General features: G+C 45.4%; 1 protein-coding gene and 1 long non-coding RNA gene across 2 annotated transcripts in view; both read right to left on the bottom strand.

The window, feature by feature from the left end:
• Positions 1-24703: 24703 nt before the first annotated feature.
• LOC140217126 (uncharacterized) lies at positions 24704-58561 on the bottom strand. The gene is made up of 3 exons (XR_011893626.1): positions 58419-58561; positions 33054-33128; positions 24704-24792 (listed from the first exon to the last, which is right to left on the bottom strand). It is a non-coding gene; the product is annotated as an uncharacterized lncRNA (long non-coding RNA).
• Positions 58562-61802: 3241 nt separating this feature from the next.
• Positions 61803-72089, bottom strand: part of LOC129386384 (acetylcholinesterase-like) — a 42916-nt gene continuing 32629 nt past the window's right edge. Inside the window, exons 11-16 of the mRNA XM_055074239.2 lie at positions 69497-69752; positions 68314-68569; positions 67088-67211; positions 66142-66436; positions 62653-62743; positions 61803-62078 (exon numbers count right to left, since the gene is read on the bottom strand). Coding sequence (XP_054930214.2) covers positions 61950-62078; positions 62653-62743; positions 66142-66436; positions 67088-67211; positions 68314-68569; positions 69497-69752 — 1151 coding nt within the window. The 3' untranslated portion in view covers positions 61803-61949. The remainder of the gene's footprint in view (positions 62079-62652; positions 62744-66141; positions 66437-67087; positions 67212-68313; positions 68570-69496; positions 69753-72089) is intronic.

Here is a 72089-nt window from a genome sequence, read left to right as displayed (position 1 = left end):
AATTCGACAAAATAGGGCTTAGATTGTTAGTCAATAACTAGATATGTACTTTTCCTAAATAGGACTTTACCCTAGATAGCCGAACAACGAGCACGATGAAAAAGATATATTCGTGTCATCAGCGCACATCATTAGATTAGGCGATTCGGGTACGTTAGCAATGTCATTTATGCATACTAAAACAGTAACGGTCTTAATATTGATCATTGAGGAACTAATTTCTAATTTCTTGGAGGGTACGCTGTTAAATACTGCAATTCTTTATTCGTATAGTTCGTTACCAAATCAGATGCAATGCCAGGTATGCCCTAATTGTTAAGCTTGCTTAATAGAGGGTCGTGATGAATGCAATCGAATGCCTTTCGAAATCTAGGAAAGCTCCAGGAGTGTACTTCTCCATTGCGATGCCTTAATAATCCATTATAAGTATAATTGTCAAAGCAGGGATGATCCTCATGTGCCGATAGCCGTGCTTCTGTATACAACAAAAAATGAAATTTATGCTTTATGAAAGTAAAAAACAAGTACAGATGGTCCCCTTTACGCTTGATACTATGAGCATTAAGATGAATAGCGGTGAGCCGTTTTCTTAAATAGCCTATGTTCTGAAGCCTTCGACATTATTGCCAGCACAAGTTGGTTGTCAGTTCACAGTGATACCATGGTCCATCAAGGAAACTAACCTTAATTTGTTTTGTTTCTTTTCAGATCACTAGGATCAGTGACCCCAAAGCGTCAGTCACTTGACTATGACGTGCGAAAAACTTCCCTCATGGTCCAGATGTATTTCCATGAATTGATTTCTTCCGTGCAATGGTGGCAACCAACAACTGTTAATTAAGCTTAAATAGACGCTCATTTGCTCATTAGCATAGACAGCCCATCCATCTGTGCACCCGAGCATACTGTTATTAAGCTTCTGTTTCCTTGACTTAGCAAGGAACGCGTTCCCCTTTTCTTGTTGAACAAAACGAGCTGTGATGTTCGTCTCGTAAGAGTTCTCAGTTGGAATGCGGTTACACGCATCGGTATCTAAGTCACTGACTGCTTCACCAACAACTTCGCCAATTGTTCTTGCGGCATCAACAGGCTCTGCATTCAACTTTACACCCTTTACTGCCAAGTCGTCGAGCCTCGTGTGCTGCTGTAGCTCTTCAACTTGTCGTGCCGACCACTTGTTCTCGCTCCTCAAACCTGTATTCCACTTAACCACGTTCACAGACTTCCTTTCCTAATGCCAAAACCTCAGAGGGGATCTTGTTCGTGTCATCGCAAGTGTCGCGGTAGAATTTCACACTCTCTTTCACAGAACGATGTCTACATCTAACTTAACACTTAATATCGTCAAAGGCTTTTGCAAAGTCCTTAGACATACAGAAGAAAACAACAAGAAAACGCAGAACAGGGAACAGCAACATGCTAGAGGCGTACAAAGTGTGGCAGCACTGCCAAGCATGGATAAAGAACAAAAAGGTACACCTAGCGGGTACTTACTTGCAAAAGCAGATACTTTTATCAGATGGTCACGCGGCCTGAGCAATGCGGCCAAATGATAGGGCAGATGAGGAGGTGTCAGCTTTTAAAGACCCCAAGCGACAGCTGGCACACGTTCATTGGTTGATTGAGGCTTGTCGCTCCGGTCAGTCGGCATGCTCTGAACAGTGTCATTCCTTGCGGCGATCTACGGCGCTAGCTTCGTGACAACACAGTTGGCGCCCGAGGCACACTTCGTGTCCAGGATCAGCTACAGCTTGAGATATGGCTTCTTTCTTTCTCACTGCGAAAAGCAGATACATTTAGTAAACGCTCGCGCGGCCTGAGCGCTTCTGCCCAGCCTAAAAGATAAAAATTATGTATATTCACACCCATATATGCATACTCCGCACGCTGAAATATTTCAACTTTTAATCTTCTACATTCTGCTAACTGCAGTGCAGAAAATTCGGTGCATAGCCGTGATAGCGTAATGATTGCGCAGAAGATTTATTTCGAATGTGTTAAAAATTATGCACGACTGCCGCTGCGATTTTTATCAGAATTAAAAAGCCATTTATTGTAGCTTGTCTATAGTTGCGAATCATTATCCGGTATGCCTAGCTGTTTCTACCTTCTCTAGCATTTTTTGTGTATCGCGTTAACGCGGGATCAGATTCCCCTCTTTCCCTACCTGCGCGCTCGATCATCTTACGAACGGGGAGTTGAAGGGAATTGAGACGCTCTCCCCCCCCCCCCCCCCCCTCACTCTAGCTGTGTGACTCCGTTAGAGTGCGATGCGCAGTGACCCCGCCCTCTGCACGTGCAGGAGCGCTGCGCAGCGCGCGAACGCACGTCGGGGGGATTTCAATAGATCGGGGGAGCGGCACGGAATGGGACCGGCGCTCGCTCTCTCGCTACTCGACTTAGTATTTGCAATGCCGCCCTGGAGTCAGTAAGAGAATGAAACATTTATTGAGCTCTAGTAATCGTGTTTTTCTGCGGCTGGGGAGGATTCTTCAGGGGAGTCTTCCCCTGAGGTTTTCACCCGCTGCTTTGTCCGTCCCCCATCGCAATGGTCAGCTGCCCTCAGTCCAGGGCTCCGCTGGCCTCTGCTGTTCGTCGTGCACGCCACACTAGACCTAGCTCGTCTTCGCTGCGGTCGCTGGGCAGCAGTTCCTCCCATAGCTCCGCACTCCGGTGTGACGTGATTGGGACTACGCCAGTTTGTTGACATGCCCATGTTATGTGGCATAATGTGGGTTTCTCATTGCACCATGGACATTTGTTCTTGTATAGCGTGGGGTGCATTTTACTTGCCCTGGAAGAAATTGTCGACAGAAGTGGACTTTGTATTATACAATTCGTTCTCACTGTTAGCCAAGGAACACATTGTCCTTTATCGATTTCAACTAAAGGTTAAATCCCCTTCCAACTTCTGAAGCGAATAGCCTCGTTTGACTCGTTCATCCTTTTCGTGGTTGGTGGTCGGTGGGCCATGACTGGTAGCCGGACTGGTGATAACGAGCCGGTGCAAAAGGCGCTTGCTTGCGCGCAACCGAGTCGCGGTGCAGGTTCGCCAACGTTATCGCTGATTGATACGCACGTCCTATAGCGGGTGAGCTTTGATGTGCCGGAAGGGTTGTGTGCGGTACTCGAACGCTCGGCAAGAAAAACGTTCGTTCGTTTGCCTATTCGCTCGTTAGCTCGCTCGCTCGTTAGTTCGATGAATTGTTGGAGCTATTTGCGTACATTGATTATCATGATCGTCTATGGTTTCTGTACATTTCTTTTTAATGAATTTCGGCACGCACACATGACGTAACAAGATTTTCTGCTAAATAAACACGATGCTTCGGAAAGCATCATAGTAATATATTTTGGTAATCATGAGTCCTGCATTTTCCTTCCATCTAATATCTCCATTGTGATTCCTAAAGGCTTGGTATGGAGGGAATTTTACTGGGACACTAAAAATCAAGAAAGCGAGTATCTCCTGAATTGCACAGGTATGTTCTCAAAGTCACAGCCATGTTCATGATTTCTCAAGTAATGCCAGTTAGATCTGTCTCTAAATAAAATACTTATTTGGACGCGCACAGGAAGGCAAGGACACCATGTTAACCAAGCAATGATAACCGACAGATAAGTTATTGAGCGTGCAATTGAAAAAAAATCAAAAGGCACATATTACGTAGCTTTAAATGCTTTTGATTAAATGACAGCATTATTCATTGAACTTCATTGAACATTATTTATTGAAATTCGTTGAAGGCTGCTGCATTGCAGATCCGATCAAGTGTGACCCGCCTGCGGTTACAAACAACTACTTCGTATTATTCTCATGTTATTGTCACAGAAGTAGTAAACATGGAGGAGGCAAATTTACCAAGTGCAGATTTCCAGAGAACGGGTTCAGGGCTTTCTTGGCTCAGCACGTTCGTGAGTGTAGAGCTTTACCACTGACCTATATTCGCCTTAGCAATCCGAAAACGTATTTCCAGCTAGCTCTTAAAGTATACGCCAGAGCTCAAAAAGCCGCTTAGTTCATCAAGACTCAACGAACCATCCAATGCTTTGCATGATGCAGCTGCTTTCAAACAAGCCACAAGTACCGCGGAATGAACGCATTTGTCAGGCGTAATGGCCGGAGATAATCTCCCAAGTAGCGCCATAGCGTTCAAGCGTCTCGCATTAGCGTGAGAGTGCACCATCGCCTCGAAGGATTATTTTGCGCAAGCGGCCATTTCAAAGCGAGATAAGCCGGGCGGGAGAGCGCGTAGGCAACGGGAAAGATTTGGCCGGGGCCGAATAATGTGGCCTCTTTCACGTCAAGTGCAACACATGCCCCTTCTAGAGAGTTATCACCAAAGTCTACTTCCTGGCGCACTTACGGTAAAGCTCTTGCAGAGATATAGCTTAAAAGAAGGCGCAAGACACTAACAAGGCGCATTCAAGAGTTTCGCAAATTTATGTTTCTCTTTTCTTTCTTTCTTCACTTGTTTTGTGATACGGAACCCTGCATATTGTAGGTAGCTTGCCGTTGGGGATGCTAACGAGGTGGTGCAATAGACATATATTTAAGTCTACTGTTAAACTGACTCGCCATACTGACCCTGCGAAAGCCGATGACCAGCGAAGCTGTTATAAAACCACTGGAATGTCGTCGATGGGAATATGAAATGGTTTATTGTTCTGCCTAGTCTCAGCAGGACGCCGTTGTTGAGCTTTACGATTTTGCACTCTTCGATGCTCATCGTATTCACGCTGCTCTTCGGGAGTTTTCGCGTGGTCTACCCATAGCGGTCTTGCAATGAACTGAATGAGTTGTAAGGCAGACCCTTTTATGTATGAAGTTTGTAGATGTCGCTCATTCGTATGCTGCTGTTGCCCCTTTCCCATCGGAGGAGCTTACGCAACCGTAATCTTTATCGGCAAGGACACGCGGGGAGAAGGAACGTGCCTCACAGTGTCAGTGTTCACAGGCACCTCATGATCCATCATTCCATTTCATCAATCACAAAAACAGATCATAAGAAGCCTAAACGTAATAAAGAAGTACGTGACGGAAGGCAAGGCCCATCCCCCAAATTTAAGTTGGCCCTCCCCCGCATTTATTGGCCAACCACCAAATTTCAAGTTGGTCCCCCAATAAGTTACAAGTTGGACCACCCTCGTATTTCAAATTGACCCAACCGCAAATGTGAGGTTGCCCAACACCCAAATTTCAGTTCGCCCATCCCAAAATTTCGGTTGGGCCAACATCAAATTTCAGATTAGCCCACTCCAAATGTCAAGTTGGCCCACCCCAAACTTAAGTTGAACTACCCTCAAATTTGAAGTTGGCCAGCACCTCCCCCCCTCCCGTTTCAATTTGGCCCACTCCCAAATTTAAGTTGACCCGCCCCCAAAATTTAAAATTGGCTCACCCCCAAATTTTAAGTTGGCCCACCACCAAATTTCAGTTGGCTCATCACTATACTTCAGTTGGCCGACCTCCAAATTTAACGTTTACCCACTTTCTTACTTGAAGTTGGCCCACCCCCCAATTTCATTTCGCCCACTCCTAGTATAGGCTTCATCATGCATCTAGTATGGAGCCCTAAGTACCCCTTGGGTATTCTGTATTTCTTTGTCAAAAATTTTGCTTACCGCTTATAAAGCTATCAATCATCTATATTTACACTATTACAACGAATAAATGTCTTAGCTTCGCAAATTAAAAACATTTTGTGCAGACAGAAGGCAGACTTTGCACGTAGTGCGGCTGGGGTACTCGCCAAACAACCCTTACCCGTTAATAAAAGAAACGTATATCATGCATGAAACAAAATATGATTTTGCCAGTAATATATGCCGAAATTCCTTTCAGCTGAAGAGAAAAAAGAGTGCTAGCTGGATATCGCCATTTTCTTTCGTGTTCCTTATATTTCTGTGGTAAACTTTGGAAGCTTAAGAGGGTCCCTGATTGTAAGCAGCTGAATACGTTTTGCTTTAGGCTAAGAAATAAATTATTCATTTAGCATATCGTTGCATCCGGAGTGTTGGATTTTCAATTATTGATACTTTACACGTCTGTAGTACTGTGTTTGTTGTCCGTGCATTCCTCACTAGTTCATGCAGTCGGACTAAGAATATGTTAATGCAAAATAGAGATATTTGCTTGAACAAGCAAACTGATTGTACGTTCACAACATTTATGCCATTACTCGTCTTCTTATACTAAAATTGAGAGAAGCTTCGGAAGTGTGCTTTAAGAGATTTTGTGACTAAAGATACTTTTTTGTGTGTCTTGCAGTGTGAAACAAGTTCGAAGACACGACCACTCCACCCCTTCGCATTTCTTTGTCAATCATGCTAAGCTGTAACAGCACTGTCCATCGTTTTACTCAATGTCCGAAAGACGAAAGCTGAAGCATATATCTATTACTTTTGGACAGAGACCGGCAAAAGAGACTATTTACACTGTATTCACTGTACCGTCAGATAGCAAGGTGGACACTCACTCATGCCAAGATGATGACTCAAACACTTTATCGTCTTTCTTGTGGAGGCCCGTCTCTTCAGCGTCTGTCGATGGTATCGTAATACTAGCCCCGGTGGCAGAAGCTAAGGCACGTGGATAGTTGCAATGCTTGAACCTGGCCTAGGTGGACAACGTCACTGGTTGTCACAGCGGAGGACGTAGTGGGCGTTGCTCGAGTGATTTCTTTGGTGACATCGATCACTTGGCGGAGCATGCGATACCGGTCGGTGTAACAGGAGAGCAGTTTTTCACAGAGGTTAACTGGTCAACTTTAAGGGATGGTGACCAGCACAAGACGAAGATGCCGGGCGAAAAATGGACATCACGGTCATGGAGGTCGTAGCGGTGCTTCTGATTCTCTTGAGGCACTTGCAGACCAGCGCGTCGAAAGTGTCCAGCACGGTCAGCTCGGGCGATGTTATCACGGGCATAACTGGTAGTGGAAGCTGTAGTGGACGGAAGCACTGTGCATGTTGGTAGCGTAATCAACATACATAGTCGATAACCAATAAGTCCAAGCAATTCTAACGAAACACCAGGTCGGTTCTATGCCATACAAGGCTTGGGACGGGTAATAGCCAGCCGTTTCGAGACGGGAAGAGTTGTAAGCAAAGGTAATATAAGGTAGAGCAAGGTCCCAGTCATGGTAGCCGGCAGAAACCTATTTCAATAGTCTGTCTGTAAGCTTTTGGTGCAAACGCCCAGTGAGGTTGTTCTTTTGTAGCTGGTACGAAGAGATAAGTCTATGCTGCATGAAGCAAACACGCATGATGTCGCCAATGACTTTGGACGAGACATTACGGCCAAGGTGTGTGAGTACTTGACGCGGAGCGTCAGGCATCAAAATGATATCGTGTAGGGGGAAGTCCGCAACATCATTTGCGCAATTAGTCGGAAGGTGCGTGTGATAGAGTAGGGGGCCGCCTAGTCCGCAGTGACAGCAACCCATTTGTCCCCTATCGTAGATTCTGGAAAAGGGTCGATAAGCTCTAAGCCGACACGATAGAAGTGCTCGGCTGGGATGTCGAGTGGCCACAGGTAACCAGTGGGGAGCAGATATTGCTTCTTGCCTTGCTGACGTACGTTACAAGCGGCGACGTAACTCCATACGGAACAAGCAAGGGCGGCCCAGATAGAATGGCGGCATACTCGGTCGTGCACGTTCGAGATGAGACGAGGTCATCCAGCGCTGGTGTTTCTTGAAGCTCTTTGAGAATGGTTCAGTGGAAGTGTTTAGATATGACAAGTAGGAGATCAGTCCTCTGGGAGAAGATTACGACAATATAGAGTATTGTCTCATAGGACGAAGACGCGCATAATTGCGTCGGCCAGAGAGTATTCGAAGCGGTCGATGAGTGCTTTAACGGAGGTGTCACGATGTTGCTCGTCGGCGATAATAAAGAGCTGGGATACGGTGACAACGATAGCCGCATTGTCAGTACTAGAGGGTTCAGAGTCGCGAACAGGGTAGTATTCAATAAACTGCAGTCGTTTTCGTGCATGTGGTCAGACTTCTAAACAACGGAATACGAAAACACTTAGAGCCTCAACGCCCATCGACCAAGCCGGCCCGTAGGGTCATTAAGGATTAAAGCCAGAAGAGGTCACGGACTACGGAGAAAGGGTGACCGCAGAGGTAGGGACAGAACTTCGCAACCGATCCGTAATTGAATAGTTGCGCTTTGATGGTGACGCAAGACTTGCAAAGCAATAAGGTGATCCTGGCCACGCTTACGCTGGGCTAGGACAGCGCCTACGCCATGACCGCTGGCATCTGTAATAAATTCAATAGGGGCATCAGGTTCGAAGTGTATACGAATATCAGTGGCGAGGTAAGAAGGGTGACGAAATGACAGAAAGCGACGGCCTCAATGGACCCACGATATTTGTACACCTTTCTCAAAGTATTAGTGAGGGTTCAAGAAATTTTCGCAACATCTTTAACAATATGGCGGAAGTAAGAACAAAGCCCTAAAAGACTTCGTACGTCTGCGGCTTTCTTCGGAACCGGAAAATGTCGGAAAGTGCAGATAGGCTGCACCGAGTTCGCGGCGAACAATGCGGCTTACGTCGTCACAGATGGTTGGCTGACGGGGTCGATCCTCGCATGTGGATGTAATAGCAGCATTAGGCAACATGGTGATGTTGTGTGTGATACGGCAGTTCTTAGCCTGTTGTTTTATGATGGCGTCGAAAGTCGAGACGTTGCCGAAAACAAGTACGTTGATATCTTCGTCCGCGATTCCTTTCAGTATGCGAGCCACTTTATTTGTTTCAGACATCTTGTCATCAGCTTTGCAACAACCAGCGAAGGTGTCTTGGATCTATGAAACATACGGCCCTGCAGATGCCTGAACACGAGGGGCAAGGGCCTTTTTCGCGGCATCCTTGCGCCCAAAGTGGTCGCCGAACTTTTCTATTCCAATTCTACATACAGCCCTACGCGATTGGTTAAAAACTTTTTTGAACCACCACCACTTCGCTTGGCTGTCACGGGACGTCACGAAAACCGCGATAGCTCCCCATCTGATATGACGTGTGCACATTTATTATGCATGGTTTGACCGAAGAAAACCAAATAGTTATTTCTGATTAGACGCCTTTTCTCCATTAGCCCTCGGCTATTGGTCAAAAGCTTTCGGGCTGCACCCACTTCACCTGCCTGTCACGCGACGTCACAAAACCGCAAAAACTCACCACGTCAAATTGACGTGTACGCGTTAAAGATGCATTAATATGCCGAACAAAACTGAGTTTTCTTCTGAATAGCCGCAGGCTGCCCTGTTCTGAAAGGAAGAAAAGATGGCTGCCGCCGATAGCCCAAGCACTGGCTACTCGCACCTGCCGGGAAGAATGGGTTTATTTGCCTATAATACATTTTTTCCGTGGCCTCAGAACGCTTTCGAACACTTTCGGCACGTTTACGACCTCGTTTTGCCAACTCTTTTTCGCTGAGGATTCATTTTAGCGTCATTCTTAAGCTTCCGTTGCATGCCGCCGTGAATTTTGACCAGCCACCGCGAGTTAAATAAGGGCAAGCGGACGAATGGCAGACGCAAGCAACACCCTCTTCAATCTCTTATCGAGTGCTACTCGCCTCTTGTCAGCCAATTAGATAAGACAAGCCACTCAGCGTGGGCAATGTTATTCGTTTTTCAAGCAAACAAAAGTGGTCTGCTTTGAACGAGGAGAGCGTTTGATTGGTCTGTTCAGACAACCCTGTGGGTGACCGCTTGATGCTTGCGTCGGCGTTTACGCAAATTCAGCGTCAGGAGATTGGAATAAAAACAGTTTGGAATAGTTTTACGCTATAGGACCCCAGGTCAGAGAAAACACCAGCGTCACGGTGGTGCGCAACCGTAATGCTTCGAGCAGTGTTACGGGCAGCAGCAGTTGCTTGTGCCGTCTTTCCTCTGGGAGGGCGCGAGGCATCGTGACAAGCTCGATGTACCGACCACTGCAGAGCTCCATAGCGGGAAAGGGAGTTGCAAGCCTCCACCACAATGTTACGTGTGGAAATAGAGAGAAAAAAGAGACTATTTACACTACATTTACACAGCAGCCAGAGAGATTGGGATAGACAACCCTGTTCTTCTGCTTGTTCGTGTCCTTGATCCTCATTGAAGTGAAGCAACTAACTCGGTGGGATTGGCCATGAATTGATTGGGGAAAAGACTGTTGTTGTCGTTTCTTTAAGAAAATAACATGAAGTGATATCAATATCCTATAATTGCGAAATAATATGTCTACTGTTACACATGTGACGGCTCAAATACCAGATGTTGATATACCTGCATGCACACAAACGGCTCTCAGCAAGAGCTGAGGCACTTCAACATCTTTCTCTCGGCGGCTGGTCTCTTCAGCGTCTGTAGATGGTGTCGTAACGCTGTTGATATGCATGACTGCCAGCGCGTGAATTTAATGAACTTGGCCAAGAAACTTTTAGATCAACGCGAAAACATCTTATTTTCCGATGCATGGCCAGGCACATGCGAGGAAACTGCTAGTATTGCGTCACATATTTTGTATTCACTAATGCTGTTACGTTCGCACAGGCATACAGAAGCGCCACTAGTCTTCTTAATAAGTGAGCAAGCTGATACAAACTAAGTCAGCCACAGACACACGCCCGCCGATACGGGTCGTGAAATCCGCGCGCTTTGTCTCCGAGTGTTTTTTTTTTTACCATTCTGTATTTGTGGAGCTCACGAATGTGAAGCGCTTTCCCATGGACCTTAAATGGGGTGCCACAATAGAAAACGAGCATGGAAACTTAGCCGGAGTGGCGTTGAAATGATATACGTCATATTGACATCAGGAATTGAAAGCACGTCAATGCCGGATTACTTAGGCCATACAGGCGGAAAGCAGCTTCGAGACGCACGCGGTGGGCTAAGTTTTTAGTGGTTTTTTGCTTGCCATTGAAATGGTCTATAGCCACTACAATAACATAGTTTGAAACTTCTTTTTTCCGAGCCACTCTTGTAAATTTTTGTTTACAAGAGCATTCAAATCGTCAACCTACAAATAACACTTATTTCCTACGCAGGAAGTATTTCGGAAGTAATACATCTTATTTTAAAGTTCTTACTCTTTCTTATTTTAAATATGATAGTCCACAGGGGCAAACGTTTTCAAGAACTTGAGCTCGACCGCATAGGTTTCTAATGGTCTTCGCGTGCTCATTTTGTTTGCGAACTGACGCTATAATTACCATTATAGGTGTTTCACTTTATTCATATGACAAACATATCCAATGAAAGATATAAAATCAAATAAATTCCGCACACGCGAAAGGCGCACCGTAGGCGTCAAGCTACTTTCCTTCACGGCAGGTCTAAAGTTGATGTTTACGTTTTCACTGATAGCAAGTAAACTAGGAAAGGGCTACATGCTCAAATGCCTACATAGCAGTCTGAAAACACATATGCAAATAAGTGCCTTTCTTAAACAACAAATGGTCAAAGATGCAATAATTTAAACTTCAGGTCATACGATCGTCATTCTCAGTGACTTAAATCCCAATGCAGCTCAATGTGCTCATAGTATTCGTGTCTGATTACTTTGTGTGTTGACAAAAATGTTGCAAATTGGTGTGTTTTTATTCCCTCAGCAGTCGTTTTCTTTTTTTCGTGTAAGTAATACTGTCGGCTATAAGGGAATATAACCCCACAAAGATATTCACCAAGTTGAGCGAAGGATATCTACTCAGAAAAAAAGCCATTCAGTTTTAAGTGAATGTGCGAAAAAAATTACATGGCCCTAAGATATGACCAGCTTTGTTCTGATCCCCTTTTACTTCTACGGTTGTACTTTTGGACGGGACCAAAACAATGACATTCCCCGCCTACATCTTTCATTCTCATAACCGATTTTCTCAAACTCTTTGTTGTTGTTTTTGTTATATGGTGTCTTTGAAAGTAGTGTCTTCTTTCATTTACGTGGCCACTTCTCATTTGTAGTCATGAAAGTTTGACAATACACGCATTCCTGCTTATTTAGTTCTTTTTCATTCTACTTTTTACTTCAAATTGGGCTTATTTTGATGTAACTCAGCTTTTCATGGGCTTCGTTTGCGTTATCCAAGCCGTTCTTTTCTTGTTTTTCAATTGTCCAAGGGCGACCGCTTCTGGTTTTCTATGTTCTTGGAGAACAGGGGCCGCTATACTGACAACGCCAATGCACACGTGAAACATTTATTTCCCGTTTTCGTCAGTCTTGCTCGCTGTATCAACGGACAGCACAACTCCTTCTCGCCTAACCCTTACCCTCTTTTTCTAGCTATCGCGACTCTGAAGACTCTCCCTCTTTCTCTAGCTCATTCTACTTACGCACAGGCCTGTTATCGTCGCGCATCGGAACTGGGAAACAAAAATATTTATGAGCTCTGTAATCTCTTTATGGTGGTAGAACCGTGATTAGGAGTTTAAGTAATACGCGTATCATAGAAGCCCGACTCGAATGTCCCGAACACGAAGCAGAAGATGAAGCAAAAGATTTAAGTCAGTTCCCAAAGGCACAGAAAAAACACAAGATCATACTGCGCACTGCCTGACGGTACGCTGTAATGACGCAATCTCTTATTTTAATCTGCCATTTCTCTTCATACTCAGCCTGAAAAAGAGGCTTGTAGTACTATGCCTTCATCAGGATAACGCTTTAGCGCAGTTTTCTCCTCCCAAGAATATTCAGCTGAGTGCACAAAATACTACATTTCGGTTAGGTACTTCTCTCTTAGTCGAACATTCAACCACTTATTACCTGCCCTTGTTTTTGGAATTTCGCCACCGCGGATTAGCCGGAAATTCCAGAGACGCCTATTGCGCGCTCAGGGATTAGTGCCCCACGGAAAGCGCCGACCGACAGGGGAACTCAAGGCGCGTAGAGTATAAGAAAGAAAAGAGAAAAAATGAGCGTTCTTCCGGCAGTATGGGTGCACGCGCCAACTGTGCTTATGCATTGGGAAAAGAGCCCCACAAATCCCCTTCTGAGACACAACCGAGTTTGCATTGGTTCGGAAAAGCGTTGCGATAATACGGTTCCTAACTACTGAAGCTACAACAATGAAGCAGCAGCCAGTGCTATTTTTCGTGCTATTACTAAAAGGTATACATTCAGATATATTTTCAAGGGGTAAAGATTGTCGCGCATAAATGCATGAGCACACACACGCACACATTATATATATATATATATATATATATATATAACCATAATGGAAAAGCGAACATATATACCTTAGTGGTGAAGCAGCGCACTGACAAGGACAAGGCGAAAATACACAAGAAAACGCGACACTCGCTGATGTATGATGACGATTGAATGACCGTATGATGATTAATCCTCAACGATCACCAAGTAGCTCAACTCTACACATTACATAAATAACCAAGTTAGTAGATGAATGGATAGCCATCGCCGTAGCACAATTTGGTAGTGCAACGCACGCTAATGTTGTGTTCTAGGCACTATACTAATGCGGAGGTTGTGGGTTCAGCTCCCACCAGCCACAATTATCTTTTCGTCCATATTCATTTCCCCTCTCTTTATTATATATATATAATAAATATATTATAATAAATATGCCCTTCGTTGTGTACTTAACAAGCTCACTCGGGACCATGCAAACATCTGGCAAACATACAGCGGCAAAGCGCAACGGACAGCAACTTTCTCGTCAACGATGGTGTGAGTGGTACGAGAATCTTGGATCTGGCATTAGAAACAGGGCACTTTGACGTACGTTTCAATTAACAGAACGCGGTCATAAGCAACCTGACCCTGCAGCGAGCGTTAGGTTAGCGATGCAGAGTACGCCACATGAATCGGCAAAACATGCTGCGAGAGCGTTTTCACAAAGTATGACGACGCGCGTTATATAAACTACCCCAAAATTGACGAGACTGACCCAAGTGCGAAATTCCAAATATCCAGTCCTTTCAGCACGGCTGAACTAAAAGCGGCGATTGAAACTTCGAAGGAACAAACACCTGGTCCCGACGGTATTCCTTGTGATGTTTTCCAGAACCTGGAAGGAGCAGCTCTTGGCGCAGTTCTTCAGCCTATTATTAAAGCATGGGAGACTGGTAACGTTCCACCTGATTGGAAGCATTCAGTTGTCCCGATTCCGAAACCATGAAAGTCTCCAAATAACCAGCAGGCATTACGCCCAATTTCAATACCTTCAACTGTCCGCAAGCTTACTGAAAAGATGCTGCCCACACGTGCTTCCTCGTGGTCTGAACGTCATGATAAATATCCCGCTCAAAGTGTATGCCGTTATTACTTGGGAACTTTCTATCTTTTCAGACGATGTTTTTAGGTTTCACTACACAGTCACGCTGTATGCGCGGTAGTAGTAACAGACATGACGAAAGCTTATGACAATATGGACCATGAAATCATTATTCCCAACCTCATGCAACTAGGGCTTCTATCGCGGATCCTGAGATTTATCTACATATTTCTTGATAATGGCACAATTGTGATTAGAGTAGATGGAAAGCAAAAAAGATGTTTGACATGGAACAGAGGAGTCCCACAAGATTTGGTTTTAGCTCCTCTTTTCTTCGACGTTGCTGTAATACCGCTAGGCTGGAAACTACACCAGATTCCAGACGTGAAGTTATTAATCGATGCAGATAATGTCACTTTGTGGTCCGTGCATATATATGTATCTAGACAAACTCAACAGCTTCAAGGAGCCCTTCATGTTCTCCACAACTACACTCGGCAAGCAGAGTCGACATTTCCGCAAAAAAATCGAGCTATGTTGTGGTGGCCAACCAGGCAGGGCGCAAAAGGATCACGCAGCGCCCTTCTTACATTTAGATTCGGGGCAGTGACAACCCCAGAAGCTTCTGAGGTCAGCATACTAGGTCTTCATATTCACCGCTCCGGCAGTGGTACATACTTTCTCCGTAAAATCAGACAGTGTTCGACAAAAACACTTCACCTTATTCGTCGCATTGCCCCAAAAGCAGCTAGAGCTCGTACTGCCGTAGCTAGACGGCTGGTACGGATAGTATTGCAGCTACGAATTTTATATCAGGCACAACTGCAACGTCTGACTTTGGCAAAGTTGGCACATTTGGAGACAACCGCGATGCTAGGCGCGCAATCACGGCACTACCCCGCATCACTACTATACAAACCTTACAGGAACATGCCCAGTTGAACACAATTGCAGAGCTCATTTAGCAACCTGAAAAAGCACGTAAAATCAAAAAGAAGCTTGCTCCGGCTGTCACTGCACTGCATGCTAATTTTCAACGCGGCTCTCAGATTAGCAATCAGCCCTTTCCTATGCCTCCCTGGTAATTGACCAGCATCACAACTAATAAACCAACGAAGTTACGACGCAGTGATACAACTGGTATAACGGACGAACACAATATCATGGATGCATCATGTGCTAACACCTGCGAAGTCTATACAGATGCTGCTATCCTATCAGACGGCGGCAGGACATGTTTCCTCAGTACTACGCATAACTTCATCAGCGGTCACCGGCGTAAGTTATTTACCGAAGCCAGCGCTCTAGAATGGAACTTCAAGCCATCCACGGATGCACTGGAATATGCCACATCAAGGCTGTTTACAATCAAACAACAAGATATCTTCACTGATTCTTTAGCTACAATTTAAGAACTCAAGAAGGTTTACAAGGCAATAGAATTGTGCGAGACGACACACACTATGAATAGTAAGAGAGCTACTTCCGTCGATGTACACTGAATTCAAGGCGATGCTGCGAACCCTCACAACATTGCTGCTGACCACCAGGCACACTGCCCTCCTAATCCAGATCTTCCGTCTATTTCCCTCCCACCTCAACCCCCTCAATCACTGCGAACTCGTGAACATTTTCTCCGGCAGGCCACACGCGCTCTAATGCCCCCGTGTGTCTGTTTCACCTTACTAGGGCGGACGAAGTTGTGCTTAGGAGGCATCGGGCCGGGGTGGCCCTTACACCGGCTGTGATCTCAATGTGGAACTGGTAGCATATATCACTGCGTGCTACGCGTACAAATACTGGTCAGTCCCAAAAATGGAGGCCGATGCGTGCCACCTAATATGGACATCTCTAAGCTCGCGTCTCCTACTGCAAACCGGACAAAAGAAAAAATAGAGCGGACAAAAGAAAACTAATTATTTCTGATTTGCGCGCATTTGTGCATGCGTCACCCGGGAGCCATTTGACGGCTGGATCGCGGTCCTCCCGAGCCCGAGAACTGCGCTCGCGTTCGTCCGGAATGACCCTCGCCCCTAATTGCGAACACAGTCTCAAGACTAAGTTGAGGCCAATCTGTTCTGTACAGTGATGGTTTTTCCAACAAGCCCACCGGTTAACGTTTCATGCACCCACTACTATAGTTTCCGGGCTCTCGTTGGCCTGTAAACCTGGGTTAGCGACGTAAGGAACTTGGGGATTCATTGTTCACGAGGCACGCAGTCATTTATTGTGCTGCATAATGCTTCCGTCAGCCAAACCATAAGCGCTCGTATCTGTGTTTATATATATATATATATATATATATATATAGAATTAGGTCGGGAGGAATGGTGCGCGAAAACCTCATGCTTCTATTCAAGAAAGTTTGAGTCTGAGATTCGACGTCTCAAGGTGCGAAAATGCCGCCACAGCTTTCGTGTAACCGACTTTTGGCTTCGCTAATGCCCTAAGGCAATTTCAGGCATAGAATTGAATAATCAGATCATTTCTGCGTTAACTGAAAAGACATAGATTCCGCGGAGCTAGAGAAATGTTGAAACTGATAATTTAAACACTTCTTTTATTTTGTTGTGCTTGCACAGCAGCAGTTCTTTATACATGTCTTAAAACCAAAGGACAATATTACAGACCACAAGGTCACAATAATTAGGTCAAAGTTATGTGTTTTCATAATGCTAGCAAAAGTTGTCGTTATACTACGCTTTATCTACATGTTCTAAATCACTACTACTGCCCTTGCTCCTCTATCGAATATGCGTTAACCGCGTAATACTTCTGTATATTGTTTATTTAGACTTGCGGTCGAATACACATATTTCATAGGTGATTTTCGGGCTCGGCATAATCGCATTCCTAGGGAGCTATAACGTTAAGCTATCTCAAACTTTTCTATTCCATTTCTGCAATCAGTCCTCCTTCATTGGTCAAAAATTTTCGGGCCACACCCCACTTCGCCTGTCGTTCACGCAACGTCACGAAAACAGCGAAAACTCCCCATTTGATATCATGTGTGCACACTGATTATGCATGATTAGACCAAACAAAAGAAATATAATTATTTCTGATTCGACGCCTTCTTCGCCATAATACTCGGCCACTGATCGAAAGGTTTCGGACGGCGCCCACTGCACCTGTATGTGATGTGACGTTATAAATTGCGAAAACTCAACGCATGAAGGTGACGTGTACGCGTTAAAGGTGTATCAGTATGCCGTACAAAACTTTTTTTTTTTTCAGAATAGCCGGTGATTGCTCCGTTTCGAAAGGAATAGAAAATGGCTGCCGGCCAGTCGCTCATGCACTGGATATTTGCATCTGCCGACAAGCATGATTTGCATATAGGAAACATCTTGCGTGGCAGTATAACGTTATCGAACCGTTTCAGCACGTGTACGACATCACCTGCCAACTATTCTTTGTTGAGGATTTGTTTTAGCGGCATTCTTAACATTCTGTTGCACGCCGCCACGTCTTTCAACCAGCCACCGCAAGCTATGTAAGGGGAAGCGGACCAATCGCAGACGCCGGCCACCACCGTCCTCATCCGGTTATCTATTTTCACTGTGCTGGCTCGGCTCCATCGAAACCCTGTTCACTTGAGCGTGCTCCTTGCCTCTTATCAGCCAATAACATAAAAAAATTGCTAACTATTGGCAATTTTATTCGTTTTGAAAGCAACACAAGAGTGACGTCTTATATATGAGGAGAGTGATTGGGCTGTCTAGGCAACGCTGTGGGTCACCACCAGATGCTTGCGTCGGCGGTTACGTAAATTTGCCATGAGGATGTAGGAATAAAAAAATAGATTGGAATAGTTTTACGTTATAGGTCCCCAGGAATTTGAGCTTCTCGTGTAGGAGCAAATTCTTGCTGCTGCAACTAAAGTGGCCAATTTATATGTAAAAGCGTGCATGCCCGCTTGTACAACAATTTGTATAGGTTTAGAGACATGCGGCTAGAACACCTGGAAAGCAAAACACCTTGATTTCAAAGCGCAACTTGTGACCAAAGAAGCTAATGCTGGTGAGTGGCAGAGGAATAATGAAGGCAATGCTGATATGTAAACAGCACGTAATTTACAATCGCCCCATTCTGAGCTACTAGCACCCTCACAGCATTACTTGCTCGTTTTGAAGTCTTTCCTTGGCAGCTTTATCTGCCTAACTCTGACCATAGAGTTCTTCACCGTTGATGCAGCGTTTTCTCAGATGTTTGCGAGTTTGGGCGTCGCGAAATAAAAATTAGGCTTCAAGTATTTGCTACATATGTTTAGCACATCTGCGGAAACGAAGCTTATCGAAAGACAGCTACGTGTTGAATGCACACCACAGGCGTTTGTGGTGCCTCTAGTGCACATTCTATTCATATTAAAGATAACACGTAGAACGGGAAACATGTATCTTGACGTGCTCGGTACTTTCCTACGACTGCATGGGTAAAACTAAGCGCTTAAGGCATTCGTTCGTTGTGTACGTCGACGAGTGTTTCAGTTGTTTCCGCTCGCGATATTCCACGAGGGAAGGGGTGCTTCTAAACGAGACAATCTCGAAAGAGACCACCGAGGAGGAGGAGGAGGAGGAGGAGGAGGAGGAGGAGGAGGAGGAGGAGGAGGAGGAGGAGGAGGAAATAGAGAAAGAAGGCAGGTATGGTAGCCAGAAATGCATCTGGTTGGCTACCCTACTCTGGGTAAGGGAAAAGGGGGAACAGAAAGATGAGATAGAGAGGGAGGGGAAGGGGAGGACAACCGCGGTGAGCTCGCGCACGCATGCGGAGGGCCTGAGAAAGTCGAAGAGCGGCGTTGAAGATCAATATGCAAAATACAAAGATAATGCTACATTGCCTGGAAAGGGAGCAAGAGTTCAGGATCTCCAGCCAGCCTCTGTATTCTGTGAAGGAGTGCCTCTACATGGATCAATTACTCGCAGCGGACCCTCATCATGAGCAGGAAATTTACAGAAGAATAAAAATGGGCTGGAGTGCATACGGCAGACATTGTCTAATCCTGACTGCAAGCTTACCACTATCAACAATCAGTGCATTCTACCGGCGCTAACCTTTGCGGCAGAAACTAGGAGATTGACAAAGAGCCCCGAGAAGTTAAATACCGCGCAAAAAGCGATGGACCGAAGAATGTTAGGCGTAACGTAAAGAGACAGAAAGAGAGCGGTGTGGATTATGAGCAAACGGAGATAGCCGATATTCTAATTGACAATAAGAAAATAAATGGAGCTGGGCTAGCCTTGTAATGCGAAGGTTACATAGTCGGTGGACCATCAGAATTACAGAACGGTTTCAAAGAGAAGGAAAGCGCAGTCGAAGACGGCAGAAGGCTAGGTGGAGTACTTAAGATTAGGAAATTCGCAGGCTCTAGTTAGAAGAAGTTGGCGCAGGATAGGCGTGATTGGATATCGCAGGAAGAGGCCTTCGTCCTGCAGTGGACATAAAATAGGTTGACGATGATGATGAAGATTTATCTCGTTACTTTATGAACACTTTGAACACAGAATAACAATATTCAATACTTATAGTTGTGCTGTACAGAACCACTTGGTTTAGTAACGAGCTTGAGCGTCTGTAACTAGCTTGCGCCTATTGCGATCGTGTCTACCTAACCCGGCACGGCATTACTTACACACTGCAGCTCAGAGCAATAAAGCCTTTCTACACGTTGGCAAATACGTGAATGCCAAAGTGTGGGTGTTTCTGTACGTGCTCGACCACTCGGCGCTTAAGTGGACCTAAAGCTCGCCGTCGTTTCCCAACCTCGTTTAGGTTACCAACGCTTAATAAACTCGGCCGCCAGATGCTAACACCACTGGGTCCACGCGCTTACCGGACTTGAGTGTTCGCCAAAGGGAGACGTACGACCTCACCGCTCGGCCTGTTGCAAGCGCTAATGACCAAGCCTGTGGCGGCAACGGTGCTGTTTCGCACAGTCGCCCTTTTGCTTCTGCCCCTCGGGCGGCTGATTACGTTTTCTGTTTCTTTAATATACACGTCTCTTTTCAGTCAAAATAACCGATAACGTCTTCTTAGGATGTACATTTGCTATTTGCGATCGATGGTCATGTTAAGCTTGCAAGGAATCCATGATTAGGACTGCTGTAGCCACGACGTTCTCCATGGTCCAGTGTCAGGAATGTAACGAGTTGCGTATAAGTGCTGGATTACGTCAAATAGCTGAGTATGAACTGAGGCGGCTTCAATAAATGTAAATGCTTCTAGTTTGCTATAAGTACTTTTATAGCTTTGGTCCTATTGAGAAAAAGAAAGCTTGTTCTTTTTTTTATTAAAATTACCACTTGGCTATTCAACATTAATTGCTAGAATTGAACAAGTAGAAAGGGAGCAAGAAAAGGAGACAGTCACAAGCCTACTTTCACCCAAGTTTACTCGAAGACTAGACAGTCTTGTACACACAAGAGCCTTACTGCCATGCAATCACCTCGGCCAAATTGTGCAACGCGCAAAAAAAAAAAAAGGTAGAGAAAGAAGGACATCGTTCACGCACTCAATCTGGATGTTTTTGTTTTATGATATGTTTTTCTTCTATACGGAAAAATTTACTATACCTCAATCATAATTGCCTATGGGAACGACAATAAAATACAGGTAAATTGCGTCGTCTTCCATAATACAAACTTCTGTGAGCTCCATTTGTTTTACTTTTCTTTACCACACACTCACTGATCTCGTTCCGGACTAGCAATATCGAATTCCAGAATCTTCGAACTTCATTCTCGACCTCGAATTCGAGGTCGAATTCTAGTCATCGTATTCCAGGTCTCTCACACAAAAAGAAAAGGCTATAGCGTCAGATTGCACTGCAGGCATTGCTATCCTTTTGGAGGCATTGCAATCCTGATAATCCTGATAATGCTATCGCCTTGCTGTCACTTATGTGCAGCATGTAGACTAAGCTTCTTTGTTTCTGCCACTTCAGCGTAAGTGTCTAACGAGCGGACGTTCGGGGCAGGTCTCTCACGCAACTGAGCTACGGAATGGGATAGCAAGAAAAAACACTCGCAGGACAAAGGATATTTATAAGTACAATCAGCGTGTCAACTAATAGGCTCGTTGGAAAGTTGCGCTGTGGCTACGTTCACTTGCTTTTGGTGATTGATTGATCATCTGTTCGTTAGAGGTGCTCAAGTATTAAATATTTGTCGCTATATAATACGCTGCACGGTACATACACTTCTAGTCTCAACGCGTTTTTCAACGGTCACTAAGCGTCGCATTATCCTGCAAGTTATCACGGCATCTACGACTCATATACCTTTATTCTGTTACCATGAGACGCTTTTTTCGCAAGTCACTCAACGCCCCATTATCCTGCAAGTGATCATGGTATCTACGACGCATACAATGAGATCATGCGAAGGTTATGCGAATTTAAGCAGAAGCAAGGGAAATTGCATAGGGTCGGAAATGTAACTCTACACACCAATTTTGTCTCTGCATAGCATTTATTTGAAAAAATTAAACGAGGCATTGTTCACCCATTGCCACAGGTGCGGTGGATCATGATTGGTTTTTATTATAATCAAATATTTGCCATATTTTTTTAAAAAATCATATTCTCGTTCGTTCTAAAATCCAATTACATCTGTACACGCTGGGCTGTCGCAAATAGCAAGGTAGTGGAAACTCAAGATGCAACCCCCATCGGCGTAGCGTATCTGCGCCTCTCCACGTGGCGTACTGGCTTTCCTTCCCGGCGCGCCATTTCTCACTCCCTGTGCGGCAGTAATTAAGACCACAGGTGCCGACCAAGCCGCTACGGAAAGTGATGTATGAACTCCATGGATCGATTTTCTCACCCAGAGTTTTCGTCTCGTGGCTTCGTGGCCATGCGAGAGCACGTACTGTTGCGACGTCAGGCCGGTGTGTGCCTTCGCCCGACAAGGGGTGTTCTTTTGTTTTATCTTTAAGGACTGGCTGCGAAAGTTATTGCGCCAGCGTATGAGCATACCTGCAGTGTACGTATGCACACTGTTTACGAGGGTGTGCGTTCACTTTGTTGTCTACGCAGGTATTTGTGTCGAGCGTTTGAGTGCACCTCTGTGCGCGTGCTTGTATGTATGCTTCTCGCCGCCAAATTCGTCCCAGCTTTTGCAACAATATGGACGCACAAAGACGCTCCCCTTGCAATGTAGATGATGTTGATAGCTCGCTGTGGTTCTCTATAACAGATTTACACCGATATTTCACTTCAATTAATCAACTTCGTCAAGAAAAGAACGAAATGTGAAGCGATGAGAAACAGCTGGCGCAGATCATGTCAGCACTGTCCTTGTTTGAACAGAGAAGAAAAGTTGAACAAACAATTTTTTTAAGTGGGGTTACAAAACAAAAATAAATGTCGCGTTTACGTATTTCTGCAAAAAAGCAATTCTGTAAAGCGCATCACTTTTTAGTGATTTGCGTGTGATGTGAGAGAACGTGTCATCGTCATCATTATCATATCTTTAGGTTTATTGCAGGACAAAGGCCTCTCCCAGTGATGTTTAAATACGCCTGTCTTACACTAGGGGTAATTGGAACATGTATGAAAATGCTCCAATTGTACGAACATGTATGGACATGTATGAACAAGCAAAAGAAGCTCAAGTTTGCACTTGGACTTGTTATGAACCTCTCACGGCAGTCATTCACGTCAGAAAAATGGTCTATGCTAACCGCCGGTATTATTTTTTATGCTTCTCGCTGGAATACGATTGAGTACGTAAGCGGTGCTTCCAGAAGGCTGTTCGCAAATAAACCGAAACCGTGGCTTTAAACCAGCAGCCAGTAAATTAAAGTAGGAGTTTGCACCTGCAACATTATAGGAAGCATTCATCGCCGACTCTTGCCCCCTTTAAAAAATATACGCGTTGCTGTGTCATCATCATCAGCTCCATTTGAGCTGCTCACGTCTGTGCTCAAAATGAAGGCCAAATTCGTAGTATATATTTTTGCAAATATTGCTCTAGTTAGACGCTCATTGCCTGCGTGAGTGGACAAAACATCCGTCCCAACAGTGCGCCCTTGCACCAGGCCCTAGGTTCCTTAAATTTGAAAAAAATTCGCGAATGTGACCAGTCGAGAACACGATTTTTAAGCTGGACCGCGAAGGTTGTGCTTTGAGCGGTCGTGTTCTTAGGGTTTGCTCTTTTTCATTTTTTGCCTGTAAATGTCCTGTCAACGACCCCAAGATAAATGGAGCAACCGTCCTGTCCTAGCTGCTACCACACGGATAACCCATGCACTGACAGCATGGTAATGCCCCGAGGCATTGAGGATCTCCGCTTTATTGAGCCGGCACCGTTTTTGGTGTTTAGGACATGAGACCGGCCGTATGGGTTGTCAAGATAAGGTTCGTTCTATTTGCCCCTGTATACGGCTTAGAGGCAGGTTTTCTTCGGAGCATGTTTTCTGCACTGCTGGTGTCCTCCAGTGTTGCCTCCTGTGGGTTCGTTTTATATAGCCTTCTTTATTACCATTGCAGCAGGAATACATCTACCACGTATCTTCAATAGCTCTGTTTTTCTTCAGCCACTTCCTTCTTATGCCTGTCAAGTTCTTTGCCTTATCACTTTACTTGCTGTTGCTTGATGCGTTATTAACAAAAAGTGATTTCATTCACAGAAAAAGAACACTTGTGTAAGAATGTGCAATGAAAACGCCAAAATGAAAAGACAAAGTACACAACAGCCGCTGACACCTAATGGTATCGCTTGGAACCATTGTTATTTCTACGTCACATAAAACACACTTGCTATGTTCAAATAATCCAACTGCTGATTGGTCAGAGCAATTCATGGTACACTTAACACACATTTCCACATCACGCTATCTCGGCAACCTTACTTATTACTCTTGTGGTTTTTACACCATTATTGCCTTCAATTACCAATTCTTCAAGATTCGGTCTTGAGCTATGCTCTCTGAAGAATACTCTAAATGCCATTCTACACATTCCCTGCGTCATATTATTGTAATGTTTACGCCGGCGCTCCCTCTCACAATGTCCAGTCTACCCATAAAATAATTAAGCAGTCATTACGATCAGTGTCTTTTCCCTATTCTTTCTTTTTCATTGTTTTTTTTCATTGCTTTCTTCTGATGATATTCCTGTAACATCATTGCACGTCAGAAGGAGAAGCCACAAAATTTCACTATTGGCTGTCAGGTCTCCAAGCATGCTCCAGAGGGCGAAGCCACCAGGATCACCTCCGAAGCTGTCGACGCGTTGAATGGCTGTAAGCTTCAATTTCCTGTGAAATATTTAGAATCATACTTGATACAGCATGCTCTATCAGTGCTGCCAGAAGGCTATAAACGCTATTTTGGCAGTTTTTAATCAGAGAAACGACGTTCATGTTACTTAGATTACAGCAAAAGCAATAGAATTGTATAAAAGATGAATCTTCAAGGTGTGTTGAGCTGCTTCAAAAGAAGCAAGAATGAGCGTCTTGAAGTATATTTTAGCACGAGGACACAGAACGAGGGTGTACACTTCAGGGGGACAGTTTCTGAGACGGACATGTGGCATAAATGTGATTCCTTGTACCTGAAACGAAAACCAAACTTACTTCACATCAATAATCTTTTTTTCACAAAACGTTCTGAGTAGGTCGTAAATTTTGAAAGAGCTCATGAAAAATCAGTATTGAAAGGCTGTTTCCGCAGATATTAAACATCTCTATTATTCTCTGCCACAATCAGAATTACTCACCTGCACAGACAGTTTCATTGATGAGTATGGTGTCCTTAGCTTTAGTATAGAAGTGGGTACAACCATGGAAAGTTTTTGTTTAGAAATTGTTAGATGTCATTTGCCATCACCGTTTATTGAAAACAATGCTGCCGTGTATTTGCAGAAACGAGGAGTATGTATAGGTTCCTGTCTAACACCAGTGCTAAGACAGCTTTCTTTATCGAAACTGGACAGGGACCTGTCAAAGCGGCTTCACGAATCTAATGTTGTAAATATTTTTAGATACGTTGAAGACTCTTTAGTTTTTATTGACTGTACGTCTGCTTGTTTTTTTAAATCAATGTGCTACCGCTTTTATCGCTATTTGTGACTGTCTTAACACGCTAGAAGTGAGCTTTGAGATGCACGTGACGGGAAGACAAGATTCGTTGACTTTAATTTTGTGCTCACCGATAACAAAAACCAGCTGGTATCACGAACCTAGTGCAAGTAATCCACCTTTACCATTCCATCCCGCACGTAGTAAACTTGTGAAGAGCGGAATCACGTAGATGTGCTTCAGTGAAGTGTTGAAGAAGTCATGCCAGCGCCTAATGCACGATAGCTTCGGACGGGAAGTCTCACGTTTAAGCGGTGCTGGACATCAGAGCCGCGTTCTTGCGTCAATCCCAGCGGGATCGCTTAAGAAAGCCCAGGAAAAAAGTTCGAAGCAGATAGATGGTACAATCACCACCGTAAACAAAAGAAATATCGCTGCTGTCATCCCCCACATACATGATTTTCCCCACACACTAATAAAGATTGCTTCAAGGAGTGACATAAACGATGTTTTTTCGGCGCTTAATAAGTTGGTCAGCCTGTGCAGGAACACAAGGCAAGAAAGAATCGTTGAACTACATGCGAAAAGAAGAATAAAAACAAATTCATAAAACGTGACACGTGTGTTGAGTATCGCATTCCTCTCGAGTGTGGAAAGTCCTACATCGGTCAAACTGGTATATGCATAACTGATAAGCTACGAGAACGCAATACCAAATTAAAGAAGGGGGCTGCTGACGTTTCCTTTTCTTCCCCTTCATTGCCAAAGATGCAACTCCCAGCCTAGAGTTAAAGGAACTGTTATTATGAGTAGAAACAACTGTCAAATGACGCGCTTGATGATGGAAGCGAGAAATATATCCACATGTGGTGACGCATGCATCAGTAAGCCATCAATTTCTTTGTCTAGAAAAGTGCTCGATCATCTTTGTTTATCTTTGTCAGCGTTGAAGACGATTAGCGTTGAACATTGTCTAACAATCAGCGTGGTAAAAAAATGCATGCGTCTGGTTTCCTGTTTTTGTTCATGTTTACCAAGCTACGTACACGCGTCTTCGGACGTGTTGAAGATATAAGTAGCAACCAGAAGTGGGCATAAATATGTTGTTGAAAGCTAGCGCTACGTCGTGGTCGTATGCGCCTTTATGTGTCCCTGTCGTTCACCTTGCGCTACCACAAAGTAGAAAGTGCCACACAAACAAGCCCATGTAGCTACCTTCAGGTAGCTATAGTCAAGCCATGTGCCCGTGCTTTATGACAGTGTATGGGAGAACCACGTCGCTTGCGGAGCTCCGCCTCATCAAAAAGCGTTCGCCGCGCCCAGCTTGACAGAGCAGCAAGGCGATACGAACATTAGGACCTACCTGCCTTCAAGCACCCCGAGTGCAGGACCAAATTGGAATACCGCCGTTATTAACTCTACTTGTACCATAACTTGCTACTGACAATCTTCGGCGACTCAACAGACAGTCTGTCTCGGTGCTCGTTAAAGTGGTGACGCCCGATCAAGTCACGCACGTCAGAGTAGACACCTGAAAGATTGTCTTGGCTCTTCACGTTGCGCATGAGGCTACGCTGAGCATTTTGAACAAATTTAGGAACTTGGTGGCATGAAAGTTCCCTCGTATATCTCTCTTGACAGGAGTTCCACTAATTGTGTTATACACGATGTGGACGTCTCCATCTACAGTGCTGACTTGCCAATTCTAGGGAAGTGAACTGTTGCTGACGTCGCCATAACTCATATGTAGCGCTTCGGCACATCCCACGGTGGGAAGATAGTTTTCAAGGGCGAACCACTCCCCTTACACGTCACGTTGGGCCACTTTAGACACCCCGTGTGGTCATTTATTCCAAGACCGTTGCAAATTGCAGGTCGCTTGGATACGTGAGCACTGTGTGCGAGAACACACGAGCTTGCTCAGGATGCCAAAGTCTGACGTTGCATACACCTGTGCAGCCATGGTTCTCAAATACCCCAGTTGTCTTGGATTCATAATGTTTCTTCGATGGACTACCGCAAAATGAAGAAGGAAATAGCGGTTTTGAAGCAGATGGGGAGTGGTTCTTTGTCTCGTCGGGAAGTTGTTCGCTCATGAAGTTGTGCGCACAATGCCAGGAACTGCAGCTTGCCCAGTGCTGCGCACGTGTATGCGTGCAGCAATTGTTACCGCATTGAAATCCGCTACTTGCACCGGAAATATAGAAGTATAAAACTTGTCCATCGAATGCAGCCATTGGACGCTGGGACGAAAAGAAATAAAATACAAGTGCACAACAACAACAATTTCCCAACGCGAAAAGTAAATTCTTGCATTATGCCGCGGTACTAAGAATAACGCGATAATTGTTTCTGAGCAGAAAAATTGTTAGACACGACAACATACTGATCCGTGGAGCAGTAGTCACAAATTAGATAACCCGATGGGTACTCGTACATCAGAACAGAAATGTGTGCCTACGGTTTTGACCACACAGAAATCACTATCACCACGTACAGTCACGCTTAATTGAGCTTCACGAAGGTATTTTATGTTGCCAAACAGCTCAAACACACCTTCACAGGTAGAGGCGCCGGGAAAACTTCGTGGAAACCACCAACTGAGACGTTGTGCGATGCTGGTGACCACACCGCAAATCAAAACGCAACGAAAGGCTGGGTAATTGCTTTCTAGCTGCAGCTCCAGTTTATCACCGCACATAGTGCAGGCAATATGTATTAGTGAAACAGCAAGAGCTAGGAGTCCTACAGAAGAAGAAACATCGCGCGTTCTAAGGGCACTTTCAGCGAAATAAAGAACGCATTGTGGGAAAGCAGTGCCTCACGCCCCTAGCAAAGGGTAGAAAATGTTGACTCCAATTTTGCAGCGCTCCTGCCGACGGAATAAGGGAGCGTAAACAGAGGTGTAGTCACTCCGCGCTGCAGAAAGACGGCGTCGTTGAGACATCTGTGTATTCTTCCCAACCTGGCCCGAACGGACTTGCACCTGAAATTCTGTCTTTTCGTATGCTAAGCCTGACGGTGCTTTCGCCTCAACAGATTATGAAAAGCTCAACGCCTCAGCCATTCACGACAGCCATGCGCGCGACGCAGACTAACACATCGCACAACCCTGATGCTTACACGGCACGGGGATATCCTCATTTCTGGCACTTTTGAGTTAAGTCGTTCTGTCTTTTCTGTTCTTCGCACATGGCTCTGAGTCTCTTTGAGAACCGCGCAGGAATGCCCATGGGGTTTCTGACGAAGAATTATTCATGAAGGTGCGAAACTGGGCAGACGATTTAGTCACTTTTGCTTTAGTATGCATCAAAACTAGTCAGTCTGAGCTCGTCAGAAGGGCGCTCTGCATCTGCAATTTTTATTCGTTTTCACTTAGAATAAAATGCGTGGGACAGCTCACACGGCAAAGTCGTATTACACTACAAGAAAGCCAACGGCAGCAACTCGAGTATGGAATATCAGGGGCATACAGGGAGCAGTATACTCATGAATTTAATGTTGGAGCCCTCTCGTATTGAAACGGAAGTAACTGTGGCGGCTTGAAAGAGAAAGAGAAGATGCGATGAACTGACTCACCTTTCTTTGTTTTCTTTGGTCACTACTTACTACTCACCCACTACCTCAATTTTTTTGTTTAGGTTTAGATGGCGGAGAGAAATGATTTGGCATATTGCGCAAAAAATAAACAATTAGCGAGATTACAGGCACCAGTGTGTTGCAGTATTACAGGCCCCGAACATATATTCCTTGTGCAAAAATTCGACGTGCATTTCTTGTAAGTTTGCTAAAATTTCGAAAAATATGTTTTTTTTTTAGTTCTGAAGCCCGCAAGCGCAAGTTGCAAACAATTATAGGGAAAGCGTTTAGTTCACGGCAATTAGAGGAATGAAATGGTTCAGTTAAGCCAGTACAGGAATTGGAATAGCCAAACTCTCATCCTTCGGAGGAGCTTAAAGGAGTGTAATTACGGGAGATCTCCCCTCTCCGCAGTGGAGTGGGAATGGAATGGAGGTTCCCACTTGGCAACTCTGGCGGAGTCTGAATGATTTTTGTCGATAACTAGTTGGGGCACTGCTGCAGTACTCGTTTTCTTCTGACATGCCCTGCTTGCCCTACACATCATATTGTAATCCCCAAGACACCCAGCTATCAACCGCTTACTCCCGTTCTGCTTGTACTAGGTTTGAGCACTTACTGCATCTATTTTTGTTTTCTTGTGAAAACTTTGGTGAGCCTTTGTTTCAGACAAGTATGCACAAAAAAGCTCAATTTTCTAAAGAAACGTGTAGTTGCGACAACAAGAGCAAAGTTTGTTGCCTATAAAAAGCGATGCCCCATCGAGTTACAGATGTACGTTGTAGCCATGAAGAAAAGATGGAGTTGCAGAAGATCTGCAAGAATACCAGACCCACTTAAAAAAATCAAACTTTGCAGTAAGAAATAGCAGTTAGTTCCCACAGTTACATCTACTACAAGCTTCGCTAATATTTGACAACTTCACGTTTCATTGATTATTTGCTGAAGAGCCCCAATATCTATGGCAGAACCTTTTTAGCTCTTCCTTTTTTTTTTAACTTCATACGTGTGACATATTGACGACAACAATATTGCTAAGAAACAGTGTAGTCTGTGAAAACATTATATTTTCGTGCCAAATTTGTTCTCTTTCGTGCAAACAAATCTCTCGTCTTCTCAACAAGATGGCCCATAACTGCATGTTGTGTCATTTATGGTACATCAATCGTCGGTTGCCGCACAGAACAAATGTGTTTGTCGTTCAAAAGAGTACCCTAGGCTAACGAACAATAAGTAATCTAATGTGCTAAGTTCAATTGTAAGCCTGCATCCTGTTTATTTAAAAAACATTTTCTGGTTATTTGGCGAACTGCCGCCCCCCCCCCATACAGTCATCTAGCACACTATATCTCAAACATTTTTAATAGAGTAATGGTTGCTATATATTTCATTGTTAGACAAGACACTGATTTTGGCTGAATATGCATTATTTCCTTCTGTTTTTGGCGTTCTGCGGTGGCGTAGCCAGACATCTTAACTGTTGTCTATGTCTATCATATATGGCATACCGCAAGGTAAGGGGTTAAACTTTGGCCTAACCTTCGTTGCGCCAGAAGCCGCGTTCAGCGGGTCGCATGCGGCGACATTTCCTTGGGTGGAGTGGCTGCCGATTGTCACTCGTCCCGTTGTCTTTTTCGAGTCCCGCTTAGCCTTGCGCCGGTGTTTCTTTAATACGACCGAAAATTTGTTTATTCCTTTCCTTAAATATAAACTCTGTAGCATTATCGCAGGATTTCTGAGGCCTTAGCAACATCGCAAATCGCTGCCCTAGCTCCTCGAAGTGTGCTTATTCCATTTAGACAATGTTAAAAGGCGGTCGGTAGTGGCCACGTAGTGCCACGCTACACGCATATACAGCGTATTCTAGAGGCTTGTGCACCGAAATCGCAGTCGCTTGGGTAGTCGTTGAAATATAAGGAATGTGAAATGTGTCATGATACGTTCATTCCTGTGGAAAACTTGCTTGACGATCGACAATGGAGTACTTCTGAGACTGTTACATAACTCGTTCTGGAAACTAGGGCGTGACGTATCTTGTTTAGCGCTGTTTTTAGAGCCGTGGAAGCATTAGAAACACACTGAAACAGGTGCACTTTTGCTGATAGTTTGTGTAACACGTGAGCATGGTTTGGTGTTGGTTGGTTTTTTTTAAGGCTGTCGGTCGTGCGAGCCTTCTCCTACAAATTTGAAACTCACGCATGAATTCGACAGACCATGCTAATAGTCGTACAGACACTGAGAAATGCCGCTGGTCGGTGCATTTCTACAGAACATTTTGTTTGAGTACCATATGTTTCAATTCCATCTTAGCTGCCATGCATGTCAGCGACAATTTACACGAGGCAGCTACATATAGCGTCTCCGGTTTCGGGCCCACGGATTTCCAAAGCGAATGTTTGGACGTTCACTGGATTTTAAAAATAGTCGCAGTTTCGCCCGAAAGGTGAAGCATCGATTGCGATGGTAAATTAGTCGCCAGCTATACATAGTAAGGATAGTAGTTTTATCGGCCGTATAAACTTGTAAACATAGGTTTAATATCTAACCTAACAAGTGTGGTGACCCGCGCGAGAAAGCAAACATCATGGTATCTCACTCGATGACCGCGGAAACTCGCCGTCAAATCGCTGGAGTCAGGAAGTGCGGCAGCAGCAGCGAGCGAATTGACCTTTTTTGCTGCCTCTTGCATAAGTACAAACTAAACCGCGAAAACAGAGCGCGCGGCCGAGTGTGTCCCCATCGCAGAAGGCTTTCAAGAGACAGCGGCCGGGGCGCGCGACGCTGCACGGGCCGCCCGGAGTAGAACGTCTCACCCCCTCCCCCCCTCCTCCCTATACTCCCCCGAGAGATTTGAACACGACGGAAGACGTCGCGCTTCCTCCCCTCTATCGCCCTTTCGTGCGCGAGATTGGGCCGCGATCGCCGGCTCGCCCTTATGAAGACATTGTGAAGACTTGGCATTCGAGAAACTGGTGTACCTCAGGGAGGCGTCCTAAGTTGCACATTGTTTATTGGTAAAATGAATTCGCGTCGTTCTACCGATAATGTCCAGATACCATTTAAGTGTTGCAATCTCTCCATCTGTGAAAGACAAGTCCAGCTGCCTGTTAATAAAATGTCAAACTGGCGGATGAGAATGGCTTCAGGTTCAACACTCAAAAAAGCACTTGCGTGCTTTTTAATCGAAAGAGGCGTTTAACTGCAAATCCTGCCATTCAGCTACATGGAGTACATCTCCCTGTACATGGCGAGCATACTGTGACTCAATGTCAACCTTTATCCCTCACATTAAATATCTCAAGGCAGAGTACCTAAAAACAGCCAATATATCAAAGATATTGTCGCGCACTGCTTGGATCAGTCGGAGCAGATGCCTAATGAATCATTATGAGAGTCTCATACGTTCTCACTTGGATTATGGATCAGTCCAGTAGCAATCTGCAACGCTAACCCAACTCAAGATGATTGATCCTGTCCATGACTTAGGGCTCCTGTTATCGACGAGGGCTTTTGAAACAAGCCCCGTTCCCAGCCTCTATATTGAGTCAAACAAGTGGTCGCTCAATCTGTGTAGGTCACATGGCAGCTCCATGTATTTCTTGGAGGCCACTTCTGAGGGGCCTAAGCATCCATGTCACCACGTGATTAATGACCTGTCTACCGCTGCTCTGTTTTTGAGGCGACCAACAGGAAGAGTTCCTTTCTCACTGCGTATCACATTCCTGGCTGACAACCTTGGCAGTGCACTTTTTGGCAGTCAAATAATGTTACCGGTGCGCCGAACACTACCATGGCTGTGGCAACACATCGAATATGACCCATCTTTTCTTACAATATCTCGACACGCCCCCGAGGCATTAATGTGCGGTCAGTTCCTAGAATTACAAGGAAAATAGCGCTGCCCTGAATTTTATACGGACGCTTCTAAGTCGCTGTTGGGCCATCGTTTCTGTTATCGGGGTTCTCAGTCCACAAATGAGTATTTTTACTGCCGAAGCGTTTGCAATTAATGTCGGCTATGAAACATATCATAAAACAAAGGCTTAGCAGAGCTGTAATGTATACAGACTCGTGAAGTGTGGTGAACGGTGAAACCCTTGAAGAAACACAACAAACCCTGTACTGAATGCTTTGCAAGGCCGATCTATCCAGCCGCCACATAATATTATGCTGAGTGCCTGTGCCCAGATGAATTGAAAGCAATGTGCTCGCTCACCGTAATGCAACATCCGTCCCCACTGGAGCCGCAAGCAGCAATGTAGCAGTGCCAGTCCGCGATCGAAAACCTTTCCTGCGAATGAAGTTGAAACAATGCTGACAACAAGAGTGGGATAAAGAGACGCAAAATGAACTGTACTTGGTGAAGCTCCAAAGAGGCAACTGGATCAGTTCAAATTTACAAAGCGAGGCAAACTGATGTGGCGCTCACCCGACTTAGAATAGGACACACATTTGGGACGCACTCTTACCTTCTCACCAGAAATGAACCCCCCACCTTCAGCAAATGGGCGCAAACACTCACTGTAATACATGTCGTAATAGAATTCAAGCACTTAGAAGCTCACAGAAAGAGATTCCTCACATTTACAGCAAGTGTATTCCACTACATCCTGCCCTATTCCTTGGAAGAGAACCCCTGTTTAAAACAAGCACAGTGATGCCATTCCTCAGTGAAGTTGGCATATTGCATATTATATCTACACAGTGCTAACTAATGTCACATGTTTGCAGCCCTCTCATTTAAATGGAAAAATGGATTGCTATGATCTAATAATTGTGGCTGGTCCCACTGCACATGATTCGGCACGTGTATGACTATTGTTGAGGCCAAGCGATGTCTCCAGCCTTGCAAGAATAGACACCAATTCAGACTATCGCATGATCGCTCACAGGCACTGTTCTCATCTTGTTTATCTCCGACCACTGTAAACTCTTAAATAGTTAACGCCCTATTGTGTACATGCTCATACTTTTATTGCATATATTTGAGGTATTTTGCAGTAATTTTAGACCCATTTACAGCCATGCTACATACACCATCTTACGTAGCACTATCTCACAGTAATTATAACATTGTTCTGACGCTCTTTGTCCACAATTGGCCCTTCCGCCTTCAAGCACCCCATATCATTTTCAGCTCCATCCAGCGGAGACCCGTTGCAGGAAAGCGCTAGATCAGCAATGCTCTTGTGAAACGCCCGCGAAGCGGCGTCAAGATGAGCGGTCCAGCGAAGCAAGATGTCAGGTAGCAATAAATGCAGCGTGAAAAAAATACCAAACCGTTCCACACATACGGTCCAGCAATGTCGTGAAGAGACTCGGGCCACAAGCCAGAGATAGATTTCCAACACCTTTGGCCACGACGGAACGTGTGCGTCTCCATAGGGACTGGAGGCGCAGCTATAGGGGGCCCAACAATCTACGAGTGATGCGGGCTCGAGCAACCGCTGGGCCGTCTCGGGTGCCGCCAGTAAGAGGGTTATTTCTTTACCCTAGTGAACAAACACCCTCTGCAAAACAAACGGGCGCACTGCGAATAGGGAGCGAGCACTAATGCAAAATTTGATTGTAAGACACCCACTAGCTATAACTTAAGTTATAGCCATAAGCTATAACCTCTTGTCTCGCTGAATTGCTCACACAAAGACAGCACTCATATAACGAATCGGCTTCCATGTAGCCCGGTCTATGCACTCCCTAGAAATATGCCGGTGGTCGGATCTTTTCTCTTCGCTAATAGGCAGTGAGACAAAACAAAAGGCACGTGAGTACCCTCCGTGCGACAAAAATACGCCTTCAAGTGCATAATTTACTTATTAAAGCAAAGCTTTCTATGCCTTTTATTTTCCTCTGGGGTTTTGCGCGTCAACTCCGTTAGCTGCTTGCGGAGTAAGGTGTGCTGGTCTTAAGGATAGCGAGATCGTAAATGGGGCTGATTCCAGAGATAGCGTGAACAAAAGTAAGTCCGTCCCGAAGACAGTGTAATCCGCTGTCACCTATATCCCGTCGGTCATGTGGTGAGAGTTTCAGCGTATTGCACGTGCTTGTTGGGCTGCGAAACCCATAGTAAAAGACGAAGAGTTTCATAAATTTTCAATAATCACTTCACGCAAGTTTCGATTTACATAGATTCGAACATATGCGTGAGATCTGCATAAATATTTTTGTCTTTTTCCTCGTCTTTGATTTGTATTTCCAGTTTCTGAGAGCTGGATAAAATACGCGGTTTCAAGTTAAAGTTACGCGTGAGGTTAAGAGCGAACTATTTAACCTGATCGCTCGTGCTGATATTGGGGATTCCAGGCGTATGTGTAAAGTTAGAACGACAGAAAGCTGAGCTCGGCGTTCGTGTTGTCCACTTCTCTTGTGTCCGTGTCTGCACGCCTTACCTGTCTTTTGCATCATGTAAAACTAGGTGACTTTCTCCTGTTGTAAGGTAAATATGGTTATTGGCGTACTTACTTATATCCCCAAATCTTGCACTAACAGCAGATTGATTGCAACGAATTATAAGTTCTATTTGATTCTCTGGGCTCTGTACGATTGGAAATACAGCACGTTTATCCGCAAAGAGTCACATCTCAAGGGGATTGACAGAGCGGATAACTAGGGCTTATTTAAATAATACTTCTTCAAGAAATGAGCACTGAGGCAGTCTTAAGTAAAAATCAAGTTGTTGATCAGAATATTTGTCTAACCCCCCCTATTGTCCTTCACTTTTTTTAGAAATCTGGAAAACAATTATATTATTTTAATTTGAATGCCGAAAGCTGACAGTCTTGTAATGAAATCGTGATGTAAAACTTCACTGACAAATGCATTTGCTTTTTTGTAAGTATATTTTCCTTCCTGTTTCTTTAGGCGTGTACGAAAAGTAGTTTTTGAGACAAACCGAATTCGAATCGAATAGTGCGAAAAACGAATCAAATCTTATTGAAGATCGAACACCGTGCGAATAGTTTTCGAACGATGACCAGCCTTAAGTTCCTGTGCCTGTACAGCCCATAATGAAGCACGATTTCTCAAAAGCTAGAACGAAGCTTTACAAAGGAGCATGCGTGATATTGAATCAGCACAAAGAATTTATAAAGGCGATATTGTCTGGATATTAGAACCTAGTGTATGCTTTCGAGAATAATATGGAAATTCGCAGTTACTGCAGCGATGACAAAGCGAAGAGAGCACCATTTCTCTGCTGTAAATGGGGCCTCTATATTATCAAAGACGTTGCAATCAAGCATATTCAGAAATGATAAGAGAAGTCACAGTTGCTGCAACAATAACTAGCACCAAACTGTAGCAATTGCCGAATGTTATCTCTGAGTGAAATTTTAATGCCAACGATTGTGTTTAACATGGAAAAGTCTGATTTCTTCAGTGATGCAGCGCACTCTGTAAAATTACCTTTTCTTCATATTCCATGTGGCAGGGGGCGAAATATGCTTCGCCTTCGAATCTGTTCACTGTTCAATAAGCAATCGCAAAAATATTCCCAACATAGTCGCATTTGTGAATAGTGGCTATTCAATTCATGAACGAATTAAATACCAGAATATTCAATTCGTCATTCAACAGTTTCGAATGTCCGCCCACTTCTACAATGATATTAGCTTTCACTGCCGTTGGTAAATACTTCGCCTGTTACAACACACTAAAAAAAATCATATATGAGTTTTCGCACCACTCACGTGTCCGTGTGTTTCGTTTTGGGGTTCCTGGTCACCACGTCGGACATAGCACAAAAAAGAAATATGCACTATAAAGGTAGTAAAATAATACGACATTTCGTTTTTCCTTCTTTGCATCATATCCTGAAATACGCAACAGTACATTAAAGAATGAACAGCGCCGTTTTCTCCCGCACAATAACCTCAGGCTGAAGATCGCGCGACTGCCAGTTAAGTGAAGCAGCTTAAGAAAGGACCCTCCCACATAGGCGTATTTACCACTGGGGGGAGAGGGGGGGGGGGTAAAGTATGTCTTTCCAACTTGCAGCCGAAAGTGCTTGTGCCCTCTTTCAAAAGTGGGGAGGGGGCAAAGTATGTCATTTGCCCCGCCCCCCACTTTTGAAAGAGGGCACTGGCAATTCGCAGTTTTTCTTGTAGCGTGAAAAAGGTCTCTGTGTGTTTGTTTTCTCTTCTACGTCCATGTGTTTTTTGCGCTACAAGAAAAACTGCAAATAGCGCATGTGTGTGTCGTCTCTTCCACATCCTTGTGCATTATGCACTACAAGAAAAACTGCAAAACGTTGCACCAACAAGCCCAAATATCTACACTGAGGGCACTGGCACTTTCGACTGGAAAGTCCATTAAAACACAGCTGACGGTAAATTTTCTTTCCTACTAGAGTGATCACATAAGTAATGATTTTATTTACTACGTATACCCTTGCTTGGACAACGACGGTTGTCTTTGGTGCCTTCTAGGGACGCCCTGTAGCGGACGACGCGCGGGATTTGCGATACACGCTCGAGTTGCGGATAAGTGTGGCGCTGGGCAGTGCCCGCCCTAACAAACTGTCGGCCTGCGCAACTTGCATGATGTCCAGTTTTTTGTGGACCGCTATATACGCATTCTAAAACACAATCAGCTTGTTATAGTTAATCTCCATCTGAGCGGGAGGTCCGGATAAAGTATTAAGCCACGCCCAGCGACTGGTGTGCCTTACGGCGTGAAATTGTCGGATTATCAACTTCTGGAACAATTTAATCTCTGTCCTTTGCCGCGTTGCTGTCTCGGTATCATATCACAATATGAAATCTAATCAAACCTCTTACAGGTGTAACTATCGAACTTCGTTTTGTAATCACGACTTATAGTAGATATGCTCTGAAAATGACCTTGGTCGAACTCGCATGAGCCATTTGAATACCAATAGAACACTGACTTTTTCTAAAGATTCATTTCTGACTGTCATTTCTGACTGACGATTTAGTTTTCAGGCTGTTTCTAAATAAGAGCTGCACAGCCTTTGTAGAAAGTTAATAATTGAAGCATTCCAGGGTGTCATACTGCCGCTAATCTAGATGTTTCCTAGACTCCTAAAACAGCGCACGAGATACGGACGTCAAATTCCATGCACATAGGAACATTTAAACGCAATGCGTTGCGACACTTTCACTTTCCTGCTTTATACGCAGGTGTCGCAGATAATTACTAAACCCTAGTTTTTTCATGTATTTTCGTGAAATACCTTCAGTCACGAACTACGATGGACTGTCGATAAATATGTGAAATTTACATAATTTTTTCCCAAGGTGCTGGAGACCTCATACAGAAAGCAAATAAAGCTGGGAGAATGACTCTGTGAATTTTATAATGACCCATCATAATTACACAGTAACTAAATAATCATTTATTGTACAGTCCGTCATATGACATTTTTTCATTAAGTATACTGAATCACCCGCTCGAATTACATGCACAGCTTAATTATTCGGGGGGGGGGGGGGGTGAAACAAAAGCGGAGGAAAGACAGGGAGGTTAGCCAGTGTAAGTACGAGCTGGGCACAAGCGTTACAAGGGAAGAAATAATCTTTCGCGATTACTACCGAAACGCCTGACTTCAAATGTCCAGTCAAAGAAGGTAGTGCCTTCATGAAAGCTGTCGTGTGAAGCGATACATTTCACTCAGAAGTCAAATGGACGCACTTTAAGCATGCAGAATGTTCAATTTACTAAAATCTTTATGTTCATTGTCTATTCCTTGCAACCACTGCACAGTAATGGCAAAAATAAGTCGCGTTCACAAACGTGCACGCCACGACTGAAGGGGATATTATGAAATTCGTAGTTGGTTTCTCCGGTGTCCTCGGTGAGCTAAAAAGCCAGGCACCTTGTTTATATCTAGGGAAAATTAGGGGCATGGATAAGGTGTAGGCAATGTTCCAAATGGGTGGGTTAAATGCGCATTTTCCAGTATAGAATACTTATGCAAGTGGTCCATGGCATTATTAGTCTGTTTTACGAGCGGTTTAAGACGGTGTAATTACAACAAATGCGGTAAAATTTTTCGAACATAAGGGGAACAATACGCCAAGTTTATGTGCGATGGTAAATATGTGTTGATCAAATACAGCGTCAAAAAGATTGTAAACAAGTGTTTGAAAGTGTCCCGCTACTGCTATTAGCTAGGTTTTTCAATGTGCCAAGAGAACCCTGCGTGTCAGATATTTCATACCTTGAAGGAATTGGCAGCATTATAAGTGCAATGTGTCGGGTAGTTTTAACCTCTCTGGCTTATTTAGAAGTTTTACGAATGATTATTCAACCCTTATCTTTTTTCTGGTTATTTTATAATGCATGCTATATTAGTTTCGCCTGCTGTCCTCACTGAACTAAAGGAGGCACCTTCGTTATGTCTTGTGATTGTAAGGACAAGTTAATGGATGATGTGGAGGTAAAGTTCAATATAGATAGGTAATTGGGGCTTTGGCAATAAATTACGCATGCAAGCAGCCTGGAGTCTTAGGAGTGTGTCTAACGAGCGGAAAAGAGTTCAGCCCGCTTCCCTGGCAGAACTATAAATGCCGTCAAGACCAAATTTAGCGAAAATTAGTGGTACACTGTGGAAACTCTTTGTGCGAAGTTAAATGCGGTTGGATCAAACACAGTCTTTGTAAACAATTTCTTATTCAAGTGTTAGAGTGTGGGATGTGGCGGCTGTCAGTTATGCTTCCTAGCGTCCCGACATAGCTGTAGTTTAGAACAGGTTTATAATTGGCGGAAAGGGGAGGGGGAAAATGGTAACTGCAATGTGCGACAGGATTTTTACATACCTGGCCTGGTTAGAAGCGCTGGAAATAATTAATGAGCCGTAGTTTTTCTTTCCCTATTATCAGACGTCATAGCACGTTCCGTTTTAGTTTCGGCGATGTCCTCGGTAAACTAACCAAGATATTTTGTTCATATTCGGCGAAAATAAAGGGCGAATTATAGGCAATATGTAGGTGAACTTTAAAGATTAGTTCAAAGATTATTCAAAGAACATGTTATGACATGTCTAGTAAATTACGCATGTTAGCTATCCGGAGCTCTATGAATGTGTTTTGCGAACGAAGAATTTATCCCGTTGCCCTGGAAGAATTGTAAACTCAACAGATATCAGATCTAGCGGAAATTGAGGGGGGGGGGGGTTATAAAGCAATAAAGAATTGCATACCCTCCTCAGGAGCTGTAGGGGTGGTATTCAACAGATTTGCTGGACATCTACTGTCGCAGGGCCAGAGTAAATTTTTTTGGGGGAACATTGCAAGTAATTTATGTTGATTGTACGTCGTTGCGTATAACCTCGACAATACTATTACCTAAACTAGCAATACATTTATGCTGTAGACTTAAACAGCAAGTACAATTATTTGTTGAATTATTCAGATTTCTTGCTCTACCGCCTTGAGCGGTAGCGTACTTCAGGACCTAAATTTGTCTGTCTGTCTGTCTGTCTGTCTGTCCATCCGTTGTATCAAATGTGCGTTATTTATGTGCGCTGTACTGCTGGTACTAGGCAGGATCCGGGACCACTGTGAGGAACTCATTGCCTTTTGTCCCTGTCTCATCTTGAGATATTATGTAGTTGCAAGAGGTAAATGCAAATTCAGATCCTTTTTTGGGACCCCATGATTCACCATGTGTGATTGATAAATAGGTTCCTGTCTGTTAAATATAACTGACAGGAGCATGTCCAGGCTAATTCACTTACTGCAATAGTAATTCGCAATACATACATACATACATACATAGTGTGTGTATATATATATAATAAATGTTATCGCTTAGCGCTGGACGCGCCTGCACGTATCGGAAGTCTCTCGAATGTTATCGATGGTTCTTTCTGCCGTATGTTGTCATCGGAGCTTGCGTACTCTGATTGCGTTGATTAAGGGAAAATGAGTCATCCGCCCAAATGCAGCAATTCTTAGAAAGGAAGCCCATACGGATTCCTCAAAAGAAAAGCCTCGTAGTTGAAGAACAATTCGTCCTGGCCCGGGACTCGAACCCGGGACCTCCGCCTTTCCGGGGCAGCCGCTCTATCATCTGAGCTAACCAGGCGGCTAGCACATGGCAAGGCGAAGTCGAATTTGTCAACAACTGGAAGCACAGGCAAGAGTTTGACGTAATAGTCCTGCGGAAATCCACAAGGTGGAGAAAAGAAATTAATCAAGGGTAAATGAGACATTCACCCAATCGTAGCGTCTCCACCTTGCGGGTTTCCGCAGAACTATTACGTCAATCTGATTGCATGTGCAACGTGAATAGTGCAGTACTTTCTGGAAGACACGCGGGCCCCAGCGATTACTCTGGAACCTTCGATGGCTCATATATAAAAGCCGACGCGCTTGACCGGCAGATCAGATTGAGACGATTGCCGGCCGTATTCGCCGCTATCGCTGTGCTATATTTATATATATATTGTTACAAGCACGGGGAAAAGGGGTTTATTCAGGCGTGTGAGAGCAGGAACGGCAGGCTACGAACAACAGGAATGGCCGCTGCACAGTCTTCGTTCTCCTCTTCCCCTCTCTTCTTGATCCCCGCGTCCCTTTGACGCGCTTGGACGTAACATACCTCCCCTCGCAGACAAAGCCCCCTGGGCGAGTCAACTAGCTTGTCGTGGCGTGCATGATTTCAACCGTGCGACATGCGCGACGTGTGTCCTAGCAGAACGTCTACCAGTGTTCGTGAGGCGCGCGAGAGTATAGTTCACTTCGCTGACTTTGTCGATGACAACATACGGTCCATCGTAGTTTGCCAGCAGCTTTTGACACAAACCACGCTTCCTTGTGGGAGTCCAAAGCCAAACGAGATCACCAGGGTTATATGTAACTGGCCGATGTCGTGCGTCGTAGCGGGCTTTGGAGTTTTCTTGTGATGCCAAAGTCCGAAGACGCGCAAGTCTCCGAGCCTCTTCAGCGAGACACAGCGTATCGGCGACCGTAGGATTGTCGTGGTGGTAAAAAGGGAGGACAGTGTCGAGCGTATACCGGGGCGGCCGAGCATATAGAAGGAAGAAGGGGCTGTAGCCGGTTGTCTCGTGCTTGGCGGTGTTATATGCGTGAGTAATAAACGGTAGAACTTCATCCCAATTCTTGTGATCGGACGCAACATACATGGAAAGCATATTTGTGATCGTTCGATTAGTGCGCTCAGTGAGGCCGTTCGTTTGCGGATGATATGGCGTCGAGTGCCTGAGGTGCGAGTGACACAAACGCGCAAGCTCTTCCACTATATCCGCCGTGAATTGACGTCCCCGGTCGCTTATGATAACACCAGGTGGTCCATGTCGTAGAACAATAGCGTGAAGTAAGAAAAGCGACACTTCGGTGGCAGTTGCTGATGGTATAGCCGCCGTCTCGCAATAGCGTGTGAAATAGTCGGCGCAGACAATTATCCAGCGGTTCCCCTTAGATGACTTTGGAAAAGGGCCTAACAGATCAATTCCAACTTGCCGAAAGGGTGAGCTGGAAGGCGGCACAGGTTGAAGGAGACCAGATGGGGCAGTGGTTGGGCGTTTCCGACGTTGGCACTGTATGCAGCTGGCGACATAAAACTCAACCGAATGTCGCATCCGGGGCCAGTAAAAGCGTTCTTGAATGCGATAAAGTGTGCGCACAGTGCCTAAGTGCCCGGAGGTAGGGTCATCGTGCATAGCCTGAAGGATTGCTGGCCGGAGACGCTCCGGCACCACTAGAAGGAAACGTGCACCCGTGCTTGAGTAGTTCCTTTTGTACAGGAGCCCGTCACGTACACAGTAGCTGCTTGTTGCACTTGAATGGGCAGAAGTAAAGAGTGGCTCCAATTTAGTGTCTGTCCGTTGTTCTGTTTTGAACGCATCGATATCTGGAAAAGCGGGTGTCACAGAAGCGACGAGATGATCAAAATCGTCTGCGTCGCAGTCCGTCGTGGCAAGCGGCATACGGGAAAGGCAGTCTGCGTCCGCGTGTTTTCGGCCACTCTTGTAGGAAACAGTGAAGTTATATTCCTGCAACCTCAAAGCCCAGCGCGCAAGGCGACCACAAGGGTCGCGAAGGTTCACGAACCAGCACAGGGAATGGTGGTCTGTGACGACTTGGAATGGGCGTCCGTACAAGTACGAGCGAAATCGCTGAACCGCAAAGATTACAGCGAGGCATTCTTGCTCTGTCACCGTGTAATTCCGTTCAGGTTTGCTTAATGAGCGGCTTGCATAAGCAATCACGTGCTGACGGTCGTCATAGCGTTGGACCAATACGGCACCCAGACCAACGCCACTAGCATCTGTGTGGATTTCTGTCGGCGCAGTAGGATTGAAGTGGCGAAGGATAGGTCGAGAGGTTAACAGGAACTTCAGCTGACGAAATGCAGAATCGCACTCGGGTGTCCACTCAAACCGTGCGTCTTTATGTAGCAGATTTGTCAGAGGATAAGCGACGTCAGCAAAACCAGGAATAAATCGGCGAAAGTAAGAGCAAAGACCCAGAAAACTACGAAGTTGCTTCACGGACTGCGGTGCACTGAATGCCTCGACAGCTGCCGTCTTGAGGGGATCAGGTCGGATACCGTCTTTGTCAACAAGATGACCCAGCACAAGGGTTTGACGGTCACCAAATTTACATTTCTTGGAGTTCAGAACCAGGCCGGCGTTTTTGATGCAGTCGAGGACAATATCCAGGCGCGTATTGTGCTCATTGAATGTGCGCCCGAATATAACAACGTCGTCAAGATAGCACATACAGATGTTCCAGATGTTCCACGCAGAATGGTGTCCATGAACCTTTCAAAGGTTGCTGGAGCGTTGCACAACCCAAATGGCATCACATTGAATTCGAATAATCCATCCGGGGTTATGAAGGCTGTTTTCTCTCTGTCTGTCGGGTGTATCGGGATTTGCCAATATCCTGAGCGCAGGTCCACTGAAGAAAAATAAGAGGCCGAATGAAGGCAATCGATTGCATCATCAATCCGGGGCAGCGGGTAGACATCCTTCTTAGTCACGGCGTTTAATCTTCGATAATCGACGCAAAATCTCCAGTTACCGTCTTTTTTTCTGACGAGTATGACCGGAGCTGCCCAAGGACTCGAGGACTCTTGTATTATCCCATTTTTCATCATGTCACTCACTTGTTCCCCGATTATCTTGCGCTCGTTAGGCGACACGCGATAAGGCTTTTGCCTGATCGGGCGCGCAGATCCCGTATCGATAGTATGGCGCGTTCGTGACTCGGGAATCGAGAACGCTTTGTCCGGCTGCGCAAAGTCAAACACTGACAGATGCTTAGAAAGCGTATCCACCACGGTATGGCGCTCCCTTGTGCTGAGCGACTTGTTTATCATAGACAGAAGCTTTTTGTCTGAGACTTGGCGAAGGTCAGCAGGTTCACACGGCGAGTCTGTTAGTACGGCTACGGACGAAGACGTGTATTCTGTAAAGTAGGCGAGTTTCAAGCCGTCTGGAAGCAGGACGGGTTCTGCCGAGCAGTTGGCCGTCCACAAGCCAGCACGCCCGTTGCCGATGGATACCACACAATGAGGGACAAAAACGTTCTTCTTCACACAATTTAGATGCATTGGCTCTACGGAGGCATCGAAACTGTCTGGAACTGCACCGCGACACACAACCGGCACGCACACCGAGGTGGACGCAGGCACAACAGTATCTGCAGACACACAAAGTTCACCTTGACTGCAAGTCTCCTCTAAGAGCCCGGACGAAACATGGCCATCGACGCAAACTTCCCCCGTGCGACAATCAACAGTCGCACCACACTGCCGCAAAAAGTCGATGCCCAAAATCACTTCGTGCGTCGATCGGGGAATAACTACAAACTCCGTCGCGAAAACTCCACCAGCCAAGGACACTTCAGCAGTGCACACACAAACAGGGCGCAACGACTCGCCGCTCACTCCACAAAACGTTGCAGCCTGGTCCCACGGAAATACAACTTTGCGCCCCAACCGACCTTTAAAACCGAGACTCATTACGGATACAGTTGCCCCGGTATCCACTAAAGCCATTGTAGGAACACCATCCACAACTACATGCACTTTGTTCTTAATCATAGCAACTGCAGGGGGCATTTCTGTCGATAGCACGTGTCGAGCGACCTCACCCCCATCGGCCGCGCTAGCTAGTTTTCCGGTTGTGAAGGCGAGGCTGAGCGGCGCACTGGCGATGGAGATTGACGTAAACGCGGTGCACGAGAAGTTGGCGGTGGCGTCAAACTCCTGTCAGATGCCGGTGAGCGGCTCCGGAAGCTTCTCTGCCAGTAATCGTTGCCAGGAGGGACGCCAGCTGACCAAGAGGTGGCGCATGGCTGTTGAGTTGTCCTCGTAGGAGGTGTGGTCCTTGTTGAAGACCCCGATCGACGATTCCACGTTGTTGGGCGACGATTGCAAAATCTCGCTATGTGGCCCGCGACACCGCATTGGAAACACACCGGCAGATGCCGCAAATTTCGATGTTCTTGCACGTAGTCACGCATGTTGCTGTCGACTGCATAGCCAGCAGGTGGGTCCCATTCATCATGGCCAGGCATCGGCCGCCCGGAGGCGTGCGTGCGGCGAGGGCGTTGGTAGTAGTCATGATCTTGATAGCTCAGGGTCCCTCTCGTTTGTGGGGTAGACCTATACTCGACGGTCGCTGAGTGAACCGTGGGTTGCCATGCGGTCGAAACGGCCGTGTTTCGCATCTCTTGTGGTAAGTACGCACCAGCGATGCCGGGTGTGCAACGGTACATCTCTTCCCGATGGAGCAACTCTTCGCGAACAATCTGCCGTATTGTTGATGGAAGGTCAACACACGAACTCGGGTCTACACTTGCCACCGTTGTGACATTAGCCAGGCGACCAAACTTCGGTATTATCCGTCGCATCTTCAGCGTCTCAAAGGTCCTGCAGTGGCGAATGACGTCAGACACGGAATCCAAGCTTTCTTTGCCGATCAAAAAATTGTAGACGTCTTCGGCTATCCCTTTCAACAAATGTCCAACTTTGTCCTCTTCAGACATTTGAGAGTTCACTATTTTGCACAGTTTCAGCACTTCTTCGATATAAGTCGTACAGGTCTCGCCGGGAATCTGAGCTCTTTGCGAAAGCGTCTGTTCGGCGCGTTTCTTTTTTGCGCTAGAGTCTCCAAAACACGCTCTGAGCTCCTCTACGAAAAGCTCCCATGAAGTGAGCGTGTCTTCGTGATTCTCATACCAGACGAGTGCTGTGTCGGTAAGGGAAAACACAACATTTGACAACTGTGCTGTCGAGTTCCAACCATTAGATCGGCTCACCCTTCGGTAGTTTGTGAGCCATTCGTCGACATCTTCTCCGGCTTTTCCTCCGAAAGTGAGTGGCACCCGGTAGTATTGCCACGGAACGCCAGGTGCTGGCCTGGAAGCCGCGTCAGAACCTTCGGGAATCTGGCAGGCGTATTCAGTCATGTCAGGTGATGGTGGCGGAAGTCCGGCAAGTCGACGGCTTCGGCGAAGTTGTAGCAGCGTAGGCTCCGTGGTTACGAGGTGTACCCCGCACCGTCCACCAATTTGTTACAAGCACGGGGAAAAGGGGTTTATTCAGGCGTGTGAGAGCAGGAACGGCAGGCTACGAACAACAGGAATGGCCGCTGCACAGTCTTCGTTCTCCTCTTCCCCTCTCTTCTTGATCCCCGCGTCCCTTTGACGCGCTTGGACGTAACAATATATATATAATACAAGGAAAAGTTCCGTAGGTCCGGTGCATAGGTAGTTGAAGAAACGGAGCACACTTACGAAAATTGCATCTTTAATGGTTTAACGTTTCGGCCGTGGCACGGCCTTCGTCAGAATAGTAAGTGCTCCGTTTCGTAAGTGCTCCGTTTCTTCAACTGTATATATATATATATATATATATATATATATATATATATAGAGAGAGAGAGAGAGAGAGAGAGAGAGAGAGAGATCAGAACGTCTGCGGTTCGCTCCCCCTCAGCGGCCCCCCAATCTAGAAATAGTTAGTACGACACTGCCTTCACTTCTGAATATGGTTCCTCAACCTCCCATCACATGGGTTACACGCTATTCATGTAGGAGTGATACTCCAGCACTGCATCGCTCCTCCGGCAAGAAAAGTGAACTTTCCTCTAAGAATTAACGTAGTTTGTGGTGGCGGTCTTCTCTCTCTCTCCTTATCTTTAATAGCGAGAAGTTCTTCACAAGAAAGGCCGAAATTTTCGCCGGTGTGTGCGCAATCACTCACATGCTACAATGCATAGTCAAGGGGAAGAGAATTAACAGATTCCAGATGAGAGATTCCGGGCAGGCCGCCATTGGAATATGAACTTGGCAACGTTTAACGCTAGAACGTTATCTAGTGAGGCGAGTCTAGCAGTGCTATTGGAGGAATTAGAGGGCAGTAAATGGGATATAATAGGGCTCAGTGAAGTTAGGAGGCCAAAAGAAGCATATACAGTGCTAAAAAGCGGGCACGTCCTGTGCTACCAGGGCTTAGCAGAGAGACGAGAACTAGGAGTCGGATTCCTGATTAATAAGAACATAGCTGGTAACATGCAGGAATTCTATAGCATTAACGAGAGGGTGGCATGCCTTGTTGTGAAACTTAATAAGAGGTACAAAATGAAGGTTGTACAGGTCTACGCCCCTACATCTAGTCATGATGACCAGGAAGTCGAAAGCTTCTATGAAGACGTGGAATCGGCGATGGGTAAAGTCAAAACAAAATACAGTATACTGATGGGTGATTTCAATGCCAGGGTAGGCAAGAAGCAGGCCGGAGACAAGTCAGTGGGGGTAATGCGGATAATGCGGATAATGAATACCTTTTTTCGCAAGCGGGTTAGCCGAAAGTGGACGTGGAGGAGCCCGAATGGTGAGACTAGAAATGAAATAGACTTCATTCTCTGCGCGAACCCTGACATCATACAAGATGTAGACGTGCTCGGCAAGGTGCGCTGCAGTGACCATAGGATGGTAAGAACTCGAATTAGCCTTGGCTTGAGGAGGGAACGGAAGAAACTGGTACATAAGAAACCAATCAATGAGTTAGCGGTAAGAGGGAAACTAGAGGAATTCCGAGTCAAGCTACAGAACAGGTATTCGGCTTTAACCCAGGAAGAGGACCCTAGTGTTGAAGCAATGAACGACAATCTTATGGGCATCATTAAGGAGTGCGCAATAGAAGTCGGTGGTAACGCCATTAAACAGGAAACCAGTAAGCTATCGCAGGAGACGAAAGATCTGATCAAGAAACGCCAATGTATGAAAGCCTCTAACCCTACAGCTAGAATAGAACTGGCAGAACTTTCTAAGTTAATCAACAAGCGTAAGACAGCGGACATAAGGAACTATAATATGGATAGAATTGAACAGGCTCTCAGGAACGGAGGAAGCCTAAAAGCAGTGAAGAAGAAACTAGGAATAGGCAAGAATCAGATGTGTGCGTTAAGAGACAAAGCCGGCAATATCGTTACTAATATGGATGAGATAGTTCAAGTGGCTGAAGAGTTTTATAGAGATTTATACAGTACCAGTAACACCCACGACGATAAGGTGAGAGAGAATAGTCTAGAGGAACTTGAAATCCCACAAGTAACACCGGAAGAGGTAAAGAACGCCTTGGGAGCTATGCAAAGGGGGAAGGCAGCTGGGGAGGATCAGGTAACAGCAGATTTGTTGAAGGATGGTGGGAACACTGTCCTAGAAAGATTGGCCGCCCTATATAAACAATGCCTCATGACCTCAAACGTACCCGAATCTTGGGAGAACGCTAACATAATCCTAATCCATAAGAAAGGGGACGCCAAAGACTAGAAAAATTTTAGACCGATCAGCTTACTGTCCGTTGCCTACAAAGTATTTACTAAGGTAATCGCAAATAGAGTCAGGAATACGTTAGACTTCTGTCAACCAAAGGACCAGGCAGGATTCCGTAAAGGCTACTCAACAATATACCATATTCACACTATCAATCAGGTGATAGAGAAATGTGCGGAATATAACCAACCCTTATATATAGCCCTCATTGATTACGAAAAAGCATTTGATTCAGTCGAAACCTCAGCAGTCATGAAGGCACTACGGAATCAGGGTGTAGATGAGCCATATGTAAATATACTGGAAGCTATCTATAGCGGTTCCACAGCCACCGTAATCCTCCACAAAGAAAGCAACAAAATCCCAATAAAGAAAGGCGTCAGACAGGGAGATACGATATCTCCAATGCTATTCACAGCATGTTTACAGGAGGTATTCAGAGACCTGGAGTGGGAAGAATTGGGGATAAAAGTTGATGGAGAATACCTTAGCAACTTGCGATTCGCTGATGATATTGCCTTGATTAGTAACTCAGTAGACCAATTGCAATGCACGCTCACTGACCTGGAGAGGCAAAGCAGAAGGGTGGGTCTGAAAATTAATCTACAGAAAACTAAAGTAATGTTTAACAGTCTCGGAAGAGAACAGCAGTTTACGATAGGTAGCGAAGCACTGGAAGTGGTAAGGGAATACATCTACTTAGGGCAGGTAGTGACCACGGATCCGGATCATGAGACTGAAATAACCAGAAGAATAAGAATGGGTTGGGGTGCGTTTGGCAGGCATTCTCAAATCATGAACAGCAGGTTGCCACTATCCCTCAAAAGGAAAGTGTACAACAGCTGTGTGTTACCAGTTCTCACATATGGGGCAGAAACCTGGAGGCTCACGAAAAGGGTTCTGCTGAAATTGAGGACGACGCAACGAGCTATGGAAAGAAGAATGATGGGTGTAACGTTAAGGGATAAGAAAAGAGCAGATTGGGTGAGGCAACAAACGCGGGTAAACGACATCTTAGTTGAAATCAAGAAAAAGAAATGGGCATGGGCCGGACATGTAATGAGGAGGGAAGATAACTGATGGTCACTAAGGGTTACGGACTGGATTCCAAGGGAAGAGAAGCGTAGTAGGGGGCGGCAGAAAGTTAGGTTGGCGGATGACATTAAGACGTTTGCAGGGACAACATGGCCACCATTAGTACATGATCGGGGTAGTTGGAGAAGTATGGGAGAGGCCTTTGCCCTGCAGTGGGCGTAACTAGGCTGATGATGATGATGATGAGATGAGAGTGAGCAAAAAAAGGAGAATAAATATGAATATGCAACGCACGAGTGTACTTGATAATGATACTTACAGGTGAGACGACGGGTAAATTCAGGCTATTCCTTCATAAACTGAACCTTTTTTCATGCAACCCAAGTTTATTTCTCCATGATGTTCCATAAAGAGAGAGAGAGCAAATGAGAAATGAAAGGCAAGGACGTTAACCACATTTTTTTTGTTCATCATAAATGCCAATTCTGAATTTAAAAATCGCGCCCAGTACGACAATATCATCCAGCGTGAGCTGCCGTCGCCACCTGTCAACTGATCTTTTAGTTGCTGCCGTTAAATTGGAGAACCCAGATCATGGACGCGCATTGAGTAGACGGCGTGTCAATACTGGCCATCTCGAAGGCCTTGATGTTGACCGTGCCTTCCGCGAGACAGCGCTAGGGGTTCCGTGGGGGCAGCGACGAATGCGCGCGAGCGTGTGGCGCCTCTACAACCAGCGTTTTTATATCTAAAAACGTTGTGTACAACCGCGTGACTACAGGCGGAATGCGATGGCATGACAGCTGCTGTTTTCTTTCATGATTTTGCCTCCGATCACGAGCAAGTACAGTGCATGTGATGCGCCAACCTGAGATTCCGAAGACTGGCTGTGTGACTGGTTGCCCCTCTGGCTACAGAGGTACGCACGAAAAAGCCTCGCTGTTCTGTCTGCCTAGTGACACCGAGCAGCATGAAGTATAGAAGCGGGTGATACCACGGCAGGAAACCGATGGTGTTAGCTTCGACTCCAAGCAGGTCCCTGTCAGCGAGAAGCAGTTTGACCCTACGGACATTAGTCGGACTTACAAGTTTGTGGTTATTTGAATATGCTGTCACATATTAAACACACTATGTTTCTCAGTGTATTTTATATTTTATCATACTATCGTTACATATTACAAGATCCTAACCATTTGTGAGTTTATATAGCAGTGGCGATTATTAGTGGCGAATATTATCAGTGGCGATTATCAGTGGCGAATATTAGCAGTGGCGATCGCACTCGATCACGCGGAGCGTTCGCAAAGGGACTCGGTCGTGGTTACGGACTCCCAGGAGACATGTCGCATGTTTCTCAAGGGGCACGTGACTGCGGCTAGCCTCGCGATAATCCCCAAATCTTTCAACCACCATCATCGCCTACTCTGGTGCCCGGGCCACGCGGGGGTACAGGGGAACGAAAAGGCTAACGCGTTAGCTCGAGGGTTCACTAACCGAGCGACGGCGTCCTCTTCTAACCCCAACCACCCGCACTACCCCTCACAAAATTCCACCAATTTAAATGCCAAAGACATCCTTGCTGATCAGCGTGGAGTCCGAAGAAAATACCCGCCGCCTCACCCACAACTTAACGGGGAAGAGGCCGCCGATTGGCGTAAAATACAGACCGGGGTGTTCCCCCATTTAAAGTTGCTAAACGCCATGTATCCCACTCGTTATAGGGCCAACTGTCCTTGGTGCGGTGGCATACCTACCCTAATACACATAACCTGGGAGTGCACTAAGCACCTTCACAGGCCAAATACCAGTAGGACAATGGAGCAGTGGTAGGCACAGCTCGCCAGCTCCGACCTGGCAGGACAAAAGTCCTTAATTAGCCAGGTCAGGCAGGCGGCAGAGGCCAGTGGGGCCCTGGACGGAGAGGCTCCGACCACCCCTCCTTCAAATCTTTACAATTTCAATAAAGTTTCTCTCTCTCTCTCTCTACACTTCTGTGTCCCAATTGCTTGTCTTTTGTACACGTTGCTCCATGTTTCCGATCACAGCACACATTTTGTTGACTGTCTGGCCACTCACAGCTTGTCTTATTTTGGTAGTTAGAGTACAGCCTGCATGTGAGCACTGAATAAACGATTTTATATATTTTTATATATTTTTCTCGAATTCACCAGCGTCTTCGTCGTCACCGCGTGACAAAGCACAAATAAATGGACGATGTAGCAAAGAGTCTTCAGCAGTGATTTGCCATCTCCCCATGTGTCAGCAAAAAGAGCTTCTCAAGTTGTCGGTGTTTTCGTCGTATGATCGCTTCTGTAGCGCGCTCTATAGTTCTTCAAAGTTCCTCAAATGCGCCAAAACATACGATTTTTCAGAATCAGTCAGCTTGCAGTATTTGTTGCAAGGTCAGCGCCTGTCATAAGCGTACTAAATAATCTTTGCACTTTGACAAAAGCAAGAACTCTGCCGACACGGCCGCAATCAGAACATTTCATGCTACTGACCGTCACGCTAGACTTTCAAGTGTGATAGTGCAGAAAAGTTGCGGTGAAAGTAATGGCAAAGTAATGGCGCAGGCTGGGCGCATGTGCGAAAGATCCTGTTTATAACAAGCAGCGAGAGAAAGTAAGCGCAGTGTTGATCAGAAAACAGCCGCTAGCAGGGTTTACTAGCGGCCGGCGTCAATCACGCGGGGTTATTAGTGTCTGGATGTTGTAGCCAAGCTTTCCGGTAACAACAAATGGACAGTCAGCAGTGCGCAGTTGTTAAACAATGCAAAACATTTGACCACAAGATTGACTTCAACAAGTTGTTGTGCTGGAAACCGAGCCAAATCCACGCAAGAGGCTGCTTCTTGAGTCGTGGCGCATGCAGAAAACACACGGCAATGTTAATCGCTCCCAGGGGAACCTTCCCTCGTCTTACTCCCATAGCGTTCGTTCACCGACCCAGCGGTTGTCCACACGTGGGTTCAAAATGCCACGCTGCACCTCGCCCGCAGTCACATGCTGAAGAAGGAACCGAGCATGTTTCGAAACGTCGGCGTTTATCTAAAAAACTTGGTTTAAATATTTACTTTTATCTTATCCTAAATAATGGTTTAAGTAGCGTTCATACTACGCACAAATATCAGTCCTCCGAAAGCACAAATACTAAAGAATGTCAGCCTGTTTGCCGAGAAACAGGCGCTGCGAACACACGCGCGACCGTTTTGTGCTCCCTCCTCGACAGCTGCGCCACTAGCGGCACGCGCTGTCCCTACATGAAACTTTGCCCGGAGTTTCGTGTCCAGAAAAAGCATTGAAAGAGCCATAGCCACTATACTGACGGGTAACCATGGGTAACTGCAGCCGCTTTGTAATCGCAAGGTTTTCCGTCTCTATTCATGACACCGCGGGAATGCGTTGGCCTCGCGATTGAGGGGCCGTGGGTTCAAACTTATTGCTCGGAGTCGTTTTTTAAAGGTTGCTGCATTATTTTTTCTCCTTTGACATTAGCTGCACGTGTTCTTTTGTCCTTCAGCACCACGCCTGACACGGAGGCCTATTGCCAAGGGGAGCGAAGCCCGTTGACTAGCCCAGGGGGACAAGTGTGGTGGCCTCAGATACCGCTTTAGCGGCTGCAAACCAATCAATATTGACACACTGCTACGTTATTACAGTGGTGATACTACCCTCTACCCCTCCCGCATCAACATAGCATAAATCTGTGCCCATAACATGCGATGGAATAAAAAGGGATTCCCTCATTTTCGCAGTGCGGGGGCTCGGGAAAAAGAGTGTGTATGTTATTATGATGGGCCCCTCACAGTAGTAAATATTGCTGAGGGAGCGCCCTGTGTTCACGCTTACACACTGGGTGCTTCGGCAAAGTGTAGTTCCTGGTTTTTTTTTTCTTGCGGCTTTCACAATCGGGAACTGCAGTGACGCGAACATCATGTGTTACACGAGCGACTGACTGCTTCTCGGCATTTAACAATAGCCACTACAGTGCACCAGCAGAACTTCCGTTTATAATATTCATAAAGGAGAAATGTGTTCGAAATTTACGCGACCTTGAGGGGCCGCCGCACTGCAACAAAGATGGTGGCTGCATCCTGGAACCCATGGAGGAAGAAAGACACTCAGGCGCACTGACGTGCGACCCTACCCAGTGCGCGCGCTAGGAGAAAAGCCAGAAGGAAATCACGTGGTATTTTTCGCTGTAGCGGCCATATTGTCGGGGCACTATGGTGGTTTTGTTATGGTGCTGCATGGAGGCAGACAAATCTAAGGAGGGGCTCTGACGTCACTCTTTGTGAAGCTAAGTGACGGCAGACGTCAGCGTTATTTCGCCGTCATGTCGGGCCAGATTCCTCCCTCGTCGTGCTGGAGGCTAACGTAGACGTAGCATAGTGATTTAAGGTTTACTACACTTGAAATGCGTGAGAACGATGTCGGTGGCTGACGCACTTTATAACGATTGCCCCTTAGGTCTTTCAGTGTTGGATTGGGTTGACTGCACACGAGTACTCTATTTTAGTTCTTACACCAAGCAATCCTACACTGAGATGATTGAAAAGACACTGAGACACTGAGAAGACAACTTCGTTGTTGAAACGTCTTATATGTCCGACTTTTTTTCAGACGATCTACAACAGCTCTTCAAAACGCATTCGAAAAGCTGGTCTTGAAATAGGATTGGGAAAGACACAAATAATCCCTTTGCCAGGGCTCTTCGTACATGATTTCTAATCTCTTTTAAGACGTTATCAAAAAGCTGGTCTAGAAGTCTTGAAAAGTTTACGATAATCTGAAGCTTGTTTTCCGGGCTTCCAAATCATTCGAAGCGTCGGTGTCTAGTGCTACTGAGCTCCTGGCACAGTACCAAGCACTGTTGCCTCTACATGCTGATGCATCCTCGATCAAGTCACCCGAAAGGGATCATGTCCACGAAAATGAATCCGCAATGCCGCCTTCAGTATTCAGCAAAGGTGTTTACAAGCAAAATGGGAATGACATCCCGGTAAGAAACGGGCACGTCTTGGCAATCGGCCAGGCCAGAGCTTTTGTTCAAGAGCGCGTGAAATGAACATGTCACAAAACAACATCTTATTGCAAAAATAATACTTAAGCAAGATTTGAGGAAAATATATGAGAAATTCAAAGTAAATTGAAATAAAAGCATATGAACAATGACTAAAACTCTCAGAAACACTTCTTAACAAGAAATTGATCAAAAATGACCAAAACATGCATAAACGAAATTCGTAAGTACACGTACAATCATGAACAGCAAAAACGCGAAGTGTGCTAAAGTTTCTCATTGTGTACAGTAAGAACACATGCTATCAGATGAACAGAGAAGAGTTATTTAGGACTTGATATCACAGCAACTGCAAGAAGCAGAATGAAAATACGCCGTTGAGTCGCATAGTAGCTGCCTACAAACAGTGGTACCAATAATCTAGAAGCTTGAAAAGAACACGGAAAGGAATAACTACACATACCATCAAAAATCAACCATGTGATAAAAACCTAACAACAGGAACATGTCAAAGTTGAAAATATTGCCTGTACGGTACATCAAATATAGCAATGGTAAGAATATTAAATGAACCATAAAAGTAAAAAAAACAATCAAGTGAAAAATAGTATAGCATACTCAAACAAGGAAATCTGTGTAAGAAGTGAGCACCACTGCAATGCAGAGTTCGATGAGACTGAGTAACGCTACATAACTAAAACAATTTTTAGTACTCTAGTACACGAGAAATGAATGTGCAAGCCTCATTATTAGAAACCTGTATAAACCTGGAAATTAAATGTAATGCACAGGAAGCTGCGTTTAAGTAACCAAGGGGACAATGGTAATAATTATTACGAATCGGTTTATATAAACAGCATTATACAAAAGGCACATATGTACCACTCTCGCAAAAACAGGCATAAGGTAGCAATGAATCATTTGCAAACCCATAAATACATTAGTACACTTTGTACCCTTCTCCAGTCTCCTAAAGTAAAAAAAAAAGAGAGAGATTGGCTCGTCATCACGGCCCTGCGATAATGGACTTCCAGCGAAGCCGTTTAATACCGCAACTACAACTGCTGTGAGGGTGTGCAATGCTTTACTGCTTTAGAGTTATGGTAATTTTGACAGCACGCCGCCGCCCGTAGCGGTACTGCAACAACACTGAAATTAGGTGCTAGGTTGGTTTGTCCATATACAAATGGCTAGGGACGCACTTCCCACGTCGCATGCTGCCATCGCCACGGCAGCCTTTAAAGCAGATGAAGCGAGATGCCCCAATGTATATCCAGATATTTTCCCGCCCTTTGAGCAGGGGCCACTGTGTTCATGCCAGTGGACTGAATGGGAACGATCAGTTGGCACATTGCAATGAAGCAAGAATTAAAGCCACTATGTACTGAAAGTATTGTCACGTATTATGTCACCTGTCATCTGCTTGCTACCATTCAAGACACCACTCTCAGTTACCAAGCATTAGTCCAATATTGCTGCATTTATTGGCACACTGTCGCCTTGTAATCACATTTTCTACTGAAACCTCCGGGTAGGGACCAATATATGCAATTAATCGAGCACAAATCAATTCCCCAATGACATGACTAAAATTGCTGTGCAAATAACCCATATTACATTGACTCTAAGCAGCAAGTGCTATGTACTTTAACCCGTCAACTTACTTAATGAACTGACATGCCTAAATGCTTAAATTGAGGTTCCTCTGTTTGACGTGCGCTTGCAAAATTTGTTCCACAAGGACCAAGAACAGCGGATGCCCTGGGACGCTATAACGTAAAACTATTCCAAATTTTCTATATCAATTATGCAATCAGCCCTCCGCGATTGGTCAAAAACTTTTTCGGATCACTCCTACTTCAGCAGTCTTTCATGTAACGTCACGAAAACCACGATAGCTCCCAATCTGACATGACGTGTACACACTGATTATGCATGATTAGACCGAACAAAAGGAAAATTATTTTTGATTCGACACCATTTCGTGATTAGCCCACTGCTATTGGTTAGAAAGTTTCAAGCTGCACCCCCCTCACTTTTCTGTCACTCGACGTCACAGCACCGCGAGAACTCATTGCGTCAAAGTGACGTGTACGCGTTAAATATGCATTAATATTCCGAACAAAACTGAATTTTTTCTTGTAATACCCGCAGGCTACCCCGTTCCGAAAGGAATAAAAGATGGAGACTGGTGATCGCTCAGGCACTGGCTACCCGCACATGCTGGAGAGCATGGGTTTATTTGCGCATAACAAAACATTTTGCCTGGCCATATAACGTTATCGGGCCCTTTCAGCACGTATACGACATCACTCTGCCTATTTTGCTGAAGATCCGTTTTAGTGTCATTTTTTACCTTCCGTTGCAAGCAGCCGTGATTTTAAACAAGCTACCGCAGGCAAAATAAGGCAAAGCGGACCAATCGCAGACGCCGGTACCTCTCTCTTCATCCGGTTATCTATTTTCATTACGCTGGCTCGGCCCCATCGAATTCCTCTCCACTTGAGCGTGCTCCTCGCCTCTTGTCAGCCAATTCAATAAGAAAAACCGCTCACTGTGGGAAATGTTATTCGCTTTGAAAGCAAACAAAAGTGACTTCCCATAAACGAGGAAAGCGTTTGATTGGGCGGCTCAGGCAACGCTGCGGGTCACCGCCCGAAGCTTATCTCGGTGGTTACGTAAATTTGACGTCAGGACATTGGAATAAAAACATCTTGCAATAGTTTTACGTTATAGGGCCCCTGTTGCGCGAAGTACACGAACAGCGCACAAATCGAAAACCCACGCGAGCGCTTTCAAAACTCCGTCCGTACACATGGCACACGCACGAACTCGGCAGGCGGTCGACTAAGTGCCGCGAAGGCCGCGCAGCGTAGAGGCCGGCACCAGTCACAAACAGCAAAATATAGTGACTACCTGGAGTAACAGGCTATTTTACACCAAGGGGATTCACGAGTCGCGAATGCAGCATCCCCTAGTGAGTTACACAGAATATATGCGGTATCCGATCGCGAACTACAAGAACTATAACAAGAACAAATTTTGAAGCAGCGCAATATATTGCTAGCACTAACTATGAACCAACTAGCCCGCCTGAACGTCCTACTATAGCACTCCGACGCTCCGAAGTATACCAAATTCCTCTTAAGACCGTGAAATACCAGTCACGTGCGATAAAAGGGACCAAAACATAACCGAAGCTGAATCGCAAGCGATAACAGCAGGGTGTGGTTCACGCAATATTCTACGAATGCGCTGTAGCCCAAAGGCAAGGAAGGACGGGCACTTCACCTTATCTCTTGCGATACCGTACTCGTAATAAACATCAACAAAGAGTCCGTTTGTCAGTTCTCTTGTCTGCAACATTCTTGCTAAACGGGAGACTGAAATACCACGATAACGGCTGTCTAGTGGATATAGGCAACGTACGCAGACACAGCAACTCCCGCCTTTCTTCGCATCCTGCAAAACTTGCTAGCTTCACGCATGACGGCCGATCCCGATGCCAGGCACACAAAAGCAACATTTGATCTCTAACTTTCATCTTAATAAAGCTCTTAACGCCTTAATCACAACGACACTGAAAAGGCGCCTCACATAGCCGTAGCGACACGCCAATGAGCTTCAGCAAATTGGCGCCCACCATTAGGCGCTCTCAATGAAAAACTCAGCTCCTGTCCAAATTAAAATCATACAAACAAACCACGGCACACGCGATGCCAAGTAAGACAACAAAGCACAATACTTGCCTGACAAAGGACAGCGCAACCGAAAACAGCGAGAATCGCACGACTGCCCGCATAAGCACAACTGCGGAACTATGCACAGCCCGGTTTCACACGGCAGCCTCGGCAGCCTTGGCCACACGCTTGGTCATGTGACCGATGTGACGACGGTATCGTAACGCCACCTTGCGTAAGGTTAGATTGTGTTTATGGGCTGTTGAAGCGCCGCGGTGTGAACGCTACGTGTGTGCGTCGTGCGCGTTGCGCGTTTCTGTTTATCGACTGTGAATCATGTCGCGCAGAGTAAGACGCCGACCTCTCTTCCCTTCTTTCTTGCGCTGGCTCGCTTGCTCGATATGCCACTCCGTCTCAAACAAAAGCAGTGAGGTGGGAGGTTGCGCTGCGCATTTCGCTGGCCTTTCGTTTCCCCCTTTCATTTCGGACGCCGTCAGTGCCGCATCATTGTGGTTACACGATTGGTGCGTCTCAGCAGGGGCGATCACACCATGCTATGCACCCAAGCGTGCCGAGCCCATACCGTTGAGTCACATGAATAATAAATCGAATAGCTTACTGTCTCCGGCTGCTTTTATGGTTGATAAGAGATCAGTGGTCGGTCGCAAGTACTGTTGATGGGCAAGGAAGACGTTCGTTCGTTGTTTCTTTTGCTCTCTCACCAACTATATTTCGCTCGCTCTCTCTCGTTCTTTCGCTCGCTCGCTCGCACGACCTATTGGCTTGTACTGACATTCATCGACGGCGGTTTCTGCACATTGTTTTTGTATACATTGTGCTCACAGTACAACTCATCGCAACACTTTCTGCAGAGCACCTTTCTTAGTAACGGCTGTACCGATGTATTCCTTCGGTGCCATCGAATGGGACGTTCGCTTTTTAGCTCGATACCATTACTTATGCGTAATACAGAGAAATCCTTATAACTACACCGCATACTAATGCTTACCAAATGCAACAGGAGAAAAATTAGCTTGCCGTCGGTAAAATACATCTTATTGTGTATAAAACAACGTGTAAAATGTAATTAGGTTGGGCACTGCGCTCAGTGCGTAGCAGCGCTTTGAATTTCGCTGCGTATCCTTCAGTATCTAGGTGCGATGACAAGTGCTTCCATTCGACGATAGCATGAATGGATTTTCAAAATGATGAGAGTGACGCATCGGTCGTTTCAAATTTGTACCGGTGGTCATGACAAAAAAAAATACTACATGGGTCTGAAACAAATTGTCAGAAACAATTGAATGATTATAAAGATTGTGAAAAAGTGAAAGCTATTGAAACAGAGCACACGCTGTCGGAATCAGCACTAACACTCCATTGTCTACTGACTGGCAGCGCTCCTCCAAAGTCGATGTAGAGCCGTTGTCCGCGTCACAATGAGCGGCTTGAATGGTACTGCACTCGCGCACCATTTCTTCGTGGCCTGTTGCGGTGTCAACTTCATTTGAAATCATTAGTCCCTTCTGACGTGAGGTCGACACCACAAACGCATTCTTTTTCCTAGCCGAACTCACGCTAACGCCGTGCGAATACAGCAGCAATTGACACGAGTGCCGCTTGATAAATGGAAAATTCTCCCGCCAAGAACGGCGCCGTTGAAAACCCAGCACGCTAACTGAACAGATACTGTCAGTATTATGAAAACGTTTTCGAAACGTATTCATCCATCGTTTTTAAGCTATCCCCTTGCGACGTTTTTAATGCGTCTAGTTTGGTCAAAAACCTGTTTGAGACTTTCAATTCATTAATACGACGTTTTGAAGACATTGTGTGCTACCTGGGTTCGACAATCTCGTAGGAAAAGACATTGCTTAAATTTCACGAAGGACGAAGTAAACCATCTCCAAATTGTTCCGCAGCACGCGACAGCAACACATTCAAGCAACGCCACGCCTTCTCGCACAAGCCGGAGAGGAGGAAAGGCACGCCACGACCCTTTCTCTCCTCATGCGATGAGAAGGTCTATATGGCCACACCAAAGACCCATTTTTATGCACGAAAAGAAGAAATATGTCGCCCACATTTTGTTTTGAGCGCAATTGATGATGATGATGATATCCTTGATGAGTTTGGCGCTTACCCACTCGCGGGCATTGGCCAAGAGTCGGGCAGACTTTGCTTATGTGTTCAGAAAATGGAGGTAAAAATCTAAAATTTTGTTACATGAATTTAGGCGAAGGAAAATCGAAACGGTTCAGTAGACTGTCATGCTACGAAGAGGGAAAAAAATAATTATCTATACTATATCAATGAGGCAATAGAGGAGGAATGAAAATAATAATACGGTCATCAATGAAATCGGTTTGATTCAATAATAAATTTTTCTAAGGCGAAGCACACATTCCTGTGTGAGTGCCCAAGCGCAGACGCTCCGAAAGACAGTAGTACCGGAGTGTTCAATGGCAGGCCAAGCTGTCGCACTGTAATTTCTAATGTCATTTTACTCATGGAGGAGAAACGCCGGCATTTCAGTAAGTAGTGCTCAATCGTCTCTAATGCATTGCAAAAATGGCACAATGGGGATATTGCCAGACCAGATCGGTGCATGTAAAAATTTAGAGATGGGACTCGACAACGTAGTCTCGTTAATGTAACTTCCATTTGTCTTGAAACTTCATCTTCATTTAGACGTCAAAACACTGATTGCGCAGTAAAGCTATCCTAGCAGAACACCGCGATGCACCAACGCATGTGGCTATGTGTTGTTATGATCGACCTGTAAAGTGTGAGAAATATTCAGGCGTACGTTCCCATGAGAAGATGATTTGCCTCATCCCAGAAAAGGCTGGTACGATAAGCCTGGACAACGACCTGTCAAGTGTGAGAGGCCTCCAAGCAGGCGTCCCTATGTCGACATAATTGCCCTCTTCTCCGAAACAGTGTCACCCCTTTTATTCCCCGTTCTGGCACAAAGGGAAGGACGAAGAGAAAACCCGAAGGGCAGGAGGTCGTCAATGGCAGAACCTGACGAAAGCTCTAATGCTTCCACAGGCTCCTCAATAAGACAGTGACGACCACAAGACCGCAAGGGGTTATTTCGGGCGTCCTGTCCCCCGTGTTAATCAGAACAGCTCGACACTCGGATGGCAGTCACAACCACGTACCAATGAAGTGAATACATTCTTTTCTACTTTTTTTCATCATCACAATGGCTTTGTCGTCGTTTCCTGATTCTTGCGGTGAAGACTCACCTCACCCGGCCGAGATCGTATCAGTGTGCTCACATTTTTTTATTCGTGATACGTGCTTTAACATCAAGTTCGGCTTGTGGTTCTTCAACCATAGGGATATTCCGTGCTCCTGTAATGTTTCCGTGAAAGCCTGACTATAACATCAAAGAATGGTGACTGAAAATATTGAGTACTGAACTAAAGAAAAGCGAAAAAGAACTCCATGACAACGTATATTGTTCGACTCCCAAAGACTCTAAGCGCACTAAATTCAGGACAAGCGTCCCTCTATAAGAAAAAAAAAAGAAAAGTGAACAGCTACTAAACCTATGTCGAGATGGAAATATCAGTCCTGACGTATGCAGGATCAGTCAGTGACCTTTCCTCGATGTGCTCTCGTGGTCGTGCTAACAGCTGCGCCTCCTTTCAGCGTTGCGTGATCTGCAACTAAAGATGGCAGGATGGCGCAAGTCTTCTTCCGGTAGTCTCTCACTTCCTGGAAGGCACAATGAACGGTCACATTTACAAGAATATTCTGGCTGCTGGCTTGTGCTGCCTAGCTTATAAAATGCTTGACACTCTCTTCGCGCCCTTACAATGCCTTCGCATTGTTCAGTTTACGAAGCCCGAAAATTCAAGTTCAAATTCACTCAATTCCAATTCGATCATCATTTTTGTTTATTCATTAACGCATTGCTGCATGCAAACTAAGAAACTACACTTTTGAAAGAATGATTATTCAATGTATGCTGATGCAAACTCATGTTTATGCAAGTCTACTTTGAATGCATGCATACATGCGATAAAGAGTTTCTCGTGATACTGGTGCCACAGTCAACAAGGGTGCCGCAGTGATGTTCAAACCGCAAAACTTTGATTCCGTCTAGTGGAATTATTAAACAAAAACAAAAAAAAAAGTCAGGCACCAAACTTTCTGCTCACTATCACTGGTAGAGCCCATTGTTGTTATAACAACACCTCTTGATAGTTTTTATGCATCACATTAGAGTGTCGGCGGAGCACTACGAAATGGCAACTCGAAGATGCCGTGTCAAAGGCGTGCAACTTACTTCCAGTGTCGTGAGCCCGATGCGCACTCCTATATCTCTTCTGTCGTCCCTGTAGCTTGTCCAGGGCTGTCCATGCACGAACGGTAGATTCCTAGGATAGAACGCAGGGTGAAAGAAAAGCTCAAGAAACATGGCTATAGAAAGGCTCACTGTACGTATACAAAAACGTAAAAGTTGGAAGGTGCGCACTTTTGTGGCGCTATGCCGGAAGGCCCGAGTGAATACTTCTATAGACAAGGAATTTTAATAAAGTAGCGTGAGAAGGTTTCTTCGCTAGCAATACGAACAGTTTTATCCCTCTTCTTGATGTCTGTGTAAAGGAAATGGTGCCCGCGGTCTTTCGCAATGCAATGTAATATGCTATGCTCTATTCTGTTTCAACGTTAATAACGTTGCCCTCTGGAAATAAACGTTCGGTATATTGTGTTCTTACGATAAACACGTGCATGAGAATTACCACGGCTGATTGGTGCAATGTCACCGCTATGAATCGGCAAACCAGTAAAGAAAGAAATGTTTTGTTATACGTAACGTTCTTAAACCACAATTACGGACATGCACTGCAGACGATAATTTCGAGTTAGCGACGGCGCTTTGCACAAACTACCAGGCAGTTGCAAAATGCTCGTATGACTTAAGCGCTTTGTTGATCGAACATTTTAGGCTTGCTTCGCGTAGTTCTTAGAACGTGATAATTGTCTGTTAGCAGTTGTTCACTCCGTTTTATTTTTTACTACGATAGATGCCTAGCACCCGCTTTAGGATCTATTAAAGAAACTTTCCTTTGAGCCACTAATCAACTTTATGCCTACACATTATACACCCGGTTACATTGTTAGATGCGCACGTATTAATGTTTTACAACCAATCGGCGCTTTTTTACTTGAAACAAAGGTCATATCCGCCATATGTGATTGTTCTTGAACATATTTCGACAGGCATAAAGTCGACATCAATTAAAGTAAAATTTACAGGAGCGAATATTGGTTAGCCGTACATCCCGCTATAACTTGCGTGCTACATGTACCATGATACACACGCTGCAGCAAGTAAAAGCACATTTAACAAGATTACTGGTACTGAAGTCAAGTACCAGTGGCCCTATCAATAACTTGCCTTAATACCTAACGAAAATTACATATACATGCAAATCTATGATGATGTCACCATTACTTCAGTTAAAAAGTGTCAGTTACCTGTGAAACACATGAATGTGAACTTTTTAGTAAAATATATTGCTCGATTTCAGGCGTTTCTTGCCAGGGTGTGTTTCCTATCGTCACAACGTTTCTTTATTGTTCATCTTGAGGATAACTCCCACATCTTACGATGTGTCATTAAGGCAGATAGTCCAACTGGATCAAGTGGCGCTGAAGAGTACTATTGTTTCAGCAGTTAAGGAGGAATTCATTTAAAGAAGCGCACATTAAATCTTGACGAGAGAAATCGCCAGAATCTTAGAGATTTTCAATGTCACTCTGCCTATAAGTTCCTGGTGACTATCCACAGAAGAACAATTTGTGAGATATTACACCCAATATTTTGTTGAAATGGTTTCTAGATTTCGTGGAAGAGTCGCCGACAAATTGCAAGTCTGTTCGGTAAGCTTGGCAAAATGGTCGCGACGTAGCAGATAGCTACTATATCAAAGTACACAGCAGCAGCTACGCGCATTCATTTTCGAACCATAGCTTCATTATTGCTGGGCTGCAACATACTTCACTGCCGGAAGTAAGTCTGCCGCTGTCCAGGCAGACAGTCACATGTGTCTAAACGTAGACAATTTTTAGAGTGTGCGAGTGGTGCATAGATCTTCTTGATGACAGTTTGTTGACCTGTTGCCTAGCACTATTATCTATGACCCTTGCACGATGCCTACGCAATATGCACTAGTAAAAGATATCCTAGAACAGATCGTAATATATAGAATGGTAATAACGACGCAGAAGGATTCGGCGAAAGCGCAGGTTTCGAAACAGAATTCCTTGACTCACGTGCTTTACTCAGGGTACTGTTATGCGGCGATCCAAGCCGTCTGCTCTGTCGATTTCATACTTTTTTTTTCATAGCTTAACGGTTTGGCCAAGGTAAATATACCTGATAGCGAAGCTTCTGTAGAAGTCAATACGTCCAAAAGATGGCGGTTCTTCGGTGGTTTATGGGGCTTAGCGCCATCTGTATGTGGAGGGAACACTTCCGGCGGAAGAAAAAATAATGTGACGCCATATCCGTTAAACACAGAGGTGACGTCATTTTGTTTTCGAAGGCGCGAAATTTTTGTTGGCCTGCAGTTAGAGCTATATATTCAGATGCCCCGCCATTCGGCTTGATGGACGTTTCGAGCTTTCAGCGCGAAGAGCGATGCAGGAAAAAACCAGCCGTACGGTTGTCGAAATCACACCCCTGTACAGAACATACTTTCTTTGAAAGCCGACGAAAGCTTTAGGTGCAGAGTGCTGGTCCTATCGTCGGATGCCCAGACCGTCGGTCAGTGCAGTAACACGAAAACAACTACTCAATTATCTGGCGGTCGTAGCTCACTACTTTTGACTGAATAAGTTAGGAAGCGATGAAGCTACCCGTATCACCAAATTCAGACAAACTTCGACAAGCAAAAATCAAAACATTTGAGAGGGGCGTATTTCAACATGTGAACTTTACGAGCGTGCCTTTCTGCACATTTCAAGAGGTGCATCGCATTGCGAGGGATAACGGAGTCAACGCCCCCTGTAACGATGGGCGCTGAAAAGAAATGTATCTTTTAATAATAAAAAAATTAAATAAGCTTGTATTTTCTTAACTCGCCACGAATATGTAAAGTTGACCAGGAATATTATTTTCGTTGAATGACTCTAATTGTATCTCGCTTGAATTAAAAAACGCTTTCTTCTTTCCCAATGTTTGTTCCCTCCAAACATAGTCGTGCTTCAATCGCTGCTCCCATAACCACCCTTGCTGATGTCGGTGACAATTTCTACTGAACCGCTTTCGCCCGAAGCTTCGCGACCTGTTTGAATCGACCTTGGTTTGACGCCATAGCTGCGCCAGTTGCGGATAACATTAAATTGCTTTCCCGGTTAGGTTCTCTTTCGCGCTATTCACTGTCATTGGCATTGAAGCTTTAGACATGACGTGGCAGTACAGCCCACTTTTTTTTACTGTGGAAACGTACTTAAACAGGAGTTTCAGAGCTCACTATTCTTAAGCGATCATTTACTGGCAGCTCTTCCTCCACTGCACCAAGTCTATAGTGTCACATTATATGTGCGGACAAACGGCCCCCGAGTTAAGCAGGACAACGCTCCTGAACTGAAGAAGACACTACGCTTCTCAAGAACGATCCTGCAGTGTTACTGAACTGCAGTGACTTTTCCTGACGAGGCGCAACACTTCCATCTGCTTTCTAGAGCCGAGGTGGACAGACTGTTGAGTGGAGGTACGTTATAAGAAGCGAGGGTAGGTCAGTCTTGCCATTAGCGTGGGCCGTACCCCGTCTTGGCAAACGTGGACCATATGTCGATCATTCTTCGGCTAAGGTCCCGTTCTTGGGCGGTGGCTGCCCGCGACCCTTCCAAAGGGCGGCCGAACACAAAGTCCAGGTCCATGAAACGCGCCGCCCCCGTTGTGTCGTTGAAAAGCGCGAAGCTAGCCTTGTGATCGAACACGTAGCCGAACACCTGGTTCCGCTGCCTGGCCGCGAGCTCGTGTCCGAATTTCAGCAGGGGGCACGTGTAGAGGAAGTCGCCCAGCAGATCCAAAGCCCAAGAGTTGACGCTCGCCGTAGCTGCGTGTTTAAGACGCGAATGTAGCGCGGCGTTGACGCGACCACCAAAGTGCTCGCCTGCCGCGCACATCTGCGCATATACTGCTGCAGCAATTAATGTCCTGCGGATCACGTTCAATGCGTTGAAATATGCAAGGAGCAAACTTTAGACGATCCTGGCTGCGTCAGCGTGAAGCATCTGACGTCGCTGCAAACGCCGTAATATATCGACGGGACGGCTTTACAGGCGACACTTCTGCATTACGTAGTTTCTGTAGCGTACACGAAGAGGCGGATTTTGGAATGTGACCATGGTATTCAAATAAAGAAATGCATTTTTCGCGTTTGTAACATATACCACTAGACAATAAAACCATCTTGAAGAGCGATCATGCACCATAGTTGTATGCGGGTCTCAGGTTGATATCGCATGCGGGCCGTTCATTCTTGCCGGCTACTCGGCAAGACAGCTGCAACAGACACGGTCATCAACGTACACGATGGTTCACTAAGGCAGCTTTACATTAAAAAGCTTTCTCCGTCTTGGCGATTTCCGCAAAACTTATATGTAGATGTTGTATATCTGAGTATAGATTTTCTTTCAGTATTCTGAGAAGGAAGGACGACTGCCTTTTTTGCAGAAGCTAGAGTTGCAGTGAGTTTGCAAATTACCCTTATCGGTTGGTGTAGTGGTCTTTCGAAAAGTATCAACGACTTCCCCGGCGTTCCTGATGTGGTAAATGGTGTTTAGAAACATAGGCACAACGTGGTCCATGGCTGCGTTGGGCGGCGAAGTCTGGAAGCGAGAAGACGAAGAGACAAAACGACATGAATGGGAACTCTCCGCTAGCATGCCCACGAAAGTACTGCGCAGGCTTTCTTAGAGGACGAGATTTTTCAAGCTTTACTATGGCGGTTTTCTTGAAATCTCCTACGCGGTTCGCAGCATTGCCATTTGTTGTTAATAGAAAGCGACGGCTCGACAGGAACCAATGCTTTCTGTCATTGAGTTGCTAGCGGTAGCTTTTGCGCGATGAAACGGCGGATCAAAACACTTGTGTTACGATGACAACATTTGGCGCTTTTCAGAAATATTCTTATCATTAAAAAAGCGCGAAATAGAAGTGGACGAAACAGACATACATACATACATACATACATACATACATACATACATACATACATACATACATACATACATACATACATACATACATACATACATACATACATACATACATACATACATACATACATACATACGTACGTACGTACACACACACACACACCCGCACAAACAAATACACACTCATCTAAGCTCTTCCATCGTGTATCTACTTCCACCACGTGACACGCTTTCGACACTTCACATGCGTACACTGTTTTCCACTTTGACACTCCTAATGCTAACGCACTAAAAGTTCATTTCTCTTGTACTTTATATGGCTTCAATGCTAGCTTCATATGGCACGCAATATATTTTTATGGCTTATGTGACGACGCGTGGACTACTGGGCTGTTGGCAGCCACTGGAAGGCTATCTATCTATCTATCTATCTATCTATCTATCTATCTATCTATCTATCTATCTATCTATCTATCTATCTATCTATCTATCTATCTATCTATCTATCTATCTATCTATCTATCTATCTATCTATCTATCTATCTATCTATCTATCTATCTATCTATCTATCTATCTATCTATCTATCTATCTATCTATCTATCTATCTATCTATCTATCTATCTATCTATCTATCTATCTATCTATCTATCTATCTATCTATCTATCTATCTATCTATCTATCTATCTATCTATCTATCTATCTATCTATCTATCCAGTCTCATCTAATCTAAGATGACGGAAAGCGTGTACGTAGGAGAAGACACCTGACCCGCTTGAGGTAGTCAAAAAGGTGGGTGCCTTCGTTGCTGACGGTGCCCAACAGGAATCGCCGCCCGGTGACCCTTAACGAATCTTCGACGGCTGGGTGGGCGCGGCCCGATGGTCCAAAGTAGCGCACCAATTCGCTGGTGACGCGAACGATCTCCCGCGACGGGATGACCCTCATGCAGTGCGTCTTCTCGACCACGTCTCCGAGGGAGCAGTTGAGCAGGTCCGGCAGCTCGTGAGACTTGTCGTCAAAGTACCTGTGCACAAGGGGGGCCCACAAGAATTGCTGCACTCCTCTGTACTTCCGCTCTCCTCATCGTGCCGTTAGGCGCCTCCCTCTTTCCGGACAGCTTAAATCGGCTTGACTTTAGACCATCTGCTGAATGTAAATTCTGGGACTGTGGCCCCACCTATGGCAGGAGAAGAATGTTAGGTGCAATCTAGTGTATTTTTTGAAGTACACCGGACTGGATGACAGTTTGTAGCCCTCCTGCACATCCTCTTCTGTGCGCGTAATGCCGAGTCGCGACTTCTATTTCTCTTTTTATTCCTCATTTCCGTTACACCATAATAACCATAGTGGTAGACACCTATACAGATGAATAATCATAAGTTGGCAAAGTGAATCGTATAAGGTCGTTATCAGTACCTAAGTAGCATCACATAAAAGTCGGTAAACGTAGGCACGCAGCATGAGTAGATCATAAGGTCGTAACAGTTCACGGAAGACTATAGGAGAGGGATGAAATTATGTCGATGTCGATGAATATTGATATAATGATAAGACATTATAATGCCATTGCGTTACAGTCGCTCATGTATACCTTCAGGACAGCGAGTGTGCGCATAGTTGTGTCCGTGTTTCATATGGTGCGCGCCACGTTCGTACATTCAGCTTTTTGCACATTTATTTAACAATAAATACAATTCTTTAGCACTTTTCACAACACTACGCATGAACAGCATCGCGCCGGCAAGTGCTTACGTCATTATATTCCTTCATCCTGCTCTACTGTATCCTGTCAGCCATTTCCTTTTAACCTTTCTGCGGCGTTGTAGACGAGGGGCACACTTCTCCGGCTAACTTCTCCGCCTTCTTACTGTTTTTTTTTTGTATTCTGCCCCATCAAAACACACAAAAGAAGTGATCGGGTACCAAATGAGAGACGTTGTGCTTGTGTTACCTCCGAAATGGCGACTCGCTCATGAGGATCACTTTGGCGAAGCGCTCGTGGCTCCAGAAGCGCGGCCCAGACGTTTCGTCCTGGAGTAGATGGGCGCCCACAGACCACGCTCCGGACCCGCTGCCCATTAGGACAACGTCACTGGCGTTGCCCCCGAAGCTGGCGATGCGGTCGAGCACCCATTGCACGGCCATACGCTGGTCTCCCAGGCCCACGTCAGCCGGCGTGCATGGGATGTCGCCTCCCACTAGACAATCTGCCATCAGAAACAGGAGAGGTCATGGGCCTGCTCCTTACAGGGACTGTCATTATGTCCCATCGAAAATTTCGGCTAGATATTACGTGTTAGAAACCGCCGTCTGGGGAGCGCATCTACCGCATTACTTTTGGAATTCGTTTATGACTAGAAGAGACAGGAGGAATCAGAATGTTGCGTTCATTTATTCATTCATTCTTCAGTTACATATGTTACAAAATAAACATATTTACAAACATATTTTACAAACATCTCTGGAAGATGCCTTCGGCCAGTGGGTATTAAATAGGTGCATGATAGTGCACGACGGTTCATAGGTTCATGATGGTGATGTCTACTGCATGGCGAATTCATTTCCGAGCACCTCCAATTGCCCCTGTTTTCCGTGAACTGACTCAGTCACATACATCGGCAAATTTCACAGTCTATGAACACTATCTTATTCTCGGATATTCGCGGCCTCTCTCCTGTGGCAGCCATTCTGTTAGCTAATTAGGCCACTCGTTATCTTATCTACCTTGCTGCCAGGAAGCGAGCTTCACTGCTAACACAGGCAATCTCTCCCTATGCCTCGACTTGTGCCTGCAATCTACATTATTCCCCATTATTCCCATTATTCCCCATAGAGTTGAAGGCTTCGCCCATACCAGAACCGACAGACCGCGCCGCGTTCACCGTCACGAGCCCCGCCTACTTTTCACGTTTTGTTCTGTTCTTTCTTTGCGGCGCCGCGCACTTCATGTGTCGGTTTTTCGCGTTGCGCATTGGGTCATTTACCAAAGTAACGTGCCATCACACGCGTTGCAGGCAGCGCGTGTGATGTTGGGGCTTTATGAGTGTGACCTAGATTCTGCGGCAGGAAGCCGGGCACCTTGTACAAGGTGCTCCGCTTCCTGTCACGTGGTGACAATCGTCAGCACGTGACATACACACCACATTCTTATGTTTGTAATGCCAAACCGTTGTAAGGGTATATAAAAATTATCCGGCTGTGTGCGGCTCGTGGAGCAGTGCCTTGGAGGATAACAAAACTTGGGAGGATGATATAAAGTGCGCAGCGAGCGCTCTTAACAAACATTTATCGGCGTATTACGTTGTTTGCATACATGAGGTTAACGTTATGGAGGTTATATAGGAGGTTGACGTTATATAACGTTATGAGACAGGGAGGACGGGGTGTGTATTAAGGTACAAACGGGCGCAGCCTGCTTGCTAATTGAGAGTAAAAGGAGAAATGTAGCCGGGCAGGTCATGTAACACGTAGGGTAGATGACTGGTGGTCAATAGAGGTACAGAATGGGTACCACGCTAAGAGAAGCGCAGCAAAGGAACGCGGATGGTGTGTTGCAATGAGGAAATTTGGAGGTCCATATAAAGCGATGTCATCAGGAGCAAGTAGGAGTAGTTGGACATCTCTTGAAGATAGCTTGGACCAGTGGATATTAGATATGTACATGATGGTGATGACCCCATGCTAATCATGGTGGTTCATGATGGTTCATACGTTTATGATCGTGGTGCCTACTGCATGGCGGATTCATTTCCCAGCGATCTCCAATTGCCCCTGTTTTGCGTGAACTGATTCCGTTACATACATCTGAAAATTTCGCAGTCTATCGACACTATATTATTCTCGGCCGTTCGCAGCCTAACTTCGGCTGGCACCTGTTCTGTTAGCTAATTAGACTTCTGATTATCTTATCTACGCATTATGCAGTCTGAGAGACACCATTTCTTACTCTATGGTAGAATATCAGCTTAGCCTGTTTCTTCTCTAATCCACACCGCTGTCTTCGTGTCTCCTAACCCTGAGATTCAAGCTCCTCTCATTTTGCACGGAGAGAAGTACGATGTTCGGCTAGTTGGTGCATGGCTGTGAACGTTTGTGACGAAAGAGGGAAGTGGAAGAAAACAGAGAGCGACAGAAAGAACGCCAATCTAAAGGTCGGCACAGCATTAGTTACCAGTTTTCCACCAACTATGAATAATGCGACTGACAGAAGACACATAACCGGTCGCGGTAAAGGCGCATTTCCCTGGAAATGCCAGACGTGATTGATTTTGCAGATACGCTTAAGATGGCCGAAAGATGGCCGTAATGCACCATGCAGCGTGATAACGTCCCCGGGCACTACACCTTCTCTGGGAGGACACCCAATCAGTTTCGCCTAACGCAAAGTAGATGCAATTGAACTTGAAACTGGCGGCTTGGTCACGTGAGCGAAGTGCTCCTTTACCAGAACCAGTTGTGCAACTCCTGTAACTCGCGTTTCCCGCACTGGATGGTCGACTCACAGGTGCGAATGATTCGTGGAATGGCAGCGGAGATTACCGAAT

The sequence above is a fragment of the Dermacentor andersoni genome, chromosome 4 (assembly GCF_023375885.2).
Source record: "Dermacentor andersoni chromosome 4, qqDerAnde1_hic_scaffold, whole genome shotgun sequence".
NCBI lineage: Eukaryota > Metazoa > Arthropoda > Arachnida > Ixodida > Ixodidae > Dermacentor > Dermacentor andersoni.
Note: the sequence above shows the minus strand (reverse complement) of the source record. Positions and strands in the feature narration are given on the sequence as shown.